The sequence below is a fragment of the Talpa europaea genome (genome assembly GCF_964194135.1).
Source record: "Talpa europaea genome assembly, chromosome: 10".
Taxonomy (NCBI): domain Eukaryota; kingdom Metazoa; phylum Chordata; class Mammalia; order Eulipotyphla; family Talpidae; genus Talpa; species Talpa europaea.
The window spans coordinates 112,629,739-112,701,827 of record NC_140077.1 but is presented as its reverse complement, the minus strand read 5'-3'; the positions used below and the strand labels follow the sequence as shown (position 1 = coordinate 112,701,827).

Below are 72,089 nucleotides of genomic sequence, written 5' to 3'. Positions count from 1 at the left end.
TGGGCATCGCGTAGTAACAGGGACCTGATGTCTTCGTGGACGAGCCACTGAGTTTCTGCCTTTTCTCCTTCCTCTTTGGCGCGTCATGCTACAAAACCCCCACTCGGGGGAGTGACTGTCCAGCCAGCGAGCAGTTGCCCGCCAGTTCCGTATTAAGCTGGGCTTCTACTGTGGAGAGATTGCTTTTTCTCGGTGGTATTTTCCATCAGGCGTGACTGAGGCACAGCTCAGCCTTGTCTGGAAAACACTCTGACATTCTGCCTGGTCTGTCGCCGCTGCCCAGTGAAAAAGGCCACTTGGATTGTCACACAGTGTGCAGATGGCTGTATTTTTAGACACACTAGGCTGAGAGTCACGACCTTCACTCGGTGGCTCTAGTAATGCCACATGGGTCATTAAACTGCCTTGTACACTTTGTGCCAGCGTGCGGTGGCAGTGACGTTGGCTGGGGCCGGGCAGGGGGGTGGAATTTGACCTCTGTTTGTTCCTGCGTCGCCCGGGCAGGCCCCACGGCTGCTTCCCGACTGTCGGGGAGGCCGGTGAACAGAGGTCCAAGGTGCAGGGGACACCCAGGCCCAGACCCCTGGCTCACTGACAGTCTGAAGAAAACTGTAACTAACTTCAGGGCCGTGTCTGTAAAATGGCCAAAACAATAGCTGCTCGGCCGGTGATGGCGCGTGGAAGGCGTACGGCGTGGCTCAGCTCTCCAGAGTTAACAGGCGTCTCTTTCAGCCCAGAGAGCGAGGCCACTGACTGGGGCAGAGCTAACATTTAGATGCCTCTGAGGAATGTGGTCTGACCCAGTGAACCCTCGCAGCGGCCAGTGAGGTCGGTTGCAGTGATCCCCAAATGAAGAAACCCAGGGGTCAGAGAGGTCACTAACTTTTCAGGGTCCTGTTCGTCAAAGCAGGGGCCGGGATTTGAAACCAGGCAGCCTGACTCCAGTCACGTGTTTAATTCTGTGCGTGGTTTCTCCTCATCTTACTGCAAAGAGCAAAGCAGAAGTTCAGCCACGGGCTTGCGCCTGCTGACACACTGACTGCCCAGCTCTCCCGCAAGACAGGCCACTAAAATATTTGATCCGCGTCAGAAAATAGGATCTCGCTGGACGAGCACTCAGAATGCAGGGCCTAGGGTCCAGGAATCTGCGGCACAAGTCCACACTTGGTCCATCTGTGAGGTGGAAGGCAGGGGAACCCTCGCGCTCTCGTGGAGTTTGCGCTCTGAGCTGATGGCTGCATACCACACACAGTCTCCGGTGACAGCCTCAGAAAACCCCAGAAGATGGATTTCATGTAGTAGTGAGTCAGGACCAGTCTAAACTTCACGAGTCTTCATCTGTAGAACAGCCAAGGGGCTCGTGAGTGGGCAACAGCCATCAGCAAGGAAGAGCCCAGGAAACTGCAGACCCTCCCAGGCCTGACGGGAGCCGGTGCTCTGCTGTCGCCTGCTGTCCTGACTTTCATCGGGGCCGGGTGTGGGCTGGCGTGAACAGACACACGCAGCCTCGTGGAGCCTGCAGTCTGGACTAATGCAGACACCCAGGCCACTGTTTGAAAAGCAGATCAGGCAGGAAAAGCAGCCTCGAGCTTGGTCCACAGCACCCCGCAGGCCTGGGGACTGTGGCTCTTACTGAAGTAAATATTCAATGTGTCTGTGTCCAGCTTCCCAGCTGGTTTGTGTGGGTGGTCACCAGTACTTTGCGAGTACTTCCCCTCACTTGTCTCCAAGGCGGCCTTGAGTACCCCCAACCCACCTACCCTGAGGAGCCTCCGGCCCTGCACTGGCACCCAACCCGCGAAGCCTTCCAGGCGCCAGCGCTGGCCCGTAGGTGGCAGCAGAGGCTGCTGTTCCCGGGGAGTCTGCCGGTGACGTCCGTCCTCCGGGTTTTCTGTTCTGCACTGACCGAGGTTTCCCGGAGCCCAAGGTTGGGGCTCCCTGGCTTCCTAGGTGTGCTCCCAGATAAGCTTGGCTTGTGTTTGGTTTTCAGTTTCTAAACGGCTGCCAAGCCACGTTTCAAGACACGGAGCTCGAGCTCATTGTGAGAGGAATTATTCACAGGCTGGATGGTTCTGGCAAACTCCAGGATCAGCAGTCGTGGTAACCGGAGGCGGTGAGTGGAGAAGCGGTAGGAGGTGCTGCTGGGTGCGCGGCGGGGACTGCTGGGGAGGGAGGCCCGCTCTGCCTGGGGCTTGGCTGTTAGGGCCTCAGCCTGCTCTCTGCTTACTTGGGTTTCATTAAACCCTGGTCGTTTCCTCTGACGGTCAGCCCTCTCCAGAACGTGCACTGGGGTCTGCTGTTGCTCTGGAAACGGGCAGTAATTGGTAGTGCTTAGAGCAAACATTCCAGTGTTCTTCGTGGTAGCTGCCACTTTAGCTCCCACGCTCAGGGCGAGTCTGGGAACCTGTCAGTGAACTTTCTGTGTTTGAGTTGAAACCCACTGATCTGTCTGGTATACTCTGTGGGGCTCCTCTACCCAGTGTGATTTTGCATTGGTCACTTGGGAAATGTTGGTTAACTGGGCGAAGCAGATCTTCCAAATGTTATGCAATATCCACCTCTACCAGCAGTATCAACTCCAGGCTTGTCAGAAAAATCTTGTACTGGGAACCTGTTAAGCTCCTGGCGGCAAATAGAAGTTTTCCCAAATTTTCCAAGTGTTCATCAGTGACACAGATACTGTTGGTCACGTTCCTTCACGTGACAGACTCACATCATGTATCTCAGCGATAGCTGCAGCCTGCCTGCTGCTCTTTCAGGTGGAGAGGGTGCTGGGTGAAGGAAGAGGCCCAGGCCTTTTGCAGCTGGCACTCAGCTGAGCGCTTTTCTCTAAGACATCGTGTTGTGGTCTGTGGCAAAGTGCTGCATGGGTACTTGTTAGAAAGACATGTCTTCAAGGTTCTAGATTTAGCAAGAATACTTAATTACCGCCTCGTTAAGGACACTTTTGAGTAAAACTGTGATTGTTTAAAGCAGAGTTGGTGGCAGAGACCCAGCAACGGCTTGTGGCATCCGGTGGCGCGGTGGGCAAGACCAGTAGCCCCTCAGGGGAGAAGCCAGCGACATCCCCGGGTCATGGGCACAGTTCTGGCCGAGAGCCCCTCTGAGAGGGACTGAGCCCCCCACCCAGGCGTCTGTCGACCCCCCCTTAGAAGCTGCTGCCAGGCATCTTTCCTTAGTGGGTTGTAGCCTGACTGTAGGTGGGTCAAGACCAGCATTTTTTAAAAGTGGAGTGAAATACACGGGAAAGTCGGTGTTTTGCTCTTTAGCTCTTTATGTCTGCACGTGTGCGCTGACTTGGGGGCGTAGAATGGATTTGTTGCCTGAGTTTTTCTGTTTACTGGCTTGAATACACATCGTATAGATAATACGTGAACATATATAAATATTCACATGCTATATCCTTATAGCAGCTCTAAAAGATGATATTTGTAACTGAAAATATTCGCCGTACAGAAAAGCCACATCTGCTGGGCAGTGACTAGACAAGGCCCCGCGACCTGCCAGGAACAGCAAACTCCAAACAAAGAAGCCCTTAGCTGTCACGCTGGTTGACAAGATGACTTTAGATGATCCTCTTTTCATTCATCCTGCCAACAACTCTCACCTTCCAGCGCCCCCTGCTCACCATCCACTCCAGCCAGACTGGCCCTGGCAGAGAGCAGTTTTGCAGTTACTCGGGTTCCCCTCCTCTCCTGAGCCCCTGCAGTGCAGGCGCGGGTGGCCCCTTGCCAATCTGGGCTGCTCTTGCTCTCCCCACCCCGGGCGCTGTTGTAACCTGCAGGCGTGGGGTCTGTCCTCTGCGCCGGCACGTCTGGGCCTTGGGCGGCGCATAGTCTGCGCCCACCACCCTTGCTCCAGACAGAGCGGGTCCCGCACCCGAAAACCCCCGGGTCAGCGCTCCTCCGGGCCCACAGCCGCCACCTGTCTCTAGAGTTTCGCCTCTTCCAGGTGTCACCTGAACAGTCGCACAATGCCATTGTTAGGGTTAGTTTCACTCACCAAATATAGTTGAGACTCTCCGCGGCATGTGACCGAATCCTGCAGAGCCACAGCGCGTGCCCTTTTCATCACCGATGGCGTCTCGCGGTGGCACCACAGGTGGTCCGTCCCAGGAAGGGCGCTCGGGCGCAGGGTTTGGCGGAGAGGCTGCAAACACGTGCATATCCTCAGGTGAACGTACGTCTGCAGCTGCCTAGGGAAGTACCTGGGGGCGTGAGCATCGGCCTTATGCTAAGTCCGTGTTTCATTTGTTAAAAAAAAACGCCAGCAGGCTGTCTGCCGGAGCGCTGCCATGTCAGCAATGAGTGGAAATTTGTGAGATCGGTGTCATTAGTTAATATTCAACAGAACTTACCATCGGGTTTGGGATTTCCTTTGTGGGGAGATAATTTAATAAATCTGCTGCCCTCATTGAACTGCTCCATGGAGCAGGGTGGGGAGAAGGGGCCAGCCCTGGGGCAGGAGCTTTACTGGTACGAAGTTCCCTTGCCCAGGCTCAGACTAGGGAAAGACACTGTCCTGTCAACATGCCACAGCTGTCCCCAGCCCTGAGATGACAGCAGCCCTTGCGGTGCCCACCCCACCTGGGCGGCTCAGAGCAGGCCTGGTCTTCTGGAGGAGGGCGGCCCGCTGGACACATCTTCCAGACCGTCTGTCCAGGTCCTCATTTCATGCTCCGGCTGATTTCATCCGTCTCCGGGGGTCCTTGGGTGTGCCCCTGGCCACGTGTGATCCGAGGAGCAGAGCGTGGTCAGTGCCAGCGGTTCCCCTCCACCTAGTCCTTCTCCCACACTTGGCCTCAGCCATCTTTCTCTGGTACCAAGAGCAGGTCAGTGCCAGGAAAACGTTCTGTGATCCAATTTCCAGTGTGTTCTAGACCCGAGTGATGTTACCACACCTGGTGGGATTTGCCCTTCTGGGTCTCCAGTGTGAGGGGAACGGGTCCTTCTGAATGACGTGTTCAGAGAAAGGGTCATGCGTCACTTGACGATAGATCCAGAGAGAGGGACAAATTCAGAGACGCGCCCGAGGCGACTCCATCAGCGTCAGGAGTGTGTCCCCAAACTGGTGGGGCTGCCTGGCCGCGCCCCGCCGCCTGGAGGGGCCCTGCTGTTGGCGGAGCAGCGTGAGTGACGGAAGCGTCTCTCGTGTGAGTAGCAGATGCGAGTTGGAAGTTGCCTCCTGGCAAACCTGGATGCATTTTCCAAATAACCTTAAAGAAGTTACGGTCGCTTAGCAAGGCCCCATGTGAGGTGCGGCGGGTCCAGAGAGCGGCGGGGGCCGAGTGGCCGTGGAGCCGGGTCGCAGTCGGTCCGCCGATGCCCATCCCGCTCCAGGCCCTGGCACTGAGCTCTGCCGCGTGATGCCCTTCATCTTTTTTGCTGCAGAGCTTTCGCTTTTGAGGGCAGTGTAGGGCGGGGGAGCAGGCGAGGGCCTCCCAGCCCCCCGCGCATCTTGACTCGCTCTGGGCTCCCTGGCGTTCTCCCTGGGTCTCTTCTCTCCAGCCCTTGCCCGCCGCTCTCCGGACTGCCCTTACATGCTCCCGGCCCGGGTGCACCCACGCCGCACTCGGGTCCGCCGCCCGGCCCGCGCGCCCCAGCCCGGCTCCCACGCGCCTCCTGCATTCGGCCGCGGGCGAGAGCCGCGAGGCCCAGGCCCCCAAAGCCTGAGCGTCCGCATTTACCCTGCGGTCAGGTTTTTGAAGGCTTTTAGGGCCAAAGTGGCCCCGTCCCCGAGAGGGCCAGGGGGCGTCCCTGAGCGGGCAGCCGGCCGCAGGGGCGCGGGCCGTCGGCGTGGGGCGCCGTGGTGCGTGTGCGAGATACACGCGGCCCGCGGGCACACGCGTGCATGCTGGGGCCCCTGCAGCTCCTTGCCTCCGTCTGGTTTTCTTTTTACTGGGGAACAAAGAGTGATGAAGGAGCCACAGACGCGCTCGCCTGCTGTGTGGCCCCCTGAGTCCCAGGGCGTTTGGTGGTGACTGGCACCTGCGCCAGCGGGTGTGACTGGCGGCTGGCCTCAGAGCCCCCCCCCCCCAGATAATGTGCCTCACAAAGAAAACGTGCGTCTTTCAAGAGGCGACGTGAGTGTGGTGGGGAACGGGGGACTCCAGGTTCCTCCCTGGCAGGACTCAGGGTGCCCGGAGTCCCAGCACTTGCTTGGAGTCAGACTGGCCCCTACTTTTCCTCTGACGGTGGTGGCGGGGCGCTGCGCCCAGGGAGCGCTCTGCTGCTCTGCTCGTACACTTCGGGCTACAAGCAAGCACAGGACAAGCCCCCGAGACAGGCCGGCGTCCTGCCCGCCACGCCTCCCCCTGCAGCCTCTCACCCTCTCCCCCAACTCCTCTGTATTTTTAAAGCTCGAGCGGCTGCTGTCCAGACTCCCTCGCGCAGTGACGCTCACAGAGGCCCGGGAGGCCAGGCCCTGAGCCCCGGGGAAGAGGAAGGCCGTTCCCGCCCCGGGGCCTGTGGGCGGCGTGGGGGGCACTCCGGTCAGCTCCTTCCCCTCCGGACCAGCCGGGGCTCCCTGGCTCCAGCTCCTGGCGGCTGTGCCGGTTGGGAGAATGCAGCGGCGGGGAGGGCCTTGCTGGCAAGCCCGGCCGCGGCCCCAGCCTCGGGGCTTAGAGAGAGGCCTTCAAGACAAAAAGTCCCAAGGACAAGTCCTACCTCAGGAGGGGCAGCCAAGCCCCAGGCGTCTCTCCTTAACCGTGACCGGCCCCCCAACAGGGCTTCTGCGAGTGGGGCCCAGCCCGGGGCCTCTGCCGCGTCTGCAGAAGGGGCTTCAGAGCCGTGGACCCGCCTCCGGGGAGGGCGGCAGAGGACGGCCCGGGCCCGAGTAACTGTGCTTTCCCCCCGCAGCCTGTCCCATGGGAAGCGGGACCAGCCGGCTCTATGGCGCGCTCGCCAAGACCCTGCACAGCAGCGCGGCCGCCCAGCACCCCGAGTACCTGGTGGCCCCGGACCCGGAGCACCTGGAGCCCCTGGACCCTAAAGAGCTGCTGGAGGAGTGCAGGGCCGTCCTGCAGAGCCGGCCTCCCCGGTTCCAGCGGGATTTTGTGGATCTGAGGACAGACTGCCCCAGTAGCCACCCGCCCATCAGGGTCATGCAGTGGAACATCCTCGCCCAAGGTACGCCCTCCCTCTGCGCCCGCACGCCCAGGCCTGGCACCCAGGAGGGCAGAAAGTGCGGCCGCAGGAGGAGGGGGGCTGGGGCGCCGAGAGCAGCTCCTGCCCGGGCGTGAGGGGTCACCTGGCTTTACCAGTAAGTCCCGCAGCCTGAGATGTCTCCTTCCCCTTGTTGGTGAGCTGCCAGCCGGCGTCTCCCAGCACGTCCAAACTCAGGCCCCCTCTTAGCAGCCTGGCGCCTTCCGCTGCAGCCCAGGGCCTTGGACTGCAGGGACTGAGTCTGCGGGGGGTGCAGGCCTTTCTGCAGGGGGTGGGGTTCTCTGCTCCTTCACAGGCCTCTTTCCTGCCTCTGCCCAGTGAGAAGCAGCCTGATGAGTCAGCTCCCCGTACAGCAGAGGAAATCCTTAGGAAAAGCGCACGAGCCTCTCCCCCTGGGAAAGAAGGGCATCCCCCCGGCTCGCCAGGCTTCTGTTTCCCCAGGTGTTCAGACTCAGGAAAGCGGCCGATTTCAAGTCGGTCCCAGCCATTCACCCCGAGAGGTGGCCCGGGCTCTCCAGCCCCTGCGGGGCCGGTGGGATTAGCATGTGGCGTTGACATGCCTCCTCCGACATAGTGTAGAGGCGCCCCGGGACTGCAGACACCGCCGCTGAGAGTGACACTTAAGACGTGGCGGCCTTGCTAGGGGAGGGGTCTGAATGTGAAGGAAAACCTGTGGCTTGCTTCACCTGGATGGAGGTGGTTTGCCGTAGAGGTTGAAGCAGTGCAGATGGTCACCACCGGCTGCCAGGCCGCTCCCGAGGGCTGGAGTGCCAGGCCCCAGGCGGTGCCGGGCCTCAGTGTGGTTGCGTGGTGGCCGAGGACTGACAGGCTTTCTTATTGCAGCTCTCGGGGAAGGCAAAGACAACTTTGTGCAGTGCCCCGTGGAGGCGCTCAAGTGGGAAGAGAGGAAGTGTCTCATCCTCGAGGAGATCCTGGCCTACCGGCCCGACATCCTGTGCCTCCAGGAGGTGGACCACTATTTCGACACCTTCCAGCCGCTCCTCAGCCGACTGGGCTTCCACGGCACCTTCTTCCCCAAGCCCTGGTCCCCCTGCCTGGACGTGGAGCACAACAACGGCCCCGACGGCTGCGCCTTGTTCTTCCTCCAGAACCGGTTCCGGCTGGTGGACAGCGCCAACATCCGGCTGACGGCCATGACGCTCAAGACCAACCAGGTGGCCATCGCGCAGACGCTCGAGTGCCGGGCGTCGGGCCGGCGCTTCTGCGTGGCCGTGACCCACCTGAAGGCGCGGACCGGCTGGGAGCGCTTCCGCTCGGCGCAGGGCGGCGACCTGCTGGAGAACCTGCAGGCGCTGACGCGCGGCGCGCAGACGCCGCTCATCGTGTGCGGGGACTTCAACGCCGAGCCCAGCGAGGAGGTCTACCAGCGCTTCGCGGCCTCCAGCCTCGGCCTGAGCAGCGCCTACAAGCTGCTGAGCGCCGACGGGCAGTCGGAGCCGCCCTACACCACCTGGAAGATCCGGCCGTCGGGCGAGAGCCGCCACACGCTCGACTACATCTGGTACTCGCGCCGCGCGCTCTGCGTCCGGGCCGCGCTGGCGCTGCTCACCGAGGAGCAGATCGGGCCGGGCCGCCTGCCGTCCTTCCACTACCCCTCGGACCACCTGTCCCTGGTGTGCGACTTCAGCTTCCACGAGGAGCCCGCCGCGCCCCCCTGAGCGCCCGCCGCGGCCCCGCGCGGGCTGCCGGCCTGGGACGTTTCCGGCGTCCTCGGACGCATGGCCTGAGGAGGGGGCTCCCCCTCAGCCTCGCCCCCCAGGCCCTGAGGAGGGGGCTCCCCCTCAGCCTCGCCCCCCCCAGGCCCTGAGGAGGGGGCTCCCCCTCAGCCTTGCCCCCCCCAGGCCCTGAGGAGGGGCTCCCCCTCAGCCTCGCCCCCCCCAGGCCCTGAGGAGGGGCTCCCCCTCAGCCTCGCCCCCCAGGCCCTGAGGAGGGGCTCCCCCTCAGCCTCGCACCCCCAGGCCCTGAGGAGGGGCTCCCCCTCAGCCTCATCCCCCAGGCCCTGAGGGGCTCCCCCTCAGCCTCGCCCCCCAGGCCCTGAGGAGGGGCTCCCCCTCAGCCTTGCCCCCCAGGCCCTGAGGAGGGGCTCCCCCTCAGCCTCGCCCCCCCAGGCCCTGAGGAGGGGCTCCCCCTCAGCCTCATCCCCCAGGCCCTGAGGGGCTCCCCCTCAACCTCGCACCCCCAGGCCCTGAGGAGGGGCTCCCCCTCAGCCTCATCCCCCAGGCCCTGAGGGGCTCCCCCTCAGCCTCGCACCCCCAGGCCCTGAGGAGGGGCTCCCCCTCAGCCTCATCCCTCAGGCCCTGAGGGGCTCCCCCTCAGCCTCGCCCCCCAGGCCCTGAGGAGGGGCTCCCCCTCAGCCTCGCCCCCCCCAGGCCCTGAGGAGGGGCTCCCCCTCAGCCTCGCCCCCCCCAGGCCCTGAGGAGGGGCTCCCCCTCAGCCTCGCCCCCCCCAGGCCCTGAGGAGGGGCTCCCCCTCAGCCTCATCCCCCCCAGGCCCTGAGGAGGGGCTCCCCCTCAGCCTCATCCCCCAGGCCCTGAGGGGCTCCCCCTCAGCCTCGCCCCCCAGGCCCTGAGGAGGGGCTCCCCCTCAGCCTCGCCCCCCAGGCCCTGAGGAGGGGCTCCCCCTCAGCCTCGCACCCCCAGGCCCTGAGGAGGGGCTCCCCCTCAGCCTCATCCCCCAGGCCCTGAGGGGCTCCCCCTCAGCCTCGCCCCCCAGGCCCTGAGGAGGGGCTCCCCCTCAGCCTCGCCCCCCAGGCCCTGAGGAGGGGCTCCCCCTCAGCCTCGCCCCCCCAGGCCCTGAGGAGGGGCTCCCCCTCAGCCTCATCCCCCAGGCCCTGAGGGGCTCCCCCTCAACCTCGCACCCCCAGGCCCTGAGGAGGGGCTCCCCCTCAGCCTCATCCCCCAGGCCCTGAGGGGCTCCCCCTCAGCCTCGCACCCCCAGGCCCTGAGGAGGGGCTCCCCCTCAGCCTCATCCCTCAGGCCCTGAGGGGCTCCCCCTCAGCCTCGCCCCCCAGGCCCTGAGGAGGGGCTCCCCCTCAGCCTCGCCCCCCCAGGCCCTGAGGAGGGGCTCCCCCTCAGCCTCGCCCCCCCCAGGCCCTGAGGAGGGGCTCCCCCTCAGCCTCATCCCCCAGGCCCTGAGGGGCTCCCCCTCAGCCTCGCCCCCCCAGGCCCTGAGGAGGGGCTCCCCCTCAGCCTCGCCCCCCCCAGGCCCTGAGGAGGGGCTCCCCCTCAGCCTCGCCCCCCCGCAGGCCCTGAGGAGGGCTCCCCCTCAGCCTCGCCCCCGCAGGCCCTGAGGAGGGGCTCCCCCTCAGCCTCGCCTCCCCCCAGGCCCTGAGGAGGGGCTCCCCCTCAGCCTTGCCCCACCCAGGCCCTGAGGAGGGGCTCCCCCTCAGCCTCGCCCCCCCAGGCCCTGAGGAGGGGCTCCCCCTCAGCCTTGCCCCACCCAGGCCCTGAGGAGGGGCTCCCCCTCAGCCTCGCCCCCCCCCCAGGCCCTGAGGAGGGGCTCCCCCTCAGCCTCGCGCCCCCAGGCCCTGAGGAGGGGCTCCCCCTCAGCCTCGCCCCCCCCAGGCCCTGAGGAGGGGCTCCCCCTCAGCCTCGCCCCGCCCCCGACCCAGGCCCTGGCCGGGAGCCCGGCCGATCACACCGTCTTTCCAGTCAAAGCGGTCACGGGAAAGGTGTTGGCACTCGGTGTCGGCTTGTCTTGTTTTCTTTCCCTCGGTATTACACTTTGATCCATTCAGGGCATTGAATTAGCCTCGTCTTGAAGCTTTTTCAGAGTGAGGGTTCTATGTAAAAATAGACTTGCCTGCGGCCTCCATCAGTAATAAGTATGCAAGAGCAGTTTCTCCACGCAGCATTTCCAGTTATTTATTTGTGGGGTTTTTGAATGTCAGCAAGATCTGCATGGCAATATTTATTTTTTTAATAACTTCATGTAAATTTAAGTAAATTATAGCATTATAAACATTTTCAAACCATGCAAAACAAGTCATAGAGTAATTTATAGTAATCTTCTTAGAGCTTCAAAATGTTTCTATTTGGATCTCATAAAATAGTAGCATACAAAGGATCTGTTGGGCCTGGAAAGGCTTTTGTAATTTAAGTGGAAATATCAGGTCTCCTTGACGCAGGCTTCTTGAACAACTCTTGCTGTACCTCCGTGTTGCCCCTTTCTTGGAGAGACTCCATGGCCAATCAGTCCTCATAAGTCACTGCCACACATCCCTTTCCACCAGAGTGCCAGTCAGCAGCAGGGTGGTGCTCAGCGTCACGGTCATGTGCCCTGGGGTGCGCTTTTCACAGTGTGAGGTGGCGGTGGCTAGAAAGTCAGTGGCCCTTCTTGCCAGAGACGGAAAACCAGAGCACCTGCTAATGGGCTGAGGGTTCCTTGGCTACCCAGGTGACTGGTTCAACATGTGTGGAAAGAAGAATGTGAAAAGCTAGAAAGGTAACCTGAAATTCTCTTCCATCGGAAATAAAAGTGGTGAAGATAACAAGGTGAAGCCCTTCCACACGAAGTCCCTCCCACACCTCCTGTTGGTGATAAATTGATAAATATTTTAATTCACGAGTTGTAAATATTTGAGATGAATAAATGGTCTTTTAAAGCTAGTGCTTTTAATGTCTTTTTTGGTCAAAAAAGGATGGTGGAGTAGGTCTTCTAATGCCGTTTGTGGGTGCGCCGAAAGGTATCCATGCCACCCGTGTGCTCCCTCAGCGCCAGGGTTGGGGGCCCCCCCGAATGGCTCTTCCAAGTATTTTGCCTTGGAACCACTTTTAAAAAAACATGACGTTTTCACACAAACCTGGGGGCAACCTGGCAGGACTGGCAAACAGGCAGAACAGCTGTCCTCTTAGGTGCCAGTGGGCTCCCATGTAGTGGAGACAGGCACATCTCATTCGCCTCCCGGATGCCTGCACGGCCCGGGAGGAGCAATGGCGCAGCCTCAGGCAAGCAAGTCCGGGTGAGCACGAAGGATGCAGACACTGTCTGGGTTTCAGGTGTCCGCGTGTCTGTGCAAACAGGGTACCCGGCTGCAGGTGGGTGGGAGGACACTGGGCCCTGGCAGGCCCCCAGTGACTGAAATGTGCCGGTAAATCAAGGAGTTGGAGATGCAGCTGCAGTAGAAACTTTTCTGTTGAGTTCTTCAGAGTTAGTCGTCAGCAGTGGCTAAACACTTGTTGCATCTGCTCACCGGCCTTGAGCCGTTTGTTTTAGTTTCCATTCAGAATGTAACTGAGCATTCTCAGTAATAAGCAAATCTTGTCGGGCTGCACTTCATGATTCATTTGTGCTTCCCCTGAAGTCTTCCTTTGGAGACAGCCTTGCTCTGTGGACTTCAGCGTAACCTAGAGGCGTCATGATGGCAAATCTGTATTCTGAATTTTTAAGTGTATCCCATTTGTTTCTCTTATTCCATCCCTAGATACCTTTTGGTTCAACTTTTCCTTTTATGCCCCATAACCTTTTGATTGTAGCTATAAGATTCTTTTTTTTTTTTTTTTTTTATTTTTTTTTTTTTTTAATAAATTTTATTGTTATATTCCCCATACAATTGCAGCCCCCCATTCTGACCCCAATCCCTCCCCTCCCGCCCCCGCCCCCCTAAAAGTGTCTCTGGTTCATAGTTTTTTGTTGATTTTGATTTTCACTTTCTTATAGTTATTCATTTTCCTGGTCCATTATTTAAGTTTTCTAGATTCCTGCTATAAGATTCTTAAAGCAAGATGGCAATTGCAGATTTGCAGCGGGAGGGAGCTGCCAGGAGTCTTTCCGTTCCCCCTGCCACATTTCAGTAGCTTCCATGCCAAGTGGTGGCAGCAGCTGACTTTTATTTAAACAAAGTGCAGTGGTGTTTCCGTGAGGAGAAAGTACTGTTTGAGCACCTTACATGTGGGGCTTTACACGTGATCCGACAGCTATTCAACGTGGGCATCAAAAGGTCAAATGGTTTGCCTAAAGTGACAGCATGGTAGCAGCGGAGCCAGGATTCAAACCCAGGTGTGTCTTGACACAAAGCATTGGCTCTTCCCCGCCATCACGCCCCCGTGGCTTGGGTGAGTAGCGGCGCGGGGGGGGGGGGGGGGGGAGAAGTGACATGGGGGCCCTGGAGGGGTTTGGTTGTGCATGAAAAGTTCAAGCACGTAAGTCAGTTTCGTCTGTCGTGACCGTGCCATAGTGACAGAAGCAGGATCAGAGGCAGGTAGTGCAAGCAGTTCTGCCAAAAGCAGCGCGTCTTCGTTGGCTGCAGGCTTCGTCATCACTTTCTCAAAGGAAACAGCAAGAACGGTGACTCGCGGTGTTTCAAGGTAAAGGAAGAAACTGATGTAAATGTTCTGTCTTTGAACCACAGGCGCCCTGGTGAAACTTTTCTTGCCGCATATAAATGTACGGCACGAACAGGCCTCTTGTCTAGAGGGGGCGAATGCAGGACTGCAGAGGCCGGGAACTTAGGCCGTGAAACGGGAGGAAAGAAAGGCCACTCAGGTGCAAGGGCACAGGCTCTGAGGGAGAAGGCTCCAGTGACCAGGGTGCAAAAAAGGCCGCTCCATCTTGGGCCTCAGTTTTCTCATGCACAGAGCAGAGCACACCCACCCTCGTCAGCCCCACAGATCAATGTTTGTAAACCAGTGTTGTCAGTTACCGGGAGTAATACTAGAGTGAGCAAAGCGCGAGAGGAGGCCATTGTACTTGCTTGTAGGTGCTCATGGACGAGAAAAGCCTTCAGCTGCAAAGGGCAGAATAGTGGTGGCAGAATATTAAGCCCAAAAGAGGCGAAAAGTTGAGAGAACAGCAAGATTTTTTTTTCCTAATTGCTCCTTCAGGCAGATATGGGGTTGTGGGTTAGAGATTCGCGTCCATCTCATGCGAAGGCGTCAGCCCAACTGTGTATAGTGCAGTGAGCGTCTGCAATTCCAGGCCCTCGGCCCCCAGGTTTCTGTGGAAAACTGAATTCTCAGAAGACACTCGTATAAGGTGAGACATGCAGACACAGCCACTCCTCACAGAAGGCTGGAAGCTTTGCTGCCTCTAAGCAGCTGGGGAACTTGGACTATATGAATCTCCTTACCGAAGAATTTATCTTTTTTGTTTTGGCTGCCAAGACATTTAAAACCAAACCCTATAGCTGAATTTTATTGTGTAACATTTTATAACATGTATTGTGTATTTTCTTTTGCCATCTGCCTGATTTTCTTTTACCTGTATGTTTTTATTGCCTTGCATTTATTCTTCCTGTAAATCATCTGGAATTCTTTTGGTAACAAAGCAGAGCGTAAATCATCCTGCCACATGACCCAGATGCAGGCTTCCAGGTGTAGACAGCTGCATACCAGGATGACGCGCAGGGAAGGCGGGGACACGCCACTCAAGAAGGATGGACACAGGACTAGAGGGGACTTTTGGTTTGGGTTTCCAGACACTGCAACATTGAAAATGTAGTTGTGAGAAAGTAAGGACCACTACGTGATCACTTGTTCAGAAATGAACTTCGTCCCCTTTTTTATGGGGGCGGGGGAGGGGGGGGCTTTGCGGCTAAAACTAAGCTGGGAGTTAGAATGTGAGTTGTGCTTCTAGATCTGCCAGCTGCCACTGGCAGCTCAACCGAGGTGGAGGCGAGGTGGAGGCTCCAAAGTTTCCTTAGAATGTCAAAAAACTGATTTGCACTTCTAAGCAATTGGGTGGTTCCTGCCAGCACCACTCAAGTCTCCCTGGAGCTGCTTCCCTGCCTAGGCCTAGGAAGGCCTCAGGAAAACGGGGCCTTCATAGCCTCATCCCACCTTGGGCCCAGCATGGCATTGCCAGGCTTGGTTCACACCCATGTAATTAACCTCAAGTGACTCGGCTACTCCTAAAACTGAAGTCTTCCTCAGCAGGAAATTTGCCTCTATTAAGTATGTTTACAAGTTTAGGTTCTGTCCTAGGAAGTAATTCAGAAGTATTTTTGAACAATGGTAGCGTCGTTGGCAGCTTCCCAAAGTCCTCTCTTTGAAGGGACACGCACATGACATGACGTGCTGCTTCCTAACACTGAAGACTCATGAGTACTGAAGAGGTGGTAAGTGTGAGAAAAAAGGCTTTAGAATCAATTAAATACGGTATGTGGGTTTTCAAAAGCCATTGGAGGACTTAACAGATACATCTCAAATGACCTTTTCCTGGAACATTTTGGAAAAGGGTTTACGACAGTCCTGACCGTGCTTTCCTTACTTGGCTGCACTTAGAGAGAAGCTTTAAAAAACTGGTGGCCAGCTCCCTCGTGCGCGCACGCACACACACACTGGAATTTAACAGGTTTGGAGGGTGACCTGGGCAACAGGATTGCTAAGTCTTCCCACGTGATTTTTTTTTTTTTTTTTTTTTTTTTTTTGCATAGAACTGGGGAGGCCAGAGGTGGCGGGGAGGGGTGAGAGGACTCACCAGAGACAGAGCAGGAAGCAGAACAGGCAGATCTACTGAAATACACAACTGAGGGGAGCAGTGGGTGAGACAGGCAAGGTCTGCTGCGCCATGTGGGTCATCTCCCTGGCCGGAGATCCAAGGGGATCCAACTCAGGCTGTAACAGTGATTGCACTGAGAATTAACCCCTCGGCCACCAGGGAGCCCACACCCCCCCACACACGTGATTCTAATGCACGGCAAAGTTAGCAATGTCTCATGGTCAATTCATGATCTACACCCAGAGGTGATCTGTGGCTTATGTAAAATAGTATTTCGGGGACTCCCTGGTGGCACAAGGGGTTAAGTCTCAGGACTATGAAGCTATCCACAGCCACTGCAGCATGAGTTCAATCCCTGGGCAGGGAGCAGACCCACATGGTGCAGCAGACCGCTCCTGTCTCGGCCGCTGCTCCCCCGTTCTGTTCCCCACTGTCTCTGGTGAGTCCTCTCACCCCCTGCACCTCTGGCCTATACCCCAGCTCTTTTTTGCATAAATAAATCTTTAAAAATAGTATTTTACCTTTCATGACAAAGCTAAACAGGGAAGAAGACAGTCTTGGGAGTTTGTTTTGTTGATGAGTACTTTGCATCAACAATCATGTTTTAAGTGCGCTCTGGCAGTTGTGACATAGCGTTTTAAGTCCTGAGCCCACAGATCGCTACAGAGCTGCTGTGTCCAAAATGGTGCCTAAAAAGTGAAGCAGACATGAATAAATCAAGTCGGCCTCCCTGCTGCACCTGAGTTCGCAGAGGCTTGGCAGTGACAGAGAAGCCCACCAGGGCCTTTGCCAAGGGTGAACAGCACCTGCTGTCCCTTCAAGACCAGAAGCTGCACCAAGGCCCTCCAGGATTCAGCAGGCTTTCCTGGAGGCAGCTAACAGAGCTGAGGTACCGAGGGCTCACCACACCCAGGACACATACGGGGAATGGATGAAAGCTACAACAAAAGGAAAAGTTGCTGCGAAGTTTCTGAGCTATTCTTGCCTCTCAAGAATGCTCTGTAGTGCCCCCATGAAGTGGGCCAGGAGAAGCATCAAAGGATACGGTAAATAACCCCAAAATGTTGTCTTTGGGAGATTCATGAGATTATAAACAGGCTTTGCTTAGATGCAGGGCATCACAGGCACCACTGCGACATGCTAGGCGGCCATCCTTGCATTGTTCTGGCTTCACCCCCCTCCCCCCACAGAACTGCCCTTTCGGCTCCTGAGGCACTCCCTTTTGCCCTTCCTGCTGTGCTTGATATTGCTACCTACCAGGCCTTGAAAGGTTGATCCTCCAACAGTCCTTGATTTCCATGGCTGGTGTCTCTCTTTCCCTTGGTCCTTATCTTCCTGTAATTCATACAGTCTAGGCTTCATACGCAGTTCACAATCCGATGGCCTCCAAGTCTCTCAAAAATTTCTATTTTGATACCTTGTTCACCTCTAACTCAGTGATTAAAGGGAACTCATATTTAGGTGAAGGGTTGTCCAGAAAGAAGCCATCAATGAGTGGTTTGAGCAGGTATAAATGCCTAGAGTATTCGAGAAAATTAAACATGGCAATAAAGTCCTCACTTAACATCATGAATAGGTTCTTAGAAACTGAGTTCAAGCAAGATGATCTGTAACAAACCAGGTCACTGAATGTCACTTCAAAGTCACTGAGATTTTTCCTGATCGACAACCCTGCTGTGTTTGTGGCCTAGAGATGCCCGAGAGAGAAGTGGCTACAGTATGCTTGGGGAGATGGGCAGAGGGCAGATCAAAGGAAGTGAAATGTTTTTTTAACAATCTCAATGAAGTGGTAAAATCTGCATTTTAGAAAGCGCTTAGTTGTTAACCGGGAAAATGGACTAGAGAAGCTTGGCATGAACAGTGGAGAGGAAGGTGGGAAGCCACCACCCATAGACTTGCTGAATGACGGCATGTGGGTGGTCAGGTGTCCAGAATGGCCTTTTCTTCTGGAAAGAGTAATGGGCTGCTGGTGATGCCATCCACTGAGCTAGAAGAACAGTTTAGATAGAAAAGTTCAATTGGCCCTTCAGGAGAAAAGAGCCAGTAGACAATTAGAACAAGTGATCCAAGACTTAAGAAGTCCAGGCTAGCACAATAGATTGGGTGTGAAAACCACAGACAGGAGAGATTATCTAACAATTATGTTGAGGTGAAATAATAGCATTTAATAGGGTGCTTGCTGAAAGGGCTGGTTCTAAATCGTTAACATACTCACTCGTCTAATTCCTACCACTTCTCTATGAGGAAGAAGAGTCCATGGAGACTCAAAGAGTACTAAGGTTAAATGGAAAAGCAGAGTAGACTGTGAAAGGATTGGTCAGGCTGAAAGTGAGCCCAAAGAGGCGTTGGGGAAAACCAAAGCATCTTGAAGCAGCAGACTGATGCACAAGATCACATGAAGCAATGACAGGTCGGCTTGACGACTGCGCCATTGGAGACCTCAGTGAGAGCCATATCTAAGCCAGAATTCAGACTGCAAGCAAAGAAAAGGACACTGAGGAGACAAAGGGGCTATTACGTGTTGGAGGGAGACTAAGGAGGTATGAAAGGAGAGGAACGCTTGAGGACGGGTAAGAAGCAAGGGTTGCTGGGTGCATAGACGCTCTTACATCAAGGTGCCCGAGCCGTGGACCATGATGTAAAGAGGTATACTGGCCATCGGGTAAGAATGGTGCAGGCTGGAACTGTTACTGGGAGGTGAACTATGGAACAAATTCCAAAAGCCCGGTGAGGCTGAGAAGCGCAGTGGCATCAAGCCATCACAGTGTCATTCTCATATGCTGGACACAAATGCACACAGGAGTTAGAGAGTCTGGAAGGGCTGAGCCTAAACGCCACACCACTGGTAATTTCAGTCAGCAGAGAACACTGATCACAGACATTGTTCAACACGTGTTTCTAAATCTGGACCTTCGGTGTACTTACTCTAAAAGAGAAACAAAAAATGTCCAGGCAGAGTGGTGGAGGCATGCTAGAGCACCTTGGCCTGACCTAATTAGAACCAGTTAATGTGACTTGAGGGGAAGAATGATTTATTTAAATTCATTTCTTTTAGCTATCTTCCGTAGCACAGCTCAGCAGAGGCACCTAACTCAGTCAGGTCTGCAATCGCATGCACTCCGCGGTTGGGGCAGGGCGGGGGCAGGAGGTGCAGTATACAGAAGACGAGGCGGATGAGGCTGACGAGTGAAAGGACAGTACAAAGAAGACAGTATGAGTACATACCAAGGCACACAGGACACCATTTTACAAGTTAAAATACTTGGAGAGTTTAAGAAGGAGGGAGAATTTGAGATCAACTCCCAAATGGTGTAAGAATCAAGTGAGTATTTCTATGAGCATATACTGTAAGTACCATCAGGTTAGGAAAGCTAAAAAAAGGACAATAAGGTTAGAAAAATTATGTCAACCTGAGCAGTATCTGATCAAATAGACAATTAAAGGCCACAAAATATTAAGTATCCGTTTATTTAAATTTCTAAAAGATGTAAAAATAGACAGCTTTTCTTTGGAATAGAAAGAGTCAAGATGGGGAGTCATAGGACTTAGTTTGGTATGAAATCAGAAGTTGCTAGAACCCCTTGGTGCTCCCTTTCCTTATCTGTAGAAGGGCTAGGCTAGTTCTTGTTCTTCCCGACCCTGTGCACAGGTCTGACTGAGAAACATAGTCTGACGTCCAATAGGTATGGCCAACATTAAAACAGTGAGCTCACTGTTAAGTAAAATGTTCTCGATTTCGTGAGAGTAATCAGAAAGGAAGCAGCAACATGCAGGTACCTGCCGAATATTAATGCAGAACAAAAAAGCAGAATTTCTTCGCACGTAGTTGGGAAGGAGAAATAGGACTTTTTTTTTCTTACTTTGTAAGTGAAACAATCTCTATCCTAGCTTTTGAATATTGTTATAAATTATCACCAGAGACCAAAACACAAGATAAATTTCATTTCTATATTTCAGAAAACCTACTTGAATACACTTTGAAACAAGAGTACAACAAAATAGAATATACTTCAAATGTTGAATATACAAACTACTGTAGTTCAGGTCTGAACACTGGTACTGTCCCTCAAACAGCAACCGAAAAGAAAACAAAAAGAAAGGAAGAAAGAAAGAAAACTCCAGGTATTAGAGCTACCTGGCACGAATTCATGCTGAGCCTGAACTTCCAAGTGACAGCAAAACTGCTGCCACGTCTGCGCAGGTGCCCGGGGCTGCGTGAGCGACAGGCTTGGAGGCAAGAGGCCGGGGCCGACTGTTCGTTCGTCCACAATTAAGAAACTGACAGACTTAAACTACCATATAAAATGTTACATGTAAATTCTATAACAATACTGTGCTAGGTACAAGATTTTTAAAATTTTTCTTTTAATAAAAAAGCTTTACACAAACAAGCCATTAGCTTATTTCAAGAAAGAAAACCAAAAATTTTAGTCTAAGGCCTTTGTTTTAAATCAGCTTAAGCTATATGATATATATATATATATATATATATATATATATATATATATATATATATAAAATCGCACTAGATCTTTTTTTGCTATCCTCTTTCTGAAGCTTTTGGATCCGTTCTTCAATTCACATTCTAAAATACCTATATTAGCAGAGTCTTCACATAGCACCAGTTAAGTGAGTTCTGTGTGAACACAGTAATAATTGCTGGTATGCATATAAAATGCATCAAAAATTGCTATATGTAACAATGAGATCACCCACCCCAACCCCTCCCCTCCGGAAACTGTGTAACCTCTCACAGAATGTTAGTGTTCCAAGTCTTAGTGTAACGTGACTTTGTAGTGAGCTGCTTGTTGGTCCCTCCTGATCCATACTGATGGGTTCGCTTGTTTCCTGCTGGAAGAGGCAGTTTTCTGTCAGCATCTCAACATGGAGTTCATTTCCCACTGAAACATGGGATAGGTAATTTATTTCCAGTAAGTCTGATTGTTTTCTCATCTGCATTAAAAATGTTTTAAAGTCTTCCTCTGACTTTCCTTACTAACATCCCTTGCGAATATTTACGTCAGTACCACGCTAACGGGCGGAGTCCGCGGCGGCTGCACTCACTTCTCGCAAGTCACCAGTCCTTCCGTCTTCATGCTCACCGGCAGGGCGATGGCGGAGGGCGCGCTGACCACCACCACATGAGTCACCGTCTTACTGCCGTCGGCCGGTTTCTCCTCTTGCACCAGCTGCAGAGTCTTCATGTCAGGGTCCTGCTTCTTGGCCACGGCCTCCGGCCTAACCTCCGGCCCCTTGATAACCGCGCTAATCACCCGGGGGGGAGTCTGGCCGGAGGCCTGCTGGGTGGGCACGGAGAGTCTCATTACAGGGGTCCCGTGGGCGATGGAGACCGGGGTGAGCGCTCTCACCGCCAGTGGAGTCCCCACAATGTTAATGCTTCCCGACCCAGCCAGGCTGGACTTTGTCTGCAGCTGACACTGTGCAAGCTGTGTGGCAGGGATGGTGATGATTTTGGCTGGCTGCATGGTGATCTTGTCTCCATTTTCAGCGGAGGCAGGCATCACAGTAGGGATTGTCTGAATAACCACCTTTGGAGAGGTTGCTGTGGTTGGGCTAGTGCTGGTTATTAACGGCGCAGCAGCATTAACGGACTGAACTGCCACCGTTGAAATTTTCTGACCCAGTGACGTCATGACGACAGGTACTTGCATCGCCACACGAACTGTCCTAGGTTAAAGAAAGAAGCTGATTATATTTACTGCTCAGTTAGAATATGGTGAGCAAAGAGGTGAACGATAGCCCAAAATGGACACTAATGCTCCCAAAGTTTACCGATGTACTGACAACCCCTAAATTTTAGAATATGAAACAGATTTTAAAAAACAACTCATATTAAGGCCCACCTATAAAATCACAAAAACCAATTAGATGAGACATTAGATGTCACATTAGAAGAGACATCTACTTTAACATCAAGTCAGGAAGCATTTTTTTCAAAGTCCCTGACAACAGTGGGTACTTAGAATGTTACGTGAAAGGGACACATGGGGAGGTGCAGCAAAGGAGCTTTCTAGAAAGTGCCTACACTACTGCAAGCGGCTCCCTCACTTGCCTTGGCGCTGCTGGTGCTGACACGGACGCGGTGGTGGTCGGGGACCTGGAGGACGCATCATGGCCAGGGGAAGTGATATTCATCACCCGAGCCACACCCTTCTCTGCTCTGCAGCAGTTCAGAGGAGATGAGTTTTTCCCTCCACGAACAGATGTTGCTGCCTTCAGGAGACTTTCTGCAGACAGTGACACGCGTTCTAATGATTTTTCATCTGTAGCTGCTGCTAAATCTTCATTACAGGTTTCACTTTTGTCATCATCGATGACCACTATGTTTTTGGGCATATCTTTGAACTGATATACAAGTCTCTGTCCTTCGACTTTTGCAAGAATACCCCTTTGGTAATAATATCTGCAAGGAAAAAGCACTAACTGAATCAGATGTATCACTTCCCGGCCACTCCCCCCCCAAAAAAAAAACCCCAAACAAACCCCAAAATACCATACAGAGTGGATGCTAACAGAAACGTTCACTTGTTCCTGTAATACAGCCTGAGCTGTTCAACGAGCTGAGGGCTTGGAGTAGAATTGAGGCTGGGACCTGGTGCCAGAGTCCTATGACCTTGAGCTCTGTCACACTATGTTGTAAGCTCATTCTCTTAAAGCAATTTAACCTAATTTTACACACATTGGTAAAAAACTGGTGATTTTTGAAGGCTATAAAAAACAAGCTGCGCTAAGTGAAAAATTATCTAAGCCATGCTTAAATAGAGGCAACCTGTGGGGTATGCGAATCCTGTCACATCAACTATGCATTCACTTACAGAAGAAGCCACGTTCATCACAAAGATCTGTGGTGCCTCAAACTGACAAAACTGATGAGAAAATGTTCACATGCAGACAAATCCATTAAAATAAATTCGCAGGAACTTTTTGAAAAAGCAAATTAACAATCTGCAAACTATATTTTGTTGGGGTTTAATTTTCTTAGAGGTATACAACTTAACGTTCCACTTAAGTGCAAAAGCTCATTTTCTGCAAAAATGGATGGCCCAATGACCAAGATATTAGACATCTAGACAAAATTCCTCTCATCTACCTCCAAATCCAAGAAACCCCTCTAGAATACCCCCAAAACTAAAAGTTACAATAAATAAGGAATTTTTACAGATTCTCTTTAAACTGCTCATAGACAGTATAAAATGATAAGTTTTGTTTGAAAACTACACTCTCTTGTGTTCTTACCTCAAAGCTCGTCCCATGGTTTCATAATTCATGTCTGGTTTGTTCTTATGCTTTCCCCAAAGCTTAGAAACAGCCTTTGAATCCACAAGCTTGAATATGCCTTTTTCTCTCTGAGTCCACTTAATATACCGAGGACAAGTATTTTTATCTTGAAGTAGATCTAAAAGAAACTCCCACAAATAGGTTGTGTTTCCTTTGAAAACAATGATAGACATTGATTAGAAGTTCACTAATGAAAATATTTAATTATGGTGGGTAAAAAATTTATTTCCCACTGGGGAAACATAAATGTACCTCGACTGTCATTAAATACTGGACTATATTAACAATCACTTGTACAACCTCAAATTGTGTTGTTTGGTAAGTAACCTTTCATTCTAACATGAAAATCCAAAATATGCTTGACTGGCTGGTTTTTAACATTCATATGCTACTGTACGCTGCCAGTTATATTAATACAACCGAGATCCTGGGGTCTGTGCTAGCTCATATGCATTTACCACCCTAGCCTAGATTTTGAGTTGCGGAAAGTGAAAGGGCAAAAAGCACAACACAAAGTGAACCTAAATTTAACAATCAAATTTATTCATTCACATAGATTTAAATTCTCAGTAAAATAAATTTATACAAAGCCCCAAAGCACTTAACTTTCAGGTATCAATCTAAAAGGGTCCTTTTGCAGCAACACTTTTCCTTGATTAACCTATAGGCACAAATTCTGAGGAATATGTCTTAAGAAAAGTGCAAAATATGGGCCTCCCCTGGTGGCGCAGCGGTTGAGCACTGGGCTGCAAAGCTGCCTGCAGACTCTGCGGCGCCACTTCGATCCCCGGCTGCCGGCGAGGGTCCCACATGGCGCGCAGACCTCTCCTGCCATGCCCGCTGCTCCCCTCAGCAGTGTATTTCATCACTCCGCCTGTTCTGCTCCCCACTCTGGCTCTGGTGAATTCTCTCATCCTCCCGCGCTTCTGACTGTACCCCAGTGCTTGTATAAATAAATAAACAAATAAATAAATAATAAATCTTTAAAAAAAAAAAAGTGCAAAATATCGTATGACCCTTTAGAAATAGACTCTCATTACTATCCTCTGGACTGTCAGTCAATTTAAATTTTGTATCAGTGAAAGCTACAACCCCTAAAAACAGGTATTTTAAAAATTGCTAGTCCCTTTTTAGTGACCATACTCAGTACAGTGAAAGTTAATATAACAGAACACTTTTATTACATATGAATACCTCAGTAATTTAAAACCATTTTTCTTACCATGAGCTCCTTAAAAAGACTAAAAAGTAACTCAGCAACTCCTAAGTATTCATCAAACATTAACTACATATAACAATTGATCACGCTAAAGCAAAACTTGAAAATGAAGACATAAGTCCTTGCAACTCAAGGATTTTACAACTTAGTTGAGAAAAGAGTAGATGGCAAGTTAAACAATACAAGAAATAAAAGCTGAAACAATGTAACATTATTACAACTCAACATATAATTATATTCTAAATCAATGAGAGGAAAATAATGTTTGGGATTTCAGGAGCAGAAAAAAAAAAGGGCATCTTAAGACGTCATGAAGTGTTCAAAGCTGACAAAGGTGGGATATGGGCAGGGAATGCAAGGAACTTAATCCCAGAAGGAAGGGATCAGCGCTTTTCCCTCTGGAGGGGAAGTGCAGTCGGCAGTGGCTAAGACAACCACGCTGGGCTTTTCAGGTGATGCTTTACTCCCCCTGCAAGGTTGAGGGAGCACAGGCGCTTATAGCTGCTAGAAGAACCAGGGAAGAATCCTGAGGCAAAGATGCACTCACCAGGGTCCTCCCTAGGCGCCAACTCACTGTGCCTTTATTATCCTCAAACCAAGATACAAATTACTGGCTACACGAGACCTTCAGGGTGCCCAGCTTTGAAACGGAGCCACTGCTACTCCACCTAAAGGCTGGCCACTCATTTTCATCCTGATTTCCCTGAAATTTGAGTATTTATTAGCCCATAGGTGAGTCTAGTGTGCCTCTCCTGATCTAAAAAAGATTACCCTTCAACCTCACAATGTTACATTTCCATGTCTGCAGCCCTATTACATCAGCAGTACCTAAAATCACTTGCTATTTCAAACCAACTTAGATATGCAGTGGAGGATTTTTATTTTGTTTATGACCAGGAGATCCTCAGGGCTGATGAGTAAACATATAACAGTGACAGAGAATTCACTTTGGAAGTTTTCTGTACAATACAATGTCTTGTACACAGTAGGGAACCGAATGCCTCCGTGTTTGTAGAACTAATTAGATTCATTGACATTCCTCAAGTTACCCATTTTTAAATGCTCACTCCACCCCAGCCCCTTTCCCCAAGTTAGAACCTACAATTCTATTTCTGGTTTTTTAAGGAAACAGAAACCAGATTGGGCAGCCCTCATCAAACACTATTCACTAAGCTTAGGAGACTATCAGCATTAATTTTGCAGAAGCAGAACTACTGGGTGGATTTTTAATCCAGGTGGGACCAGTAACTTTAATCCTCACATTATATAACATATTGCCTCAAATTTAATACAAGACTGAAATTTTAATCAAAGTGATTTTGATTGGTAAACAGTTTGCTGCAAATTTTTCTCCAGTGCTAAGCAAAAGGTTTTTTGAGTTCCAGAAACCCAGAGATACCAGTGGTGATGATTATTTTTAAAATAATAACTGTATGTTTACAGTTTCGTTTCCTAGTATTTACTATTATGTAAGTTTAAAATAAAATTAAATGATAAAACCTAAGATGTTATAAATGTAAAGTGACCACAGACAGACAAATCTGACAAAATTGATTTATAAACTCCTGAATAAATAAAGAGCTGAATGTAACTGGATATTGTCGGTCTAAACAACAAATTCCTTGGCAGGCTTACTAGAACTTTTTTATTAAGGACTTAATTATTATAAGTCAGACTTCCTAATGAGGACAGAATAAATCTGAATGTATTTATCCAAAGTATATTCAAGTATTAAATATTAGTCTGAATATTCATTCACGGAAGTGATAAATGTCTAGCTGTCAGATTATCAGAACTCTCTAAAACCACTGTTTAAAAAAAAAAGGTTGGAATCAACTTATCCAACAAACAAAGAGCCTGGGGGGCAGTGAGGGCAGACTGCGTGCACAAGGGCTTGTTGCTATTTTTGTTTTCAATGGGGATACATGAAAATATAGACACATTTCCAAATCAAACCATGGTGTAACCAAGATGACTGAAAAATGTTGACTTGCCTTAAATTCTTGCATAGCTTCTATTAGTTAAGAAATTATGTATCAGGGGCCTCCCTGGTGGTGCAAGGGGTTAAGCACAGTACTATGAAGCAGTCCGCAGCCTCTGCAACACGAGTTCGATCCCCCGCCAGCCAGGGAGCAACCCACACGGCCCAGCAGACTTCTCCTGACTTGCCCGCTGCTCCCTTCAGCAGTGCGTTTCAGTCTGCCTGCCTGTTCTGTTCCCCACTCTGCCTCTGGTGAATCCTCTCACCCCCAGCATCTCTGGCCTGTACCCCAGCTCTTGTATGCATAAATAAATCAATCTTTAAAAAAAAAAAAAAAAAAAGGAAAGAAATTATGTATCAGAAATAAGTCTTACTTGTAAACCTTTTTCAATTCTAAGGGCCCAGTGAGAATGAGCGATTACTCCCCTGCCCCATGATGGTGCTTCTAAACGTGCACAGGTTGCTCCTCTTAGGCTCTTTTCCAAAGAAAAATGCCTGCCCATAGCACAGCCAATAAGAAAAGAGTTGGGCACGGAGAATTAGAAAAAGCTCCCCAGGTAGTGCTGCTCGAGCCCCTGATTAACTATATACCAAAGACAGGACTCCCACATATACATGTACTAGAAAGAATTCCTTTAGAAAGGCAAGTATGTTTCAGCCACCTGAGTGAGAAAGTCATCTCACCTCCAAAATAGCCCTCTCCCCAATTACCTTTTCCTTCTCTGGGTTTCTTCTTTATACCTAATTCAGGAGACCCGTTGGAAATTGGTGATTGCTGGGTCTTTGGTTTACGGCCAACTGAAAAAATAAGATATTGAAACCATACACTGAATGCAGGAAAGGTAACAACAGAAGCACGATTAGCAGGACTCTTGGCTAACACACTACTCATGAAACTGGATGCTTGTTTGCAGTGTAATATGCTCAACGTATACAATAAATTCTTTTTTTTTTTTTTAAATTTCTTTTTTTTTTTTTATAGAGGCATGTTTTATTTATTTGTTTGTTTGTTTGTTTTTGTTTATACATGCACTGGGTACAGTCAGAAGCGCGGGAGGGTGAGAGAATTCACCAGAGCCAGAGCGGGGAGCAGAGCAGGCAGAAGGACCGAAGTACAATGCTGAGGGGAGCAGCGGGCGGCAGGAGAGGTCTGCGTGCCATGTGGGACCCTCCTCCGGTGGCGGGGAGCAGCCGGGGATCGAACCGGCGCCGCAGAGGCCGCGGGCAGCGTCGCAACCCAGCGCTCAACCGCTGCGCCACCGGGGAGGCCCTACAATAAATTCTTTTTAAAGAGAGCACGGGTTAAAGTCTCAGCACTATCAAGCTATCCCCAAGCCACTGCAACATAAGTTCGATCCCCAGCCAGGGAGGCTGACCCACATGGCGCAGCAAATGTCTCCTGTTCGCCCGCTGCTCCCCTCAGCAGTGTATTGCAGTAGATCTGCCTCTTCTGCTCCCCACTCTGGTAAATGCTCTGATCCCCCTGCACCTCTGGCCTACAACACCCCAGATCTTGTATACATAAATAAATCTTTTTTTTTTTTTTAAAAAAAAAAAGAGCATTAAAAGCACTTACGCAATTTCACATTATAGCAGTTACTTGGTACTAATGTCTGTGCATATGCAAGTCGGGTGCTACAAAATCTACTTCTATGGTCAGTCTCCAACTGTAAACCTTTTCCAATAATGGGTCAATGGAAACAATTTCTAGTACAACTTTTTACTTGTTGTTCTACAGAATTGTTAGGGGAAATGTCACCTACTTAATGAAGAGGATCTGATAATCTGCAAAGCCCTTTGAGCTCAAATGAGGAAAAGTAAAAAATATTACTTTAAACACTCTACTGCTCTGACTGAGCCAATCAATCAGAATTTAAGCATAAAATTTTCATTCCACACCTCAATGTGTGAGTACCTTGTAAGGCTAATAATCTTCTCAGTAATTATTTCATGTCTAATAAATATGCCCTTTGTTTCACATTTCTGCCATAAGGCATATATTCTCAGACCGACTAGCATCAGGATAGCCAGGACAGTGAGGGCTAGACTTCTTTACACTAAAGACAACAAAGTCTGGAATGAACTGTATTCAATCCTGCACACTGGTGGATGAATGCTGGCAGGTAAGGGAAACTCCAGAAGGAGGCTGGGAATTTCCAGTATGTTCTATTTTCAGATTATATATTATTACTAACAGACATGGCACACTATTTTTTTTTTTTTTTTGGTAGGACCCTTGCCGGCGGCCGGGGAACGAACTGGCGTTGCAGAGGCTGCGGGCAGCCTCACAGCCCAGCGCTCAACCGCTGCGCCACCAGGGGAGGCCCATGGCACTCTATTTTTTATTAACAAGGATTATCTAGAGGTAAAAAAGTTATAAAGTGTCTTAATTTACATTTGCAAATGCATAGCTCTTGTGCCCTAGAATTTTATTATGGTAATTCTATAGTCAATAAAAAGTATGCCTTGATGATAATTAAAATGGAAAGTTCTCTGACCTCCTTGTTAGGATACAGCTTAATTTCTCAATTTAAGAACATTTATAGAAATGCTATAAACATCAGTAATAAAACTGATGTTAGCCATCTCCTGAATTTAAGCACACAAGCCCAACTCCCTTAATGAGAAGGTTAGCCCCAAAGGATTTTCTTTTCTTTTCTTATAAAGCAGCATTTCCAAATCAATATTCCCTAAGAAACAGGTTGCTCCTCAGTGGAAGAAGGGTTCTGTAGTCTAACTTTTAGAGCACAGCATGGTATATCTTCTCTAGGAAATGCAGAATGCACATTTGCAAATCTATTAAAAGCTCTGGAAATACAAAGGCTCAGCTCTTAAACCTAACCGTGTAATAGTCCTTAGCCACAAATACACAATTTCCCCCTTATTTTTTTCTTTTTCCTCCCCCAACTCTGAAATGTGAGAACAGCGGGATTAGGTGAGCACACATCTCCTGACGGTTTTGTCTTTGATTCAAATAGGAAAAGGACCCACTTGCTACCCAGCTCCTCCAGCTATTGAAAACATGCTAGAGCCTCGTGCCTCACCCAGCGGGATCAAATGAGCAGAGGTTTCAGCAACAGAGACTAAGTGGGAAGGCCCTTCACCCACTGGTGAGTCAATTCCACACACAAGTCTCTACGGGGAACCTCAGTGTTCCAGCACAGCAGGTCCAGGAAACTGAGTAACACTGGACGTAATGCCCACACAGAAGTGAGAAAGCTAAGATTATGAAAAAGAGAATGGATTTTTTTATAGTTAACTTTTTAAGTAGCTAAAAGGACCAGAAAGTAGACAAATAGGCAGTGACTGACTGCCCTCTGCATGTCTAACACCTGTTACCATTTTCAGGCAACTTCTTTTAGGGCCCAAATACTAGCTCCCTGCAACAGTATGAGCTTGTTAAAATACAAAATTGAAGTCTCAATTTGCTGATTCTGTGAGAATATCTAGTTAAGACAACACCAAGCATATATTTCCCATGTCCTTGAAGGGAAAAAAGACAGCAAAAAATATTGCAGAAGCAGCTTTTCCAGAAACATATAAATACACTCTACCTTTTTTCTTTTTCATTGGTTCATGGCTATCGGGTGACGTAGGAATAGGAGAGGTATCCATTGGTTCAGACTCTTCAGTTGACACCTCCACTACAGTTTCCGTAATGACATCTGGCCTCATAGCAGCATGGATAAATTCTGGAGTTGATACACAAGGAGGGACAAATACTTCCACTATAAAAAAAAGTTGAGAAATTAAAACTTCCCACCCCTACAAATGCTTCTTAATTAAGGACAGTTCAGTATTTAGTAGACATGAGGCTCATTAGGAATTCATCAAAGCAAGAGAAGAGCTTGAAGTGAATTTGCTGAATATGCAATATGCGCTACAATAAATAAATAAATGCAAAGAAAACGGACTTGAAGGAAATGTTAGTCCTTTGGGTAAGACAGTGATGATGGGTGGTCACCCCTGATTCCTCATTTTCAGATATGTCCAAGTTCATTACAGAAGACTGAATTATTTTGACAATTGACATTTGAGTGTGATATTAAAAGTGAGTTCATTAGGAATTACTGCCCTTCCACATACCCATCATTATTCTTCAACTGGTAATAAACACACAACATAGAAAATGTTAAACAAGAAATATGCAATGAAAAGTAAAACAAAACCTGGTCATTACGGTCCAGTGAATATATTTTTCAAAATTTATAACTTTATTTAATAGAATAGACCTGATATTTTGGCTCATTAAAATAGCACTAAAGAGTGTTATTTGGTATCCAATAACATAAACAAACGTTGTTCCACCTTCCTGCCAGTATGCACGACAAGGATATTATTAAGGGATAGTCATTAGTTACTATCATGGGCTAATACATTGGGCCAATATGACCTAATTTCCTTCTCACATCTGTGCATAATACATGGGATTGCTGGTCTAATTAAAAAGGATGGCTGCTCTTAGTATTTATTGTAAACCCCTTGAGGAGGGTCAATTTTACTGTATTAAGTCAAATTACCATTTGGACAGTCACCTGAAAGTAGGACAAGTCAAAATTAGGACAAACTGACTCTCTCAGTGGCAGACTTAAAAGAAAAGGGGGACAATGGAAGGAAAACTCGCTGTTTGAAAGTGTGAGGAAATGGTGGGCACTGGCTCCTCTCTCCATGACAGACACTTCCACAGAGTTTCTGCCTATGAACCACTGAATAAAGGAGTGAAAGTGGCCCCAATAATCCACTGTCCCCCATTTATCCTTAAGGACTACAAAGGTTTAATTTACCCAGGAAACTAAAGGAAACAGACATTCCACCCATAGCAGGTGTCTTCTGCATCATCTACTGTGGTAAGTATTTAAAGTATGGGAACTTTGCAAATATAGATCAAGTAATTGCTATCCCTGGAATTCATGTGTAACAGGCCTTGACCACAACAATAATCCAGTAAGAATAAAATTCATTCTAGATATATGAAGTGAAGCGACAGTGTTTCATATGAGAAAGAACAGTTCACATACCAGGACTTCTCGAATCCCTCAGGCAGGTTGGAGACTCCATATGAAGCAGGGCTTCGGCGGCCTCAATCGTCTTATCTGTACAGTGAGCATTACTGCCATGAACTGATGCTTCCACTGGGGGGGGGGGGGGGGGACACAAGCTCTACTCAATTAAAAATGCACCAAATAACATACAAGAAAAATAAATATTAATCACTCTAAATAAATCATTGATCTATTAGTCTGCATAAATTTACAGAAATAATTTAAAAACCAAAGCAATCTATTATCAATACTTCATAATGAGTGTTGATTATAAAGCAACTATTGAACTTGACTGGAAATTACTGAGAAATTTCTGAATCTTATCCAAAGGAAAACAAAGACCCTTGAAATCTGAACCCTGTATCAAGTTTAGGCCAAAAGTAACTGGATAAGAGCTGGGAGGGCAAGGATGGTTGTAGACTAGCATCTATGTGATCAATTATATACTTTGATACAGTGCCCCTAAAATCAATGCACAGCCTAAGAGAATCCAGCAGAAACACACATTTCTAAGTTATCGTCATGAATTCAGTTCTTGCAGACCCTTTCGGTGAGTTCATTAGCTTTAGCATGGGAGCACTTGGGAACACTCGTCACAATAAATACCAACTTGCTCTCTCCTTCAGGACCTTTCTGGACATCACTGGGCTTCACCTAAGACAATTTCAGAAGTGTTTCTATGGGGGTGCCCCCCATGAGGCCTTTTCTAAACTTCTCTTCTAGCTAATTACTTTATGGTTTGCTGATTAAATTACTTGTGAAACAGTACATCAGCAGTTTGGGCTATCAATATTGGGTTCTAATCGCTGCCACTTACAGTTTCTATTATCCTAAGCCTGCAACATAATTTCGTGTAAGACTCAATTTCCTCTCCCACAAAACAGGAGTATTAATTACCTCATACAGTATGAAGTAATTTCCATAAAGAAAGTATGTACTGTGTCTGGCATATCGAGAACAATCCAATAAATGGGGATCATTTATTACTCCCTAAAGACTGCCGGAGGTAAAGAGGGCTGTCTTTTAGTAGGCATGTAAACACCTCTTTTATGTACTGAAGCTAAGGACAACCCACTGACCTTACAAGAAAATTGGTGATTCGAGCACAAACTTTTTATCTTAGCAATATATTAATTTCACATCCTGACTTAAAAGTCCCGACGATTTCACTTGTTAAGAGGTCCGGAAACAAGAATATAGAACACCTTCTAATTTGATACATTTTCCTCAAGATGTCCTCTCTAGGAAGAAATAGTCTTACAAATTTCCTAAAACCACATTACAAATTCACAAGTTCTACACACTAAACATATAAAAGTGCCCGAGAAACTTTTAATTGAAAAACAAAAATTCCCTAGTCCCAAAAGTCACCAAATGCTAATGCGTCAACCTTGAACACCAGTCATTTGGAGAGCGTTTATAAAAAATCCAGTGACTGTTTTACCACCTGTTGCACATCATCCACACTCTCAAGCAAGGTACTGGGTCTCTCCGGTTGCTCTTTCCATTTATGGCAATCTGCTCAAAGCTAACTGCTCAAAGTTCCAGAGAGGCAGCCAAACCTCTAAGTAAATCTATCTTTAGGTGACCCTGCTTACTCTTTATCTGCAGCTTCACTGTAGCAAAGGATTCAATCAGTCCGTTTAACTCAACTTTAAGAAACTTAGTAAAAATAAAATATATTACATCATCCTCAAGTATTTTTTTTTTTTAAAGTATCTCCCTATAATACTCACATACACTAAAGAACCTGGAAAGCAATTTCTCAGGTTTTTACATTAGCTTCCAGGAATTTCATTCTCTTTAAAGTCTGGCTTGTGTTGCAATTTAGCTGTTGTTTTGAGAGCTATTAATAAACCATCCTGGATAAACTAAATCCTTCTGTGATTGTATTAAGACATACCCTAAAAACTCCACTGAATCAAAGTCACGGTTTCCATCTAATGCCTTCCAGTATTTGATAATGGTATTGCCAACAGTTATGTGATATATTGCCCTGAATGTTTACCAGTTTGAGGTACATTTTCATAACCATGATTTTATGTTAGTTGTGTCAGTGGAAATTATTTCTTAAAAGTCTAGTTTCTTGGGTTTTTTTTTTTCCTGCCCTCAACCTCCCACCTTCCCTAAATTCAACATATTTCCCAGAAATATTTTACATGCACAAAGTAAAATACTTGGGCCTCCCTGGTGGCACAGGTAAAGTCTCAGCACTATCAAGCTATCACCAGCCACTACAGCACAAGTTCGACACCCGGCCAGGGAGGTGACCCACAGGGCGCAGCAGACCTCTCCTCTCTCACCCACTGCTCCCCTCAGCAGTGTATTTCAGTAGATCCACCTGATCTGCTCCCCACGATGTCTCTGGTGAATCCTCTCACCCTTGCACTTCTGGCCTACACTTCAGTTATAGTATGGATAAGTAAAATAAATCTTTAAAAAGCAACAACAAAGTAAAATACCTACAAAACATAGTAAAAAAAAAAAAAGCTACTTATTCCCATTTTAATTTTAGGTTGAGACTATTACCCAGAAGTCTAAGACTCTCTGTATGATCTACAAATGGCTACTGAACATCTATCATGGGTGACACTGTGTGTGCGGTGCCTCTGGTCCTTCCTAACGTGAACAGATCTCTTACCTTATCAAATCTTCACTAGTATTTCAAAGAGCAAAACAGTTCAAAACTAAAGATACAAAAATAATTTATTCTGCAAAAACTAATAGGATGTTATAAACACTGATTTTTTTTGTTGTTTGTCACTTTTATTCACTAACTATAATAACCCTAGCACATTCAAACACATGAACATCTAAAGAGTTCATACTTATCAATTTACAATAACATAGCCAAGACAGTATCCAAGATAGTGAGCTCTTTTCACTTTTTCCATTTGCTGACATTGGTCAACAAGTGATATTTGATAACAGGAGATTAAGAAATCGTTCTCTTATTCAAGTTTCTGTAACTTTTTAAATCTTTCAATAATATGTTATTCAGATCAATAATTCAAAGACAGCTTAAATTGACATTCAGCACAACTAGGATTAAGTCTGAATCTAACCATGCTATACAATCAAAGCAAGCAGACTGTGAGCAAGGGCAAACATTCTTTTCTCTTTTCTCTTACTGATAAATTTATGGGAGAAAAAATAAGCAATTCATTGTAAAAACAAACAATGAAGCTAATTTGACAGATGGGTGTTGATGGTCAGTCCTCCTTGAAGAAATAAATTTATCAAATAAATCTGAAAGCAGTTTTAATCACAATGTCAAAAATGTAATCTGCTTATGCCCTCCTTCACTACTCGTCAGAGTCTTGTTGTTCCATTTCAAGCTTTCTAATCAACTGGTGTTTGTGTGGTAGACTATTCCAGACTCACTCAACAGCTGTTACAAAATACCAAACTTGGTCATTAAGTCTGACAAGAGATATATCTCTTTGCTCTGCAGAAGGGAATGCTGGCAGTGGATCTAGTTCATCATAATGTTCTTTAAATCAAAAATAAAAATTAACAACAATTTAATCTGAGCACAATGGGGGGAAAATTAGAAAACACCCTTCATGAAGTGACAGCGGAAGGGGCAAGGCCATAACTGATATTACAAGGTCATCACTCAGCTACCTCGCCTGACTTACCACCACTTTCCCTCTAATGCCCACAGCTGCAACACTGACAGGTGAATGAAGAATACAAAGGGATGCAAAGAAAAGGGAGGAAATCATCAAGGTCTGGGACACACCACCTTTATCTTTTCTGCTTGACTTTCTAACCCGTATTGTCGAGTTATAAAGTATGAAAGGGGAACTAAAATTATTCTCAAAAGCATAGCTATTCCATAAAAAGATGTCAATTACACAAAATTTTTCAATTTCCAGTAATAACCACATTAAAAAAAAAAAAGCAGAGGACGAAATGAGTTGGGAGGGCAGGGGCGGGGATGCAAGTCAGGTAAAGGAGACCGACGGAGTGACGCTGGTGGAAGCCAGACCTTTGGTGGGGATCATCAGACGGCATACACAGATGCTGACTGAGAGGGCTGGGCACCTGAAACCTGTATCATGTTATAAACCAATGTCATTTCAATGAACTTTTTAAAAAGTTATACCTTGCATTTAATTCAGTATATCCAAAATATTGTCAGTTCAACATGTAATCTAATCACTAATTTTCCACTGCTTCCCTTTGTAAGTTAATGAAAATCAAATAAAATTTAAAATTCAGTTTCTGTGACACATTTCAAGTATCCAATAGCCACAAGTGGTCAATGGCTAGAATAAATCTGTAACTGAACTATTCTCAAACTTTTTTGGTCAAAGGAGAGTGCAGTAAGATTCTACATATATAAATCCATGTATCCCATTTGAAATTAAAATTAAGGGCTTCCCCAGTGGCGCAGCGGCTGCTCCCTGGCCTCCAGGGGAGGGTCCCACATGGCGCGCAGGCCTCTCCTGCGGCCCGCTGCTCCCCTCAGCAGTGTATTTCGGTACATCTGCCTGCTCTGCTCCCCGCTCTGGCTCTGGTGAATTCTCTCACCCTCCCGCGCTTCTGACTGTACCCAGTGCTTGTATAAATAAATAAATCTAATTTAAAAAAATTAAAATTAAGAAAACTTTAAAACAGGGCTTCCCTTGGTGGCACAAGGGATTAATAAGCACCGCACTATGAAGCAATCCACAGCCTTTGCAGCACAAGTTCCATCCCCCCTCGGCCAGGGAGCAACCCAGGTGGCACAGCAGGTGGCACAGACCTCTCCAGAGCAACCCAGGTGGCACAGCAGACCTCTCCAGTCTCCCCGCTGCTCCCCTCAGCAGTGTATTTCAGTCAATCTGCCTGTTCTGCTCCCCACTGTGTCTCTGGTGAATCCTCTCACCCCCGCCCCCACCATATCACCCCCCGCATCACTGGCCAGTACCCAACTCTCATATGCATAAATCAATCTTAAAAAAAAAAAACTTTTAAACATTTAATTCACTGAGGAAAATTTAGTGAGTATTTTGTTTTACATCTTTGCAAAATTTTTATAGTTGGTAAATACAAGTGGATTCTCATATTTGCTTCTTCATCCAACCTGTGATAATACTGAATCATGTAGTCTCTCAAGAAAACTCTGAGCACTTGTGAAAGTGAGAAATAATGTCTTGATATTATTTTGCCTTCACATAAGTTCTGAAAGTGTTGGGACTCCTAGAACCCCAAATCAGAAATTTTAGTTTAAGAACAGCAGCTGTAATTTATTATCAAATATAATTAATAACAAATTTTATCCTTGTTTGTTTGAGCTTCTATACATAAGCATCAGTGTGCAGATGAAAAATTATGATAAAGGATCTTTTAAATGCTTTTCATAAATATTTCTTTGCATTCCTTTGAACACTGAAGTTATAGATAACAAAATGAGTTTAACTGTGAAGAACACTCTTGCCTGCCCTTCTCTACCAACTCAATTTGTTTCTAAAGGAAACTGTTTTGTTCAATTATCCCATTTACACACCGATGTTATTCTTTAACTGTTTCTATGTGAATTTTAGTTCTAATGTTGCAATGAATTCTAAAGAGTAATTTCTTTTTTTTTTTTTTTTAAGATTTACTTATTTATTTATACAAGCACTGGGTACAGTCAGAAGCGTGGAAGGGTGAGAGAATTCACCAGAGCCGGGAGCAGAGCAGGCAGAGGGACTGAGGTACACTGCTGAGGGGAGCAGCGGGCGGCAGGAGAGGTCTGCGCGCCATGTGGGACACTCCTCCAGTGGCCAGGGAGCAGCCGGGGAGCAGCCAGGGATCAAACCGGTGCTACAGAGGCTGCCCGCAGCTTCGCAACCCAGCGCTCAACTGCTACACCACCGGGGGAGGATTTATACAAGCACTGGGTACAGTCAGAAGCTCGGAAGGGTGAGAGAATTCGCCAGAGCGGGGAACAGAGCAGGCAGACTGACAAAGTACACTGCTGAGGGGAGCAGCAGGAGCGGCAGGAGAAGTCTGAGCACCATGTGGGACCCTGCTGCCCAGCGCTCAACCGCTGTGCCACAGGGGAGGCCCTAAAGAGTAATTTCTTAAACAGCTTTTCAAATTTTTAAAATGCCACCCTTCCTGCTTTATTTCAGCATTTCATCTTTTACCATCCTGCTAAACATTTTTTATTAATCTTTTTCAAGAAGACTGTTATCAGATACTCCGACTTATAGTACATTAGAAAGCTCTTCAAGTTCAAATTTCACCATTGTAAAATTTTCTTTGACAAACTAGGCAGAAATATGTTTTGTCAGTAAAAATACTGAGGCTACATTTCCAGGGAAATGCCCTCACCCCCATTAAATAACTGCATGAAAGTTGACCAAAACTTATAGTGACCCCATTTCTTAATTCTCAAATTTTTCATTACCTCCACAAACAAGAACAGTAGTCAAGGAAAATGTACTTGAGAATAAGCCATATACATCACACACACACACACACAGTTCACAATACTTTCACTTAAGTATTACAAACGTCTAACCTTCATTTTTCCTGTAATAAGTTACATACACTAGAAATTGCCCGAAATTATTAAGCTGTATCACAATCTTATTAAACAAACAGACATGGCATCAAGTTCCAATTTGGCACAAAGACTGAAAGAAATTTACCTTCCAATTACAAGCCAACCTTACATTCACTCACGCGGTAAAAGAAAAAAAAGCCCCATTTTCTGAGCATTTCTCAGTAACTTAACATGTTAGAACATTAGAAGTTATTAAAGATCATCTACTCCATCCTGTCCTCTCACAGAAAATGAAGCTTAAGAGAGCTGAAGTCAGCAGCCTGCCCAGCGGAGTGACAGTTTAGATGCCAGATCCTCCTCTCCAGACTTCAGGGTCAAGGCTTTCTCAGACATCAAGCAAGTTTTATCTAATAGGTCAAGTCAATACCACAAAAGTATTCAGTACATTAAAATGAATGTGATTTCGTTAATAAATTAAGTTTATGTCATACCTTACTCAAACTCCTCTGACAGCATAAATGATGACAGCTAACGCTGGAGTTAAAAGCTCATCTTGGTAATTAAACCTTTACAAGAGCAAAAGTGATTACCTTCTAGTACCTTAACACGTAACAAGTAGGCGGGCAAACTTAGTGGAAACAAGTCATGCTCATATTAACTGAAAACTACACTGATCATTAACCCCTGAGAGCCATCACTGTCGTCTTACTAGCATTTACATCCTGGATATATTTTCACCTGTCTCCTTCATTAGACTACAAGATGTCTGTGAGAATGAGTATGTCTCTAACACTTGACGGCTTTCCTCAGGGGAATAAAATGACACTCTGTCCATTTTAAAAATACAAACGTTACTAACTTTACTCTCCCAATGTCCCTGGAAACTTACAGCGATAAAAATTTAGATCTACGGTTCTTCACTGTGTGGGCCACCCTGCCCCTCCAACTTTTAACTCACAGGTAAACTCTGGGCGGACTAGCGAGCTCATCTCAAGTGTCTTTTTCAAATAGGGCTTAGAAGGCCTCCGGGGCTACATGAACTCGGCTGAGGGAACGCGGCAACAATCACACGCGAAGGGTATTCTTTACAAAACAGTCAATCATAAAAGGAACGTCCGTGGGAAAGTTTCGTATATACTAGAATGAGCAGTGAAGATGGAAAAGGGGCTTTTATTCAAAAGTCCTTATCAAAAGGAGACAAACGTTCTGCACTCTGAAGGCGGGGCGGCCTCTACACACCCCCGGGCAGCCGAGTGCAGGTCACGGGCCGCGGTACTGATCCCCCAACGGCGCCGGGAAGCCACAGCCCTCCGGAAGCGACGCCCCCTCCCCTTTACAACATTTCTAAAAATTCGGACCGCAGGAGTGAGTCCAAGACCTCAGGGTTTTCACGACCCCTGGAAGCGTTTTTGAAACGTCCATGTTCAGCGCCCAGACAGACCAGACTCTCCGCAGCGCCGTCAGCGCCGGCTCCGGCGGGCCGAGCGTCTCCAGCGGGCCCCGGGGACCCCCGCAGCTGGGAGGCCCGGCCCGGCCCCTCTCCCGCCCGCGAGTCCTCGCCCTCCTCCGCGCGTGCCCGCCGAGGGCGCCGCCCCCCCCCAGCCCCGGCGTTTCCCGGGGCTCCCACACGCGGGCCGCGGCGTCCCCTCAAGTTCCCGCCCCTCCGTTCCACGCGGAGGGGCGCGCGGCTCAGGGACCCCGCGGACCGAGTCTGGTCCCCCAGCCGACGCCCCGCCCCAAGGCGGAGGGAGGGAGGCGCAGGGCGGCTCCGCCACGGGGAAGCGCCCAGGCCCGCTCGCGAGGCGCGCTCGTGGGCCCGGCCCGGCCCGGCCCGGCGCCTCCGCCGGCGCCCCTCCCCCGGCGCTTCCGTGTTTACACTCCCTTCCCTCCAGTTCCGTGCGCGCCTCGCGGGCCCCGCGCCCGCGCCGCCGCCATTGGCCCGCCGCGCGCCCGAGTCCCGCCCCCCGCGGCCGGCGTTCTCGCCCGGAACCTCGGGGCCCGCAGATTGGAACCCGCGGCCTGTCAATCGCGCGCGTTCTGTCCTCTCCGCGGCGCTTCCGCCCGGGTGGGCGCGGGGGGAGGGGAGCGGGCCCGGCCGAGCGGAGACGGCCCCGGGGCCGGGCTCGCCCCGCCGCCCCCCGCCGCCGCGGCCGCCGCGCTCACAAAAAGGCCCCTTCGCGGCGGGCCGGGCGCCGCGACACCCCCGCGTCCCTCCCCCGGGCCCCCCGAAAACGCAGCCCACGAGGGCAGGGGCGCACGCCCAGTTCTCCACAGACACCCGCCACCGCCCCCGGGAGGCGCCGCCGCCGCCCGCCCGCCCGCCCGCCGAGCGGCCCCGCGGGACCGTTACTCCGGCGCGGCCGCGGCGGGCAGGTGGGCGCGGGCCCGCGGGTCTCGCCCGCCGCCCCCGGCCCGGGCCGCCGCGTCCAGGCGGAAGTCCGGGGGGCGGCGGGGCGGCCGGCCGGGGCCCCGCGCGGCCGGGCGGCCTCCGGGCCAGACAGCGTGGCAGCGCCGCGCAGCCCTCACTTCCTGGTTCCCGGCGCGGGGCGCCGCGCGCGCCCCGAGTCCCCAACTTCGCCCGCCGCCGGCGCCCGCGGCGAGGAGGGCGCTCCGCGGCGGTCACTTCCTGATTCGGCGCCTCCGTGACTTCATTCCCCGCCCGGCCCGGCCCGCCCGCCGCCGCCGCCGCCCCCCCCGACCCCCGGCGGCCGGCCGCGGAGAAAAGTTCCCGGCGCTCACCGGCCCGGATGAGCAGATCCAGCTGGTTCGTGGGCCCCTCCTGCAGGGACGTCGCCATGTTGCTCCCGGGCTGGCGCGGCGGCCTCACATCGACGCGCCCCGCGAGCGGCGGCGGGAGGCGGCGCGGCGGCCGGAGGCTCACGCCCGCGAACGACACACACTCACGCACTCGCACTCCCGACGCCCGGATCCTTGCGCGGCCGCCGACAGGAAGCGCGGCCGGCCCGCCTCCCGCCGCCGGCTGAGCCACCCCACCAGCTAACGGCAGGGCGGCGGCGGCCGGCGGCTGGCAGCGCGATCCTTCCGCCCCGCGCCAGACAGGAAGTCCCGGCGGCCGCGGACACCTGAGGCGGCGAGCGCCCGGCCGCCCCGGCGCGCAGCGCGCTCGGCCCGCAGGGGGCCCGCAGGGGGGCCGGGCGGGGGCGGGGGGCCGGGCGGGGGCGCGGGCCCGGGCGGCGGGGCGCCTCCGGGGGCGGCGCAGTCCCGGCCCCGCGGCCCTCGGCCCAGGCGGCGGGGCGGCGCGCGGGCCGGGCCGGCTTATGCAACACGTAACCCGGCGAGGAGGCGGCGCGCGGCCCCCGGAGCGGCCGCCCCCGCCGGCCCCCGCGCGTCTCGGCGCCGCGGCGGCGGAGCGCGGCCCCCGGCTCCGGGCCGCCCGGGCCGCTTCCCGCGGCGGCGCTCGCGGAGCAGGTAGCGGGAGGCGGCGCGCGCCCGGCCCGGCGGCCCGCGGGCCCTTCGCGGCCGCCCATGCCCGCCCCGCGCGCCCAGCCCCGGGTCTGCGCGGCCAAAGCCCCTTTCAACGGAGACGAGCCTTCCCCGAATGAAGTTCAGGTTAACACACAATAGAAGCCGCAGGACGGCTGTAAATTTATTGACAAGACAGGCAAAGTGACGCAGATGGGGCTTCAGGAACACAAACCCCCAAAATGCTCCCCTGGACTCAGAATTTCATAATATAAAATAATGTTGGAAACAAAATGCTGTCCTAAAGTTGTTTCTACACAAAATGTGCGTAAAACAGTGCCTCCTGCAGAGTAAGTGCTCAGGGTTTGCTGAATAAGCACAAAAAGGTTTGGCAGCCGCACATATTTAAAAACAACAAAGTATAACTTTCATGATCTGAATTGCACTAATTGATCTGCATATTGTACTAATAATCTAGTGGGGAAATTGCCCAGAGATACTGCTACTAGCGCAGTGTCATTCTCCAAGTTCGCCCACTGTGGCAGTGCCACTTCAGAGTAGATTTACACAGCGCACGACTTTTTCATTTCTCCTAAATTCTCGGGGGTCCCCGGGTGCTTTCCCCTAGCCCCACCACCCTGATACGTAAACTTCTGAAGCACAACTCCCCATAAGCCAGTGTCTTCCTTGCATTCGCAAAACCTGCCAGGTATACAAAAGGAACTACAGGACTGGCAGCTTTTATTTTTTGTTTCTAATCAATTTAAAATAAGCAGCTACTTACAGGCAGCATCTTAAACAGAGACACTTTCCAGGTAGACAATGATAAGTAACTGGAAGGGTAAATTGTTGCCTTTAGAAAGATGACTATATTTGATAAATCTTAATCTCCACTCCTATCAAAAGGTTTTCATGGGCCTCCCCTGGTGGCGCAGCGGTTGAGCCCTGGGCTGCGAAGCTGCCCGCAGCCTCTGCAGCGCTGGTTTGATCCCCAGCCTCAGGGCGAGGGTCCCGCATGGCGCGCAGACCTCTCCTGCCGCCCGCTGCTCCCCTCAGCAGTGTAATTTGGTCCTTCTGCCTGTTCTGCTCCCCGCTCTGGCTCTGGTGAATTCTCTCACCCTCCCGCGCTTCTGACTGTACCCAGTGCTTGTATAAATAAATAAATATTAAAAAAAAAAGGTTTTCATGTATTAAAAGGGAAGAAAGGAATATTAGCCAAAAGTTTATATTTTTTTCTTGAGGTGACAGAACTACTCTTGGCTTAAGAACTACTCTTTTCTCCATATGGAAAATTTGAAGTCTAATAACTTTTACCTTATTTTCTATTTGCTTCTTGAGATATCTTAAGAATCACAGTGTATGTATATTTTATTCTCTGTACATCTCAATTATGTGTCCATGTCAGCCTTGTATTTTCAGTTCCAAGAGTATAGAAGCTATACCTATTCCCAAATAATTCTTAACACAGTTCCCATGTATGATATATGCCAAAGTATGTACTGAATAGAAATGAATGCAGCAAAACCAGAATATGTTCCCATATATTTAAAGCTTGAGCAAAAGCACAATTCCTTGGACTTTGATGCAATTCTGCCTTGCTACCATAACTAGGCTTTCCAGTGCCACCAATACTTTTTAGAGACCGCTAATACTAGGTAAAGCAAAATTAAGATACCCTACTGGAAATAACAGATTGATACAAACTTTCAGGAAAGTAAGGTGCGGTATCAGGAGTCTGAAAGACATTCATATATTCTCACCCAGGAATTTCGTTTCCAGGGCTTAGCTGAGGAAATAATCAAGACATTCAATGGAGTGCTCTATTTTTTTTTTTAAATGCCTTTTTTTTTTTTAAAGATTTATTTATTTACACATACAAGAGCTGGAGTACAGGCCAGAGATGCAGGGGGTGAGACGATTCACCAGAGACAGAGTGGGGAGCAGAACAGGCAGATCTACTAAATTACACTGCTGAGGGGAGCTGCGGGTGAGACAGGAGAGGTCTGTTGCGCCATGTGGGTTGCTCCCTGGCCAGCTGGAGATTGAACTCCTGCTGCAAAGGTTGCGGACTACCTCATACTGCAGTGCTTAACCCCTTGAGCCACCAGGGAGGCCCTGGAGTGCTCTATTAAAAATGTTTGCGGGATATTTAACATACTAAAATACTAAAAATATAAATGTGGCAGGATTTAAATGTATATGTATTTCTGGGCCTCCCTGGTGGCATAGGGTTTAAAGTCTCAGCACTATCAAGCTGTTGCCAGCCACTGCAGCATGAGTTCAAACCCTGACCAGGGAGCCAGCCCACATGGCGTAGCAGACCTCTCCTGTCTTACCCACTGCTCCCCATAGCAGTATATTTCAGTAGATCCACCTGTTCTGCTCCCCACTCTGTCTCTGGTGAATCCTCTTACCCCCTGCACCTCTGGCCTACACCCCAATTCCTATATGCATAAATAATTTTTAAATGAAGTAAAATATATGTATATATATATTTCTTCAACACAATGATTCAAACATATTACATGTGAATCTATACATACATGCACACACACGGTATATGCCCATATACATTTATACACATCTACATTTTTCACGTCTTCAAGAATGAGCAAGTATTGATACCAGGAGAAAGTCCCGAGTAAGAACAGTAGGCTAGCATGGCAGACACTTAGAGCAAACTCATAGCTGCTAGTAACATTACAGAAAGGCATCCCCTAAATCAAAGTTATTGCTGTGTTCTGGCAGGGAAATGAAAGGGTAAATAGCCAAATTTTTTTGAAATAAAAATACTATGCTAAATGCTTTACCTTCATTTTTCCCCCACTTACTCCTCTCAAATATTCCTATGAAATAATTACTACTACTGTACTCACTTTATAGATGTGGAATGTAAGGTGCCTTGACCAAGGTCAGAATTAACCTTGGAAGGTAGGGCCAGGATTTGAATCCAGTACCTTTAACTCTTAGCACTCCCTAAGCACCAGCCACAAGGCCTGTTTCTATGTTAGCATTCGGGTGGATTTTCTTGTCTGCAAATTCTTTTACATTCTTCCCTTCAAGAAGTGGGCCTAATTCCCCTCTCCCCCTGAGTGATGGCTGGACTTAAGGATTTACTTCTAACAAAGATAACATTGAAATAATGTGCAATTTCAGAAACTGCTTGGTCTCTTTTTTTTTGGGGGGGGGTGGTCACACTCTTGGAGGAGGCCACCAATTGCCATGTCCTTGAGCACATTATTAACAATTTGGGGAGGCCCATTAGGCAAGAACAATAGCATCCCCTCAATAAATAGCCTGGTGACAGATACCTAGGAGATGACCTCCAGCCCTGATCAAGTCTTTAGATGATAGCAGCTTCATAAAAAACCATAAGCCAGAAGTCACTCCCCAGTCTTTAACCTCAAAAACTACATGATATGACCAACACTTGTTTCAAGCTGCTAAATTTGGGATAATTTGTTAAGGATAATATAGAATGGAGCAACTTAAACTCCCAACTTGTCACATTTCACAACTTGGATAAAGAAACAGGTAATACTAGAGTCCTAGACCATTCTTTTCATTTTTTTAATAATAAATTTTATTTTTATATTCCCCATACAATTGCAACCCCCCCCATTCTGACCCCAATCCCTCCCCTCCCGCCCACATTTTTTTTTAAACATTTTTTTTTTAATAGAGGCATGTTTTATTTATTTATTTGTTTTGTTTATACAAGCACTGGGTACAGTCAGAAGCGCGGGAGGGTGAGAGAAATCACCAGAGCCAGAGCGGGGAGCAGAGCAGGCAGAAGGACCGAAGTACACTGCTGAGGGGAGCAGCGGGCGGCAGGAGAGGTCTGCGCGCCATGTGGGACCCTCACCTGGTAGCCGGGGATCGAACTGGCGCTGCAGAGGCCGCGGGCAGCTTCGCAAACCAACGCTCAACCGCTGCACCACCGGGGAGGCCCCATTCTTTTCATTTTTTAATAATTTATTAGTTTGGACAGCAACTCTTTCACCTTCTAACATCTCCATTTGGAAAACAAGTCTCCATAATATAATCATTATCTTTAAAGTCTAATATAACCAAAAATAATTAGATATCCTTGACTAGTCAAGTAATTTTATGGTTCTAAAGTAATCAAGATGGAAAAAGTCCTTCAGGAAATAAACAATTGTTTTCAGTACCAAAATTTTACCTTACACTGATTTCATTTGTATTTCCCCTTCAGTACACAGAATCATAAAATGTGGTTGTTTTAAAGAGTCTAGAGACCAAATCACCTAGCAGTTTTCAAAAAGAGCCTAACAGGGCCTCCCCGGTGGCGCAGCAGTTGAGCGCTGGGTTGCAAAGCTGCCTGCGACCTCTGTGGCGCCGGTTCGATCCCCGGCTGCTCCCCGGCCACCAGAGGAGGGTCCCACATGGCGCGCAGCCCTCTCCTGCCGCCCGCTGCTCCCCTCAGCAGTGTACTTCGGTCCTTCTGCCTGCTCTGCTCCCCGCTCTGGCTCTGGTGAATTCTCTCACCCTCCCGCGCTTCTGACTGTACCCAGTGCATGTATAAAAAAACGAAAACAAACAAACAAATAAATAAATAAATAAAACATGCCTCTATTTAAAAAAAAAAAAGTATGGCTAAGCATTTAAAAAAAAAAAAAAAAAAAAAAAAAAACAAAAAGAGCCTAACAGTATGATCTCTTTCCCTGACTACCATGAATTAGATATATTACACTTCAAAAACCAAATACATACTTGTGTGTTCTATCTGATACAAAGGGGAGCAGGCTTTAAATTTTACACACACACATATGTATCTATATGTGTGTGTGTATATATATATATATATATATATTTACATGTTTACATGTGTGTATAAATCTAAGGAAAGAGATATTCTACCCATTAACTTTATTTTCTGGCCATTTGGGAGGATGTCAATTTTCTGTTTCAGTAAAATCAGCTCTTTAACCACCAATGGACAAGCTATTTGAGAATCACTTATGTAGTCCATTACCTTCATTTTACATATCAGGAAACTGAGTCTCTGGAAGGTTAAACAAGTTAATCAAAGTCACATAGTATCTTTTGACTTGAAAGTCAAAAGTCCTCTAAAACAATTTTCTGTAAAGCTTAGAAATGTTAGAAAATGAAAAGTGAAATCCAATTTCCTATTATTATATTTACATATGTTATAAAATACTTTCTATTTTGTCTTTTAATGTAAAAAAAATTAAACCAATGGTTAAGTGTCTTTCTGAAGAAATTAGGGGGGAAATGTTGAAGCAACGAATGATAAGAGAACAGTTAAGAGGAGGCCAACAGTCTAAGCATTTCTTTTTTTTTTTTTTTTTTTTTTGTATAGAGGCATGCTTTATTTATTTGTTTGCTGGTCTGTTTGTTTGTTTTGTTTATACATGCACTGGGTACAGTCAGAAGCGCGGGAGGGTGAGAGAATTCACCAGAGCCAGAGCGGGGAGCAGAGCAGGCAGAAGGACCGAAGTACACTGCTGAGGGGAGCAGCGGGCGGCAGGAGAGGTCTGCGCGCCATGCGGGACCCCCCTCCGGTGGCCGGGGAGCAGCCGGGGATCGAACCGGCGCCGCAGAGGCCGCGGGCAGCTTCGCAACCCAGCGCTCAACCGCTGCGCCACCGGGGAGGCCCACAGTCTAAGCATTTCTGATAGAACCAAACTAACAATAAAATTCAAAGCTGGAGCAGCAGGCCTCTCCTCTCTCGCCCACTGCTGGTCTTAGCACTGTATTTCAACAAATCTGCCTGTTCACCACTCTGGGTTTTACAAGATACTGCTAAAATCAAGATGTTTGCACCATAATCACACTTTCATTCATTTAGTCAACAAATAATCCCTCGCACTTACTTGGAGCAAGTTTCTATTGTAGGCACCTATTACTATACCTGGTGGCACTAAACTATGTAAACCCCGCCCCCTCAAAAAAAAAAAAAAAAGAAAATTTAAGCCTTCTCAATTCACACAGAACCTCTACTAGGGATAGAGGCTCTCTCCTTGGTGACATGAAAAATTACTTGTTCATGAAATTATGGAATGATGGGCATATGCTACATTTTGGACTATCACCCCTTGGAGGTAAAATTATTTATATGCACAAAAGCCTTCGTAAGGCAGCACTCCCACTGCCCACCTGTGACAGTGCAGGTGCCTCTTGTCACCAACTCTCTCCTCCGCAGGGCAGCAGCCTCCTGCCTGCCCATGACCTGTACACTCCAGGGCTTCTTTTCACTGAACCCCCCTCAGAGGAGGCCGCTCTCCTCAAGGCCGCCGCCTGCAGCCATTCTCTTTGGAGTGGCAACCAGAATTAGAAGTGATATTTTGCTGAGTGTAAACCAGGAAGTGAAGCATCACCAAGCTCACGGAGAGGGTGACCCTGGGATAACTGAAGAAGAATGTAGAAAAGACAAACTTAAGCTACATCACCTGTCTAAAAAATAGTTGTACTGGGGCCTCCCCGGTGGCACAGCGGTTGAACGCTGGGTTGCGAAGCTGCCTGCAGCCTCGGCAGCGCCGGTTCGATCCCCGGCTGCTCCCCGGCCACCGGAGGAGGGTCCCACATGGCGCGCAGACCTTTCCTGCCGCCCGCTGCTCCCCTCAGCAGTGTACTTAGGTCCTTCTGCCTGCTCTGCTCCCCGCTCTGGCTCTGGTGAATTCTCTCACCCTCCTGCGCTTCTGACTGTACCCAGTGCTTGTATAAATAAATAAATAAAAATAAATCTTAAAAAAAAAAAATAGTTGTACTGGACCACTCAGCAAACCTGTCTCTTTCAGGGCAGCTCTTCCTGCCCGCTTGTGTCCATGCAATTGTCTTTTACTGTCCTATCCCTTTTCTAATAAACCTGCTCTTTAAATATGACTACCATCTCTGTCTCCTGGAGAAACTCGCCACGTGCTGCCAAAACAGGAGCTCTGGTGAAAACTTTCCCAGAGTGAACCCAAGGACCCCGCACTAACTCCAAAAACAACATCATATGGCGCCCAACGTGGGGCTCTTCACGTCACCTGGTGCCAGGTGAGTTGGATCCTCAGCCAGGAAGCTACCCACATGGTGCAGCAGACCTCTTCTGTCTCCCTGCTGCTTCCCTCAGCAGTGGATTTCAGTAGATCTCCCTGTTTTGCTCCCCATTTGGTCTCTGAGGAACCCTCTCACCGCCCCCCCCCCCCAACACACACACACCTCTGGCCAATACCCTAATTCTTCTACGTGCAAAATAAAAAATAATTTTGGAATTTATTTGTTTTTAGTATACATTGGAATTGATTAAATGAGCAATAGCTATCAGATCAGTTTTTCAGTATAAGCAAAAGAGTGTTCTTAATTTATGTAACAGTACATATTATGATCACATGTCTACACATAAATGTATATATTTTTTTTAAAAATCATTTTGTTAGCAAAATTTTGTTAGCTAAATGTGCATCTTCCCAGGAAAGAATCATGGCTATTTTTATATTCTCAAATAGGTCAAAGACTCCAAAGTCACTTTATCTGAAGTTATTTTGCCATATGCCTTTCTGGACCATGAAAAGCCTATGGTGAGTAAGGGTCCAGTACAACCATTTTTTAGACAAGTGATGTGGCTTAAGTTTGTCTTTCTACATTCTTCTTAAGTTATCCCAGGGTCACCCTCTCCATGAGCTTGGTGATGCTTCACTTCCTGGTTTACACTCGGCAAAACATCACTTCTAATTATAGTAGCCACTCCAAAGAGAATGTCAACCAACGACTGTGGCTAGTCCCTTCCAATGCATGCCAAATAACTGTTTTCAAGTAGCATTTATTAAGCACCACATGTACATGACTATCTGCAATCTGAGCTAAAATGCTAATCTCCAGATTTTAAATAATATCTAAGGACAACTGATGTCAAGAGTTTGGGTTCATTATTATTATTAGAGAATGTGTAATATGTTGGATCATCTGGATTTCTTTTTTTCAATTCCTGTGCACGTTTACAAGGACTAATACATGATTCTTGTCATGTTTGTGAAAAGACATACAATGGAGTTCAAAACTAAAATATATTACAATTCTGAGTCAGATTCCATTTTGATTTACCCCAAAAGGAATATTCCAATTAATTTCTTCCCCTCTGACAATATTCTGTACCCTACAAAGTTCTTCAAAGGACTTTCAATTGCCCAATCTAACGATCTTCTCTTAGGCATTACCTGACTCTACTTTTCCACACAAATGACATTACTAGCCACCCCTGACTGAAGTCCTTCCCTTCATTTCATTTTGATGATAATAAATTGACTGGCTTTGTTTTCTTCCCTATTTGTTTCTTGTCCATTGGGCCATCCACTTTTGCATAACCCTTATGTGTACCTGTTCTCCTACAATGCAAACCTTAGCCACATTCTCCATTCTCCACTCTCAAGAATTGTATTTCTTATCCATCCACAGCCAGTATTTTCAGTATTATTTCTGTACTGATGCCAAAAAATTAGCATCGCCATCTTAACTTTTTTTTAATCTCTAGATTCTAATTTCCAATTGTATGATAAACATTCTTATGTGGATAACCCACTGTACTTTTATTTACAAATCTCTTTTTCTTTCCTCTTCCAATACCATTACCTTCGTCCCAGGTTAGAAATCTAAGTCATCTGTGTTCCTAGCTCAGGGTCTCTTCTCATCTACGTTTTGAAGGGAATTTTAAACAATTGAAATTACCAAAAATAATGTCACAAATAGCCACCGTCCCACCACCCAGAACCAACATACTAAACTAAAATTTACTTTTCTCATCATCACTCTATTCATGTTCGTACAAGTAAGTTAGCTATGCCTGCCAAATATCTGAAAGCATTCCAGTGCATGCATTTACCACCAGCAAATTCATCAAATTCTCTCTGGTAGGCAAATAAAGCTTTCACTGTTATAAACAATACTGCAAAAAACATCTTATCGATGCTTTCATAAACATATACATACTACAGTCTCTCCACAGCATATAACTACAAATGGAATTTCTAGGTCATAGTTATAATAAGTACATTTTTTTATTTGATGTGTTACTCTCTCCCAAGTAGCTGTGCAAGCCTAAATTCCACCAGGGATATGTCACATTCCCATTTTTTCTTACTTCATTTCATTATATAATTGGACTTGAAAATTTTTTGCCATCTGTTGAGGTAACAATAAATTTTTCATTGTTGTATTAATTTGCTCATACATTATAAGTATTGAGGGTAAACATTTTATCATATACTTATTGGCCATTAATAGTTCCCTTATGATTCATATCCTATGCCATTTTTCTATCACTTTTTGTCTTATTGATTTGTAAAATGTTAACAAATTCTAAACAGTAATTCAGATGTGTCACAAATAGTTTCCTGCTTGACTTTTAATTTGGTGAGTTACACTACCTTTGTTCTACAAAAACTTTTAATTTTCATGTAGTCAAATTAATACATTCCAATTATATAATAAACTACACAGTGTATCCTTACAGCGTGTATTAAGTAGTCCTCAGAATAAAAAGGAAATCACAAAGGAATTAGGAAATATTAGAAATGAATGACAATAAAAATGCATGTCAAACTCTAACACACCTAAACAGTACACAGAGTTCCAGAAATAAAAAGGTTAAAAATAAACAAGCTATTAAACTTTTGATTTGTACAGAGGGAAAAATTAACCAAAGGAAATAAGAGAGTAGGAAAAAACAGAGAACAATTTTTTAAAGAGTGGAGACTCACAAAAACAAAAGATGATTCTGAAAAGACCTCAGTAAAATAGACCTCAGTAACAGTTATCAAGAAGGTACAACTATAATACATCCATAACAAAAAGGGAGAAATAATCAGATACAATAGATACAAAAATAGGTCAGTATTATAAAGTTAAATACTAGTAACACTGAACTCTAAATGAACTGTATAAAATAAAAATTTTTTAAAATAATAAAAATAAATGAGCTGTACAAAGTATATAAAGAGAACTGAATAGGGAGTAATTTCTTTACTTTAAAATAAGCCAACCAGAGCCTCCCTTGGAGGCGCAGCGGTTGAGCACTGGGCTGCGAAGCTGCCTGCAGCTTCTGCAGCGCCGGTTCGATCCCCGGCCACCGGTGAGGGTCCCACATGGCGCGTAGACCTCTCCTGCCGCCCGCTGCTCCCCTCAGCAGTGTACTTCGTTGGTCTGCCTGTTCTGCTCTCCCCTCTGGCTCTGGTGAATTCTCTCACCCTCCCGCGCTTCTGACTGTACCCAGTGCTTGTATAAATAAATAAATCTTGTAAGAAAAAAAACAAAAATAAAATAAAAATAAAATAAAATAAGCCAACCAGCCTAACATAATTTATTGAATATTCTATCCTTTTCCACCAATTTAAAAACCTGGATCTATTATACACCATGTATAAATGAACACATGCTGTCTTTCAGGGTTCGCTGTTCTATCCTAAACCATTTGTCTGCAAGTTAATAGCACATTTTAATTTTTTCTACAGTTTTAGAATTATTCTTTAAGGATAGGAAGGCAAGCACCACACATTTTGTTCTTTTGAAGGCTTGTCTACACTGTGTTTGGATCTTTACCTGTTTGTCAAATTTAACTTTTAATTTTAACTTACCAAAAATAAGTCCTCTTGGGATTTTTACTGAAATGCATAGATTAGTTAGGGAAGAATTAACAACCTTAGCATGACCACTTGCAAATAACTTTGTTTCCTGCCCTTATCTTTATGCCTTTTGTTTCTTATTCTTGTCTTATTTGCATTAGCTAGGACTTCCCAACAATAATGCTAGTTAGTGAAGATGATAGCTGACATCCTATTTTGGCATCAAGAATATTTGCTATCAGGGGGGGAGGGCGGGAAAAGGAGGGGTTGGGGTCAAAATAAGGGGGTTGTAATTGTATGGGGAATATAAAAATAAAATTTAAATAAATAAATTTTAAAAAATAAAAAAAAAGAAATAGAAAAAGAATATTTGCTATCTAGGCTTCCCTGCTGGCACAAGCAAGGGGTTAAGTCTCAGCACTATCAAGCTATCAGAAGCCAACCCACAGGGCGCAGCAGACCTCTCCTGTCTCACCTCAGCAGCTGCTCCCCTCAGCAGCATATTTCAGTGGATCCACCTGTACTGTTCCCCACTCTATCTCTGGTGTATATATCTCACCCCCCACACCTCTGGCGTATGTCCCAGTTCTTGCATGCATAAATAAATAAAAATCTACAAAATTTTCTGTTTGATTTTTCTATTTCATTAATACTGACTTTTACACCTTCTATTCAATTCAGATTTATTTTGTCGATCCTTTATTAATGTTTAGATTTGAATATATGTTCACTATATATTGATCACTCTCGCTTTCCAATAAATACATTTATAGCTATTAATTTTCCAGTGAGTTCTGCTTAAGCCACATTTCAAATTTTTATATTCAGTGCTTTGTTATTAGCTGTAAATAATTTATAGTTTTCATTTTCTTAATTAGTTTTTAGTTGCCACTATCATGAAGCATTTTGATTTGTCTTTTCAGTGCTGAGTTCTAATTTATTGCATGATAATATATATTGTATGATATTGATTTTGTGGATATTGGAGAGGTCCTTCTCTGGGCTCTTACACAGTTAAAAACTCATCTATACGTTACTAAAAAATGTGTAAGGTTGTACTTTTATTTGGTTAACTACAATGGTCTGCATAACACCCATTTATAAAACTTGCCAATCCTTTGGTTCAATTGTTTGGTGTCACTTAAAATTTTGTGTTTGCTTGACTTTTCCAATTTTGATAGAAATATATTAAAGCCCTACAATTTTGTAGCCATGTCCACCCCTTGCAATTCTGAAGCTCCCTACTCTAAATAGTGCTCAAGGCTATACTGTTAGATGCATATAAGTTTATCATATTTTCTGGACTGATTCTTTTAAAGCAGTCTAAAGAGTCTTTGCTCCAATTAAAGAGTTTTCATCTAAATTCTATTGTATTATATCAGCTTCCTTTGCATAGTACTTTTCTGATAAATATATTTTCTGTACGTTCTATCTAATTTTGTTTTGTGTATCTGATAAAAATACCACATACTTGTGTTAAAATCACAATAGGCTATTTTTTCAGTCTAAAGCTCTCCCGGCTAAGCTATTTCGGCCGCTAACAATAGGCTATTTTTTAACACAACTTCTGGTGTTACTGTACTTATTTCCACTATCCTGATTTGTTGTTTGTATTTCATAGGGTTTTTTCCTGTTTTGTTTGTTTGTTTGTTTGTTCTTGTTTTTTTGCTAGATTGTTCAAGTTTAATTTAGCCCTTAACCTACCCCCAATTTAATATTTCGGAAGCTCTACCCTCGTTGTCCTATTGCAGTGTTTTAGTTACTTGAAATAAGAGTCTTTCTGCTCAGGGCCCTCTTCCCCAGTCACGTTTCACTCCAGGTTCACCACTATTCGGCTCCACTGTCTCTTTCTAGGCGTAAGTCTCTCAAACAGATGCCTACACCAAATCTAATCTCTAGCTAAATTACACTGCCTGTCGATGTCTAAATAAAATGCAAAAATTCCTGGCATTCTGTGCTGGTTCATGTCTTTTCATTCACCCTGACACACGCAACAAAAGCTGTACTGAACTAAAAACCTAATCGATGCCTGCAGCACAAGTTCGATCCCCAGCCAGGGAGCTACCCACATGGCGCAGCAGACCTCTCCTGACTCGCCCGCTATTCCCCTCAGCAATGTGTTTCACTCAGTCTGCCTGATCTGCTCCCCACTCTGTCTCTGGTGGGTCCTCTCACCTCCCCCCACATCTCTGATCTGTACCCCAGTTCTTGTATGCATAATAAAATAAATCTTTGAAAAAATAAAACTCTTAAAATCTACTCCCCAGTGTCCAACAGGTACAAAACTTAGTCCCCAGCAGTTAAAAAAAAATTTTTAACCTCATTAGCCTCAACTTAATCCCCTCTTTCTATCTCATAAATCATATCCTAGCCATACTGAATTCCTTTCTGGGAATAAGCCATGCTCTCCCCCTCCAGACTCTTAACCATGCTATTCTGGAGATGGCTCAATGCATCAAACCCATCAAATCCATCTAAATGTCACTTCCTCAGGAAGGCACTCCGACTTCCTAGGGTCCCTGCTGTGTGCCCCGTAAACCTTTCACTACTCGTCAGAACATTCATCACATCTCGTGGTAATAACGTGTTTAGGGGCCTCCCTGGTGGCACAAGTGATTAAGCATCAGCACTATGAAGCTATCCTCAGCCACTGCAGCATGAGTTCGATCCCCAACCAGAGAGCTGACCCACATGGCATAGCAGACCTCTCCTAACTCCCCACTGTCCCCTCAGCAGTGTATTTCACTGACCAGTAGATCTAACTGTTCTGTTCCCTGCTTTGTCTCTGGTGCGTCCTATCAACCCCCAACCCCACCTCTGGCCAACACACCAGTTCATGTATGCATAAATAAAGTAAATCTTTTTTGGGCCTCCCCTGGTGGCGCAGCGGTTGAGTGCTGGGTTGCGAGGCTGCCCACAGCCTCTGCAGTGCCAGTTCGATCCCCGCCACCAGCGAGGGTCCCACAAAAAAATAATTAATTAATTTTAAAAAATGTTTTTTTAAAACAAATAATGTATTTAATTGTTCATCTTCTCCACAAAGCTGAAAGTCTGGTGAGGCAAAGACAGGGTCTCGCTTACCCCCAGACCCTGGGCTCTGCGGGGCTGCTGCAGGTGCTCCCCCACTGCTGGAGGGCCGCACACAGTGGAGGCTGCACAGTCCTGCACACACCTCGGAACTGAGGAGAGCCGCTTGCCACCTGTGTGTGCTCATGTACAATTCTACAGAAGCGCACTGACCCTCCTCAGGCTGAATGAATAAAGCTGTACTACTTACATACGTTGTTATAAAATAAAATTGAAAAATTAGTGCTTAAAAAAAAAGTCTGAGTGCAAAGGAATGAATACTTCCAAACCCAAACATCATATATGAACTATTTTCTAGATATACTTTTCCTTTTATGTAAAATTAGATGTTTCCTGAAAAATATACAAACACTATTTAAAATCACTCCTTTCATTTCTGCTTTAATAACTGATATGGGTGACTCTGCTTTCACCACTATTTTCTCCTTCACATAATCTGGAAAACATACTCGAATGCACTAAAAACCAGTGGCTATAAAGAGCCTCTAAAGGATCCTATTTTAAAATGATAGTTTAAAAAGCAGTAGGTTCATTTCATTTTGTTTTTAGGTCAACAAATCCAATTTAAAAGTGACAATCATGATAAATCTCTATTTACTGATTTAAGTAAATGTGTCATTAAAATGCTTTTCATCTTCTATACTCTCCACAACTTGCCATCTTACAGTTTACTTGGTATACTTTTAAACAATACTATTTAATGCTTTTTTTACCTGAATATCTTCTCTTAAAAGACCATAAAGAATTCAGAAATCTTACTCGGCACATACAGGGACTTCTACAACCACAGCCACTTCCATCTTCCATAAACCTGGTATCTTAAAGTCCAAGATCACAGTAAATGGGAATCTCAGGAAGATTCATAATTGTATGATAACCGGATTTCATTAAAACTAAGCTGTAAAATTTTTTTGCATTTTGACCTCTCTGAAATCAGGATGTATTTTATAATTGATAGCATCCTAAAAATGGCAGCATTTTCCGCCCCCCTTAGTATTCTACAAATTAATGCTTCCTATAAAATGATGGTATGCTGGGCTAAATAAGTCAGCAAAAAACAAAACACTTTCCCTTAACGATGCTTTCAAACTGATCTAAATCACAGTACAATGATAATTCAAACAATTCTAGAATCAAAATTAAATTAAAATTAACATTTTACCATTATAGGAAACCTGCACTAAGCTAAACTCAAGAATATACTTCTTAAAGAAATGTTTAGGAAAAAGTCCAGATTAGGAAGAGAAATCACATAAATTTAAAAGATGTTCAGTCAGGAGTAGCTTTCAAGGAAGGGAGGCAGGAAACAGCCCAGAGCATGGTCCGTAACAAAAGCAGATTTAGGGGCAAGGCAGCTAACAGCCCAGGAGGAAAATTCTAACCGGTTATTTCTCCTTCCATAAGGAGGAATCAGTCACCCTTTAAACAAATATATAGTATAGACATCTGAAATATAAATGTAAAATTGTAAACAATCTTAATAAATTAAAAACCAACCTACCAGCATTGTCTTCCTTCTGGCTCAATCTGTTTCACCTTCAGGTAATCCTAGGATAGGGGCTCCTTTTCAGATCCCCACTTTTTCAAGTCCATCTTCTACCTCCCTGTGGCAACAATATTTTCTAATTAAAAGAGTCCTTTTGTGCCACAGGGAGGATTTCTGACGGTATAACAAATACAAAAGTTATCACAGCTCATCATGAAGTCAACGTTAGCCTTGAAATTCCTCAAGAAATCTGGTTCCTTATCTTATTTTCAAGAGAGAAATCTGACTGCATTTTTAGCTGTACTTTTAAAACCTAAACTTTCATTTGTTTTTTTAAGAAGCACTGCTTTCTTGTTGAATGGTATTAAAAAATTTCATTCATCTTTCAACTTACCACTAAATGCAATTTTGGTAGTCACCTAAAAAACCTAAGTTTTATTGCTAATTACTAAGACAATAATACCTGGTATAAAATCAAAGTCCTGGGCCTCCCCGGTGGTGCAAGGGGTTAAGACACAACCTATGAAGCTACCAACAGCCACTGCAGCATGAGTCCCCAGCCAGGGAGCTACTACCCACATGGCGCAGCAGACCTCTACTGATTCGCCTGCTGCTCCCCTCAGCAGTGTTTCAGTCAGTCCACCTGTTCTGCGCCCCACTCTGTCTCGGGTGAATCCTCTCACCCCCTATATCTCTGGCCTATACCCCCAGTTCTTGTATGAATAAATAAATCAATTTTTTTAAAAAGTTAAAAAACCTTTAAAAAAAGTTAAAAAGTCCTGATCCCAATGATCAAGAGAGAAGGAGGAAGCTACCTAACCACCTTCAGCCAATGTTTGTTAATAAAGATTCAGGAATCTACTCGTGTTATATAATGTGATGTTAATCATGCTTAAAATTAATATTAAAAAAAACAGCAGGAAATGTAAAGAAAGCAGTAGTTATTGACGCCTCACTGATGAGACTGTGGGTGATTTTCACCATTTGTTTATTCCTTACATTACTGTCCAAATAAGCAGGCACTGTCTGCTTTTATCATGAGGAAAAAAATCAAATGTAGGTATAAAAAAATGATTAAAACCTGTCATTTTAAGGTGAATTTTAGTAACAGTATGGCTTTGAGATACTATTTTAGATGGCATACTTATGCTTTTTTTGATGATTAACTTTTTATATTTCAAGTAACCCTAAAATATACAATATTTAGCATGCGAACAAAAAAGAAAATATTTCTTTTCTGATGTCACCTTGAGTATACATTTGTGCATCTCTGAATAACTAAATATTTCCTAGATTTCCTGCTTCAACTCAAAAACAATACTCTCTATTACCAAAATGTACCTGCTTCCCAAAACAATCTTGCCTTCCTCAAGTCCCTATGTGATTTGGATAACTGCTGCCATCACTTTAGGACCAAAACCTGAGTCCTATCTTACCTATCTAGGCTGCTCCCTCTAATCTGTCAGGTCAGGTCCCGCTGGGTTCTATTCCTGCTCCTACTGCTTCTACCTTGTTTCACAATTTCTCAAGCTACTCCAGTCAGATGAACAGTCTCCTGCCTCATCTCCTATGTTCCATCTTCCATCTACCAAGAACCTAATTACATAGTGCTGTCAATCCAAAACCTTACAGATCTTCCTGCTTTTCATATGCCTAGTTGCTAACACAAGCTCAAATCACGGCGAATCATAAAATTATCCTATCAAATCTTCTAATAATCTATTATTGATTTAAATGATCTAAACTCATTTCTTTTTAAATGGTAGTCTATAACAACCTTTTCAACTTTAAAATTTTTATATATACATATAAAGAAAATATAAAGAGTGAATGTAACTGCATTTTCAAATTTCTGTAGGGAATCCAAGAGACTCCCCCCTTCCCACAGCGACCACGGTGTCTATGCAACAGGCCTCCTGACCGAGAGAATCACAGCCACTGGCAAAGGTATTTCCTGCCTGCCAGAATCACACCACACTCCATTCACACCAGCCTTCAAAGGCTCCTTACAATTACTAATCTTCAGTTATCCCCAAAAAACATTTACAGGCTTAGAGCATTATGTCCATTTTAAACGTTTTTTTAAATAAATTTTTTATTCCACATTATTTCTACATTCCAATGATTCAGGAAAGTTAATGGAACAAGCCTCAAAGTGGGATTCTCAGTCTGAGGTGTTTTCTTTTAAAAATTTATTTATTCATGTATACAAGAACTGGGGTACAGGCCAGAGATGCAAGGGGCGAGAGGACTCGCCAGAGACAGAGTGGGGAACAGAACACGCAGATCTACCGAAATACACTGCTGAGAGGTCTGCTGCGACATGTGGGTATCTCCCTGGCCGGCCGGGATCAAACCCGTGCTGCAGAGGCTGCAGACAGCTTCACAGCGCTGCATTCAACTGCTTGCGCCACCAAGGAGGCCCGATATTTAAAGTTTTAAAACACACTTAGTTTTTCCTATAAACTTTATCGGGATTATTACTATTCAAAAGCCCGATTAGGAAAATACAGACTTTTATTCTATTAAAAAAAATAAATAAAGCAAATTAGCCTATAATTACTACCAACAAAATGAGAAATGATTTAACACAAAACTGATTTCCATACTCCTCCTGGAAAACATGAACTCAGTTCTGGCATGGACATATATAGAGGTATACAGGCAGACAACAAGTTCAATGTAAACATGACGACAACTGACAAAGCAGGTGAATAACCTTAAGCATTAACTTTTATAGACTACTATAATCTAAGTTATATTGTAGAAGCATTCCAGGAATTGTTTCCTAGATGTACAAAAGGAAATCTTATCCTACACATCTCATTTCTACCAATTTCTCCAGGTAAAAACTGCTATGGTCATTTTTAAATATCTCTTTCCTTTTCTTCCCAGTAAAACCTATACATATCTGGTATTTAAATTAAAAAGTTAAACCTTCACAAGAATGATATGTGATCCTAATCTACTTAAAAGAAAACATGCCTTAGGATGAGTCATAACATCAATTCATCTACACATATTCTAGATGTCACAAGAATGAAAATTTACTCGGATTTTAACTCATTACAAAAGGCATTTGATTCCTTAAACAAAAAAAAAAAAAAAAAACCAAACTTGGGGGCCTCCCTGGTGGCGCAGCAGTTGAGTGCCGGGCTGTGAAGCTGCCCGCAGCCTCCACAGCGCCGGTTCGATCCCCGGCCGTCTGGCACAGGTCCCACTTGGGGCAGCAGACCTCTCCCCTCTCGCCTGCTCCGCAGTGTATTTCGTCAGTCTGCCTGTTCTGTTCCCGACTCTGGCTCTGGTGAATTTTCTCACCCTCCCATACTTCTGACTGTACCCAGTGCTTGTATAAATAAATAAATAAATAAAATCTTAAAAACAAACACACAAACAAACTTGGGTTAGCTGATTCTAAACTAATCTACATATATTAACAGTATGTATAAAGTCACCTTAAAAATTCATGAGCCACAATATTTTAAAACAATTTAACATATTGTAGTAGCCAAGCTCTGTAGGCCTTACAATGAATAAAAGTGAGTGTTTCAATTGTTCTGACCACAGATGTGTGAGAGAGAAGTTTCCAGGCCCATTTTGTCTTTAAAAGATATCTGAACCAGGGGCCTCCCTGGTGGCGCAGGGGTTAAAGTCTCAGAGCTATCAAGCTATTACTGGTCACTGTGGCATGAGTTCTATCCCCGTTCAGGGAGCTGACCCACATGGTACAGCAGACCTCACCTATCTCGCCACTGCTCCCCTCCGTCCCTCCATGGTGTATTTCAGTGGATCCACCTGTTCTGCTCCCTGCTCTGTCTCTGATGAGACCTCTTACCACCCTCCTTTGCCCCCTCGTACCTCTGACCTAGACCCCAGTTCTTATATGCATAAATAAATAAAATAAATCTAAAAAAAAACTGAACTGGAATACTGACTGCATTTTCTACAGAGAGACCAGAACAGCTACATTTTATACTTTATTTTAGAATAAAACAGATTTTGTTTTCAAACCACAAGTGAGAATCGAATTAAATATATATGATTCAAATGAACCATGCCAGGGTCTCCCTGGTGGCGCAGGGGTTAAAGTCTTAGCACTATCAAGCCATCACCAGCCACTGCAGCATGAGTTTGATCCCCAGCCAGGGAGCTGACCCACAAGGCACATCACCCTCCCACCCTGCTCCTCTGGCCTACACTCTAGTTCTTATATGCATAAGTAAAATAAAATTTTCAATCTTTAATGCCAAGTAATGTAATTTCTTTACTAACATTTTCTTTCAGTGGTAAGGAAAAATCAAATCTAAATCTAAAAAAACAGAATCACAAAAAAGCACTTCAGAAAATGCAGGTCATTTGTAAAATCTCACAAATGTAACGATTTCTTTTTCCCAGATTTTGTATAGCCTCTTTTTCAATGTCACAATCACTCAAATCTCTGTCCTGAAATGGTATCACCACCCTCAGACTTCAAGAATAAGAAAATAAAATCCTTTAAATGGATTAAATTCACTTCCTATTTGTTTTTTATTTAAGTAATGTAAATAAATAAAACACTTGACAATCAAGATTTACAATATAAGGGCCTCTCTGGTGCACAAAGGGTTAAGACACAACCTATGAAGCTGTCCATAGCCACTGCCGCGCAAATTCAATCCCTGGCCAGCCAGGGAGAACCCACATGGTGCAGCAGACCTCTCCTGACTTGCCCGCTGCTCCCCTCAGCAGTATATTTCAGTCAGTCTGCCTGTTCTGTTCCCCACTCTGTCTCTGGTGAATCCTCTCATCCCCTGTATCTCTGGCCTGTACCCCAGCTCTTATATGCATAAATAATCTTTTAAAAAAAAAGATTTACAATATGATCTAATAATTCCACTCCTTGGTATTTACCTGGAGAATGCAAAAATCACTAATTTGAGCGGTTTTATGTACCCCTATGTTCACTGCAGCACTATTTGCAATAGTCTAGATATAGAAACAACCTAAGTGGTCCCTGACAGATGAGTGGACTAAAGATGTTGTTTATATACATAGTGAAATACTATTCGGGGGCCTCCCCAGTGGCACAGTAAGTTGAGGGCCGCGCTGTGAAGCTGTCCGCAGCCTCTGCAGCACAGGTTTGATTCCCAGTCGGCCAGGAAGAAACCCACATGGCGCGGCAGACCTCTCCTGTCTCGCCCGCTGCTCCCCTCGGCAGTGTCTTTGGTCCGTCTGCCTGTTCTGCTCCCCACTCTGTCTCCGATGAACTCTCTCACCTTCCTGCGCCTCTGACTGTACCCCAGTTCTTGTAGAAATAAACAAATCTTTAAAAAAAAATTTTTCCAGCGAAAAGGGAACAAGGGGCCTCCCTGGCCACATGGCACAAAGGGTTAAGACACAACCTATGAAGCTATCCGCAGCCACTTGATCCCCGGCCAGGGATGTACCCACATGGCACAGCAGACCTCTCCTGTCTCATCCGCTGCTCCCCTCACCAGTGCATTTCAATCAATCTGCCTGTTCTATTCCTCACTCTGTCTCTGGCTAATCCTCTCACCCCCTGCACCTCTGGCCTGTACCCTAGCTCTTGTACACATAAATAAATAAATCTTTTTTTCTAAGTTTATTTTATTTTAATTTTTTTTAAGATTTATTTATTTATTTATATAAGCACTGGGTACAGTCGGAAGCACAGGAGGGTGAGAGAATTCACCAGAGCCAGAGCGGGGAGCAGAACAGGCAGACTGACGAAGTACACTGCTGAGAGGAGTAGCAGGCGTGGCAGGGGAGGTCTGCAAACCATGTGGGACCCTCACCAGCAGCTGGGGATTGAACCGGCGCTGCAGAGGCTGCGGGCAGCTTCGCAGCCCAGCGCTCAACCACTGCGCCACCGGGGAGGCCCTAAAAAAAAAAAGAAAAGAAAAGAAAAATTCACTGCCTATTGTAACAAATTACCACTTCACCTGGGTTTGCTGGCACTGCGGGTATCACTACTCCGAAGAGCAAGGTACCTTCCAGCCCCTCAGCTCAACAGAAACTAAAACTAAAGAACAAGCAGCTTTAAGACAGAAGAAACTAGGGCTCCTAGTGAGTACTGCTGGCCTCGAGAAGAAAGACATGAAATATTCAAAACTTTTAATCATGAGTTTGCTACATAATATTTAGAATGTTTATTAGACTTATAAACCAAGTAGAAGGATTTTTTTTCTGGATTAGCTAAAGATAAATTTTAATGTTTATTATTATAACCACTATAATCCTTTCGGTAAAATACCTATTTTCTCTACAATAAATGGCAAAAATGAAAAGTTTTCTCCAAGAGTTATACACACTAATCCCCAATTGACTGTGCAGCTGTCTCCCGACAGAGACTGAAATACCAAAATTTCTAAGACAAACAGAGCGGATTATGTGATAAGACTACTGCAAAGGTGCGTCTACCTAATACAAAAGGAATCCCACTGCTCCAGACACGGATGTCAAGAAACCCGTCCTCTGCTACAGAATGAGAATACAGTATTTATTTTTTTGTTTAAAAAAAGTTATTCTCATATACTGGCCTCATATAATAGAAAGAAAATGATAAAAATACTTTCATTTCTATGGACCTGTAATTTGTCCTTAAGAGCCGTAACATGATACTGTTATACCTCAAAAAATTGCAAAGTAGAACTTCTCATAGCTAAATAAATTCCCTTAAACATGCAATGTTTCCAAGCTATACTGAACAGCATGAAAAAAAGATTTTTTAGTAACGGTGACATAGAACAAGAAAGTATTAGCAACAGCTGTTTTATAAGATATCTACCTGTTTCCACATTCTCCGTCTCAACTTCTTGTTCTTCTGCCACATCTTGCATCATGTAAGTGTCATCGGCATAAACCAGAACCTGGGCGGCGAAGCCCTGCTCGAGCCTGGCACTGGGAACTGGCTCTACAATCACTGCCGGGGATTCGGAAACCTTCACACTTTCCTACAAGAGCAAATTTAAAAAATAATCAAACTTTTTATTCACAAATTCTGATTCCCTGACACATCCTTGATTTCCTGTCAACTCAAGGAGCCCACATAGTGACTTTTACTACTCTAATCACTAAAGTAAAAATGAGAACAAGAAATAAAAAGGGTTAACTCTGACCATCTTTTCAAATCTCAGGAAGACACAGATGAAACATTTTACATAATCAGGGCTTTAGGATCAAGACAGTAAATTAAAAACAAGCATATAATGTCACTTATGAAAGCCCAATGAAAGATTTTCAGAACTCTTCAAGACACGTAGTAAGAGCAAGTATGATGGGTAATTACTAAGTGATGAGCAGATTCAGAAAGTCGTAACCATAGCTTGGCAGCAAAAGGAAAAACAAAAGTAAAACTGAGGAACAACCCACTTTACACTGGAGACTCCACAGAAGGCAATACCAATCACTTCTAGAAATGGAAACACAGCAGAAAGTAGAGAAAGAGGAAGGGGTTAAGCGAGGAACATTCCATTAAAGCTGTTAGAAAGGCGCTCTGATTTCCAGGTCTGTTTGCTCCACTGACATTCAGCACCAGCATCTTGGAAGTAAAAGTAAAATAAGCACATGTGTTAGTATCAGCGCTGCACCAAAACAGGAGAGTTTCCAATCAGCTTTCTAGACCCCCACTCTGAGTCATGAGCAGATAGCAGAGATCACCAGGCACCCGAGGAAAGCCTGAATGTACAGATGTGTACACACACATACTCATCGTCTTCCTTGCCAGGGCGGGAGAATACAGCCATGAAATGGGAACAGGCACAGTTTAATAAAGAAACACCAAACAAAGAAAAAGAGCTCTTAGGCAATTAAACATGATGGATGAAATGAAAAAACAGAGCCTCCGAAGATAAAACTGAGGCAGGAGCCAGAGGAAAAAGATAATGCAATAGAAAGCAGGAGAGAAAACAGTTTTAGTCAACCAGGCAGGCAGTCCAAAATCTAAACAATGGTTCCAGAAAAAGAGAGGGGAACGGAGGGAAAAAGAAATCGAAGAATGCCAAGCAAATGTTCCAGAGCTTCCCACGTGAAGGCCCTACCCTAGAGTAAAGAAGACCCCCACTGCTGCACACTGCTGTGAAGTATCACAGCCCTGAGAACAAAAAGATTTGACAAGTTTCTAGAAAGAAAATACACATCCCATACAAAGAATCGGTTCTCAGATTGGTCTTCTCAACATCACTGGAAAACAACAGAGCCATCTCTTCAGAAGTTAAAGGAAAATTATTTCCAACCTGCAATTCCTTACCAAGTCAAACCATTTTATGAAAGCACAATAAAGGTATTTCCTCAGACGTGAAAGATCTCAAAACATTTACCTTCTACCCATCTTTTCTAAAGAAGCAACTATAGTGTATTCCATAAAAAAAAAAAAAGAATAACAGGAGATGACTTCACATACAGAACACTGGAAGCCCAACATGCAGAAGAGTTGTTTCCTTAGAAGGGTGCTGGAGGGAGGGCCCAGACTGCAGTGGCACAGCCTGAGACCAGCGCTCGGTCATCACAGGAACAGCCACTCACCGTCCCCAAGGACGTATCGCACAGGTAAGCTTCCTCCAGATCTCACGTGTACCTGTTTCCTCTACCTTGCCTGGCCACCTGAGTCAGCTGAGCGTGCACATCTCCCCTCTCGGATGTGTTCTACTTTGATCTATCTACTCGGTGCTGGAATCAGACCACAGCGAGCTGGCCTCCCTTTCCGTATGACTGGATACCTGCTAAAGGACAGGAAATGCCAAGGCCACGTGGCAGCACTGCCAGGCCCTACCCCCAAGTACTCACTTGCCACACTGCCCACTTAGTACCTGAGCAGAAGCTCTGGAAACACAAACTGCCAACTTAACATCACTACAGCAGTGTTAGCCAATTCTTCAAACTTAACATGTCTAAACGGAATTGGTTTAGTCTCTTCCGTGACCCCAGCCTGCGTTTGTTCTCCTCTAAATCTGTTTTCTGAGAGACTGGAGTAAGTTTTACCTCACGAAGTTCCTTGAACATTAAATATGCACAAAGTACTTAGTCAGCACAGTGTCTAGCAAAGTAAGCACTCGAAGCATGATGGCTGTGACTATGAATTACCATAGCACTGGTACTCCAACCAACTACTAGTCCTCAAGTCGAAGGGAAAATCACTACGTTCCATCATGTAGTGTCTACCGCTCTTCAAATTCACTGGTCTTTCCTTCTATAGTGAAGAAAATGTAGTGAAATTTTCTTTTCCAATAGCATGGATTTCTAGTTTCATTTGATTTTTTAATGTCTCTCATGCCTCACCTCTGAGGTTCATGTTTTCTTTTAACTTCTTAAGTACATTTAAAAGAGCTATTTTGAAGTTCTGTCAATTATACCATCTCTATTATTTGTATTTGTTTTTTATTATTATTTTTTAAAGATTTATTTATTTATGCATACAAGAGCTGGGGTACAGGCCAGAGGTGCGGGGGATGAGAGGTTTCACCAGAGACAGAGTGGGGAACAGAACAGACTGACTGACTGAAATGCACTGCTGAGGGGAGCAGCGGGCGAGACAGGAAAGGTCTGCTGCGCCATGAGGGTAGCTCCCTGGCCGGCTAGGAGATGGAACTTGTGCTATAGAGGCTGTGGATAGCTTCACAGTGCTGTGCTTAACCCCTTGCACCCCCAGGGAGGCCCCAATATTTCTGTGTTTTTTCAAGTTATAGGTGATATTATTCCCATTTCTTTGCATTTAACATATTTGAGGTTAGATATGTAAATTTTACATTGCTGGGCCCTATGTTTTGTTGTTTTAACAGTGTTTATAATGACATATTAAGTTAGTGAGAGATCAACTTTCATGGCCTGTTTTGAACCTTTCTAGGGCAAGGGCAAGTCTGGGTTACCTTTTATCCTAGACACAATTCAGCCCTACCACAAGGGGTCGCCCTTCTGGACTCCAAATGAATGCCTGGGCTTTTAACAATGACCTCCATTCTAAGTGACTGAAACTATAATATCTCCCAGTACTAAGTGAACTCTGTTAAAATTTTTCAGTCAATTACTGAATTTACACTTTTCTGGTTGTTCTCTGCCTGGCTTCATGGAATTTCATATTACAACTGAGCAGCACATTCAGTTAGACAAACAGAGTGCAAGGCAGAGTTCTGGTATTCTTTCCCTGGGGAGCTTCTTATTCTCAGAGACTCTGCCCCTCAAATTAGTTACCCTCTCCAAATTCCAAAGTTTGTTTCCACATTTCAGTGAGACTGTCCTCGTCTGATTGGGTTCCTGTTCCCCAAATTGAAGTCTGGAAAGTGGCTCCAACAAGCCATTACAATCGCAAGATCCCCTTCTCTTCTCACCAGAAGCACAGTCCTCTGCCACCTGCTGTGTATGTCTTGGTCCTTCCAGACTACTTGACACCCCAGACTGAGAAGTTTATAAACAGCAGAAATTTAACTCAGCCGTTCTGAAGACTGGAAGCCCAGGATCAGGGTGTCTTTGTCATCAAGTCATATTATTTCCCTACTAACACAGCATATGTCATATGGCATATTAGTAAGGACATAGTATATCTATGCTTATAATGTTGAATTATACCTATATATCTAAATGCTATTTGGTAATTGGATTTTTAATTTTTTTTTTAAGATTTATATTTTATTTATACAATAGCTGGGGTACAGGCCAGAGGAGCAGGAGGGTTAGGATTCACCAGAGACAGAGTGGGGGGCAGAACAGGCAGACAGACCGAAAGCACTGCTGAGGGGAGCAGTGGTTGCAACAGGAGAGGTCTGCTGTGCCATGTGGGAATTCCCTGGCTGGCCAGGAATCAAACCTGCGCTGCAGAGGCTGTGCACAGCTTCAAGGCGCTGTGCTCAGCTTCAAGGCGCTGTGCTCAACCCGCTGCACCACCTGGGAGGCCCTCCTTGTTAATTTTTATGTAATATTTATTTTTATATATTTTATATATGGTTTTTGTATCTATACTCATTAATAAGATTATAGCTTTTATTGTGTCTGTCAGAAACAGAATTATTCTACTTTATTAAATGTATTTATTTATTTATGCATACAAGAACTGGGGTAGAGGCCAGAGGTGCAGGGCATGAGAGGTTTCACCAGAGACAGAGTGGGGAGCAGAACAGGTGGATCTACTGAAATACACTGCTGAGGGGAGCAGCAGGCGAGACAGGAGAGGTCTGCTGCACCATGTGGGTTGCTCCCTGGCCAGCTGGGGATCAAACTTGTGCTGCAGAGGCTGTGGATAGCTTCACAGTGCTGTGCTTAATGGCTTGCACCACCAGGGAGGCCCCTAAATGTATTGGTTTTATATGATTAGGAGAAAAGTTCTAAAATATAATGCCTAAAAATCATTAGTAACTCTCCAAATGTCCACCATTTTTGTTTTAGCTTTTTTTTAATGTTGGGTAATATCTATGTTATTTTCAGTTTTCTCTACATGTGAAAAAAGGTTTAGACATCTTCAATTTCACTTCACTGACTGGTTAAATAAGAAAGTAATGTGTGACAGTTAGGAAATAGCTGCAATACTCATGAAGAAGACTAAATGTTGATTTTTTTTTCTATTTTAAATGTTGATATTTTAATTTGAAAACTGATTATTCCTCTTTTTCCATGACTTCCTTTTGCTCATACAAGTCCATCTCCATAACAAAGAAAAAACATTTGCCTCACTTCATAATAAAATATTGCTGAGTATTTCTACAGTCTTAAAAAAGATTATCTTTCATGATGAATAATCCGAATTAATTTTCCTTTTAATCCTTAACACTTGCTTAATAATCAATAAGGTGACTCTAACTGGCTTATACAATATCTAGACTGGAGCTATGATTATAAAATCGACAGGCTGGGCCTCCCCGGTGGCGCAGCGGTTGAGCGCTGGGTTGCGAACCTGCCCGCAGCCTCTGCGGCTCCGGTTCGATCCCCGGCTGCTCCCCAGCCACCAGAGGAGGGTCCCACATGGCGCGCAGACCTCTCCTGCCGCCCGCTGCTCCCCTCAGCAGTGTCCTTCGGTGCTTCTGCCTGCTCTGCTCCCTGCTCTGGCTCTGGTGAATTCTCTCACCCTCCCGCGCTTCTGACTGTACCCAGTGCTTGTATAAACAAAAAAAATAAATAAATAAATAAATAAAATAAAATCGACAGGTTAATTTTTTATCTTATCCCACATTTCAGAAGAGATTATTAGGTGTATAGAGGAAATACATTCCTGAGAAGTAGCTCTCGAGATAAAAATCTACCCAAATACAACATTATCTCTAAAACTTCCTTTGTAAAATTTTGAGTTATTTCAGGTCCTACTAGTTTTTCTTTCTTCATGGAATTCTCTTCCCCAGATGTCGCCAAAGCTCAACCTCTCACTTAATTTAGGTCTAAACTACACTGACGCCTCTTCAGAGAAGCCTCCCCTGACCACCTTATTAAATACTCTCTGCCATGTCCCCAGCCATCTGTAGGCCTGATTTATTCTTCAAGGTCCTTCCAAATACCTCATCCCTGGCACTTAGAAAAGGATCTGACCACAGAAAGTGGTCAGTTAATATTTGTTGAAGGAACAAATAAATGAAAGTAACTGAACATCTACATGTATAATTTGAAGAAAAAGTTTCCCAGGATTAGTTAGCTGCCTCTCCTCTGGTCCATGCTACCTTAGGTGCCTGTGATGGCCTTAGGTGACAGTCACATAATCCTTGGTCCTTGTGCCTCGTTAAAATGACTTCATCTTTCAGATTACTTCTTCAATAACAATTAGTTCTTGGCCTCCCTGGTGGTGCAGCAGGTTGAGCACCGCGCTGTGAATCTGTCCGCAGCCTCTGCAGCGCGGGTTCTATTCCTGACCGGCCAGGGAGAAACCCACATGGCGCGACAGACCTCTCCTGTCTCGCCCACTACTCCCCTCAGCAGTGTCTTTGGTCCATCTGTCTGTTCTGCTCTCCGCTCTGTCTCTGGTGAATTCTCTCACCTTCCCGCACATCTGACCTGTACCCTATTTCTTGTATAAATAAATAAAATCTTTAAAAAATAAATAACTAAAATAAAATGAGAGCCAATGTGTCCATGAGGAAAGAATCATACATTTAGAAAATAATAATAATAATCAGTTCTTCAGGCCACAACACCTAGGATTCCATGTAAAGGAAGAAAAAATAAACTGTCTAAACAAAACAAACTGTTAAATTCTTTCCCCCATATTAATGACACCCAATCAGCACAAGCTGAGAATATTCTGCCCAGGGTTCACGCAAAGAGGAATATCAACAGAGTGAAAGCATGGAGCAAAGAAACAGCAGCTAAAGCAGCGATACTTAGTCTCGGCGGTGTGGAAGAGAATGGAGTCCCGCAGCTCCTGCTCTCCTTGACAAACCCTATCTGGAAGTGATCACAAGGAAAGCAAGTCTTCAAAGTAGAAGGAGAAACTGATTATGAGCGTAAGTCATGTTCTGTAGCTGTGGTTGAATGGACTCTGAACCAGTGTTTAGATTCAAATACAACAGGAAAATGAGTTATCAAATCCATAACAAAGGAAAACCAACACCCTCACTTAATCCCCTTCCCACTGAATCTGACGACAGCAATCCTGGAAGACCCAACAGTCTCCAAGCACACAAGAAGAGAATCCAGACTCCAGAACCCACAGCCTCAAGTCCCAGCTTGTTTCTCAGCCATGTCACTGCACCAGCAATAGCAGCATCTTTCACCGAATAGAGAGAAAAACAGATTTCTTCATATAGTAACTCTGCATTCCCCTACCACCTCTCTGCCCAAATATGTGTCCGTTACTGAAACAGCAGTATTATGTCTTCATTGAGACCCTTCCCAATATCCAGTCTTCACCAAATGGTGGAAAGAGAAGTAACATCCTGAAGTCCATGCATTTCTGGTGATGGTTTTCCATTACCATATTATCAATAATACAAAAAATAACCAGATGTGCAAATGATGCAAAATTCCACACATACAAAATCCAAAACCTGAATTTTTTTTCTCATTTACTATCTAGTCCTGTGTGATTATGATGGAGTCCCACACCAGATTAGATACAACAGAATAACCAGGGCCTCCCCGGTGGCACAGGGGTTAAAGTCTCAACGCTCTCAAACTACAGGCAGCCACTGCAGCATGAATTCGATCCCCAGTAAGAGAGCAGCCCACATGGTGCAGCAGACCTCTCCTGTCTCCCCACTGCTCCCCTCAGCAGTGTATTTCAGTGGATCTGCCTGTTCTGCTCCCCACTCTGTCTCTGGTGAATCCTCTCACCCCCTGCACCTCTGGCCTACACCCCAGTTCTGGTATGCATAAATAAATAAAAATAAATCCTTAAAAAGAAAAACAGAATAAACAAAAACAAAGACAACAACTAAAGGAAATACAATATTCTAATTTAGGATGAATCTAGTTTAGATGTTTGGTACAATATATACCCACATATTCTAGAACCTAAAACGATTTTATCAAGAATTCAAACCTATCTCTCAAGTAATACTAGAATTCTTTCTACCACTGTTTTCCTTCCCTTTCATTCTAATACATGCACGTTCCCACAACTCTGCTGAGCTCTGTAGTACCTTCTCAATCTTCTAGCACCTAAATTATAAGATAACACATCACATATACATATATAATGAACCATTGTACCCTTCTGGAAAACTCTCAAATACCTATTACCCAGCAATTTCAAAACTAGTTCATGCATTGATTTCTATAAAGAAAATATAAATATAATACATTGGATGCCTAACCTCTTGATTTTTTACTCCATTGCTGGAAAGCTCCAAGATAGAACCTCCACTGTCAACCACTGCTGATGTCATTGTTTATTCCCCTGAGGAAGCTTCAAAGGCTATTAATCAATGTAATTAAAGGTTCATGGATGACTGCCAGTGTTATAGATTTGCATTATCATGTTTTAATAGTCAATAGAGATGGAGTGGAGTAGATATCCAGAAATCCAGTCTTCTAAAGATGATTAACCAGAGAGCCTAAAAAGAGGAAGAATTCAAAAGTTATTAAAAATATACAATATAGAGCATAACCTATTTTGCAATCTAATTTTTAGCATTTTCATAAACTAAAAAAAAAATCGGTATAAAAGGCCCTGTGCCAAGAAAGGGCAGTAATGGGCATTCTGCTTCTTCAAACTGCCAAATTCATAAATGTGCCCAAGTAAGTTCTTACTAAGTCATCGTACATGGGTGGTACTATGACATCTGTGTTCCAAGAGAGCAAATGTTGTAACTTCTCCCTTAATTAAGATGCACTTCTATTCCTGAAATACTTCAGTAGAAGTTTTTAAGATCGTTGTAAGCAATGAAAACAAAATGTGCTGGACTAACACAACTTGTAAGACTACTTGCCTGTTTGATAAATTAACAGATTTACTGGTTTGTAAGTATTTCATTCTTCTTTGGCTCATATGGTTTGTTTATTTGAATAATGTAATTAGAATTGCCTTTTGTTTGTGGCATGCATGTTCTGTGTTCACATTTTGAATATTCTATAAAACAGATTAATCAGAGTTGCTTATAATCTTAAATACAATAGTTTGGAAATAAAGTAATGAAACCACTTGGATTGCCTTAATATTACTTTATTCTTTCCTTAATAATTACTTTACTATTCATTAAAATCCAATATAGCTAATGGTTTCAAGTAAACATAATCCAAGCCTTTTATTCCTCTACCATAGATGAAATGCCAGTGTGTACATTACCTAGATTTTTGCATTAGATTATCCCTTAAAAATCATTTTATTTGGTTTTATGAATGTTAAAGTTTTCATTTTTTTTTTTAAATAATGCATCTCCTTGACTTTTTTTTTTAAGATTTATTTATCTGTGCATATTAGCGCTGGGGTACAGGCCAGAGGTGTGGCGGGGCAGGG

The 72,089-nt window shown here is 45.8% G+C and overlaps 2 protein-coding genes across 8 annotated transcripts in view; one reads left to right on the top strand and one right to left on the bottom strand.

The window, feature by feature from the left end:
- The window catches only part of NOCT (nocturnin), a gene marked incomplete at both ends in the record, with an annotated part of 15,501 nt that extends 6,659 nt beyond the window's left edge, over positions 1 to 8,842 (top strand). Inside the window, 2 exons of the mRNA XM_084245603.1 lie at positions 6,858 to 7,127; positions 8,007 to 8,842. Coding sequence (XP_084101729.1) covers positions 6,858 to 7,127; positions 8,007 to 8,842 — 1,106 coding nt within the window. The remainder of the gene's footprint in view (positions 1 to 6,857; positions 7,128 to 8,006) is intronic.
- Positions 8,843 to 20,680: 11,838 nt separating this feature from the next.
- ELF2 (E74 like ETS transcription factor 2) lies at positions 20,681 to 71,019 on the bottom strand (the record flags this gene model as incomplete). Of its 7 annotated transcripts, none has more annotated exons than XM_084245847.1 (8): positions 20,681 to 21,308; positions 21,694 to 22,044; positions 22,878 to 23,070; positions 26,831 to 26,917; positions 29,674 to 29,847; positions 31,138 to 31,251; positions 63,012 to 63,177; positions 70,948 to 71,019. In XM_084245847.1, the coding sequence occupies 8 exons, from the start codon at positions 71,017 to 71,019 to the stop codon at positions 20,681 to 20,683; spliced, it is 1,785 nt and encodes a 594-aa protein (XP_084101973.1). The 7 variants fall into 7 exon arrangements, with proteins under 7 accessions (XP_084101973.1, XP_084101974.1, XP_084101975.1 ...); XM_084245848.1 differs by having other exon boundaries at positions 29,674 to 29,811; XM_084245849.1 differs by lacking the exon at positions 26,831 to 26,917.
- Positions 71,020 to 72,089: the final 1,070 nt, after the last annotated feature.